General features: G+C 48.2%; 4 non-coding genes across 4 annotated transcripts; all 4 read left to right on the top strand.

Annotated features, from left to right (window-relative positions):
- The first annotated feature begins 38,797 nt into the window (after window positions 1–38,797).
- On the top strand, window positions 38,798–38,869 carry Trnap-agg (transfer RNA proline (anticodon AGG)). The gene has a single exon. It is a non-coding gene; the product is annotated as a tRNA-Pro (tRNA).
- A 126-nt stretch (window positions 38,870–38,995) lies between these two features.
- Window positions 38,996–39,067, top strand: Trnap-agg (transfer RNA proline (anticodon AGG)). Its single transcript has one exon. It is a non-coding gene; the product is annotated as a tRNA-Pro (tRNA).
- A 125-nt stretch (window positions 39,068–39,192) lies between these two features.
- Window positions 39,193–39,264, top strand: Trnap-agg (transfer RNA proline (anticodon AGG)). Its single transcript has one exon. It is a non-coding gene; the product is annotated as a tRNA-Pro (tRNA).
- Window positions 39,265–48,238: 8,974 nt separating this feature from the next.
- On the top strand, window positions 48,239–48,310 carry Trnap-agg (transfer RNA proline (anticodon AGG)). Its single transcript has one exon. It is a non-coding gene; the product is annotated as a tRNA-Pro (tRNA).
- Window positions 48,311–58,428: the final 10,118 nt, after the last annotated feature.

Raw genomic sequence — 58,428 nt, 5'->3', positions numbered from 1 at the left:
AGCTGGATGTAGAAGTGATGTCCCTACCCTGCAGCAGGTCTGTAAGCCGGTTCTGCAACAACTCCCCTCGAGAAGGCTTTAATCGCAGATCGCGAGTCACTAAAGACTAAAACTCTGCCTGAATCAATGAATGCTAGAGCAATAGCCACCTGCTCAGCGACCCCCGGATTTTTTGTGTAAACGGAAGCGGCATTGCGAACGCCCCCTTTGCCATCTACCACCACCACAGAGTAAGCATCTTTCCCATTAATCCACGCAGCGTCAGCAAACGCAGACTCCTCCTCCTGATCCTTTGCCTCCCGCAACAGAGCCCTAGCTCTCGCCGTTCGCCTCCCTACATTGTGCACAGGGTGCACATTCCGCGGAAACGGACGAACCATGATATTAAGCCTAAGGTTCACGTTCAACTCGTATAGCCGCTCCCCATCGCGCGACGCAACCACCGATTCTCCAATTGACTCTAAGATATACCTACCCGCCGGTGTACCTAACAACCGCTCTTTCTGTGCCGTACGCTGAGCCTCCGCAATTTCATCCAAAGTATTATGCAATCCCAGCCGCAACAACATGTCGTTTGACGTACTCATAGGCAGACCAAGCGCCGCCTTAACGGCTTTTCTAATTAGAGCGTCCAATTTGTCTTTCTCCACCCTTTTCCAATTTAGCATAGCTGCCACATACGAGAAATGGCACAAAATAAATGCGTGAACTAACCGCATCGCACCTTCTTCTCCTAATCCCCTATGCCTATTAGAGATCTTTCTGATAAGTCTTATAGCCTCCTGCGTCCTCTTGGTAATACGCTGAATGGTTATGTTATTCGATCCACTTGCTTCAACTACCAAGCCCAGGACTCTGATAGCCTCTACTTTTGGTATCTGTAACCCATCCCTAGTATGGAGTGTAATGCAAGTCTCAACTTCCGGTACCCAATCCTTCGGCCTACGACCTAATTTCCTAGATTTGAAGATTAACAACTCCGACTTTTTAGTGGAGCACTTGAGCCCCATAAGACCCAAACACTCTTCCGTAAGCAATCACCACCTTCTGCAGCCTAGCCTCAAGCTCTCCGTCACTACCACCGACACTCCATACAGTAACATCATCCGCGTAGATAGTATAGGCAATACCCTCGACAGTGTCCAGTACATTAGCCAACTTTGACATCGCCAGATTGAACAACATAGGCGAGAGTACGGATCCCTGCGGCGTACCACGACAACCCAATTTAAAGACTTCCGACTTGATCTCCCCTAGCCTAAGACATGTCCGTCTATCCATAAGGAAAAGGCTTAACAAAATGGAAAAGCCGTTGCCCCAGATTCAAGTCCGACAGCACTCGTAGAATAAAAGAGTGTCGGAGATTATCAAAGGCTTTTTCCACATCAAGTCCAAGTAGTACTTTAGTATCCCTGGTCCGCCGATCAAGTAGCTGATGCTTAATCCTGATCATAGCATCCTGAGTCGAGAGGCCGGGCCGAAATCCTATCATCGAGTGCGAAAAGAACCCATTGTCTTCAACATAACGTGTCAGCCTATTTAAGATCACATGCTCAGCGACTTTCCCCAAACACGATGTCAGCGAAATTGGTCTGAGATTTTCAAGCCCTATGGCCTTCCCCGGTTTCGGTATGAGAACTGTTGTTGCAAGTTTCCACTCTTCTGGAAAAGATCCTTCCTTCCATCGGCTGTTTATCTCCCGCGTAAGGAACTGAATAGACCCCTCGTCTAAATTTCTTAACATTTTATTTGTAATGCCATCCGGCCCTGATGCCGATCGGCTATTAAGATCCTGCAACGCAACCCTTATATCACTTTCAGTAAATTCGTCATCCATAATTTTATTCTCATTCCCACTATATTCCAGGACAACGTCAGCCGTATCCTGCAAGTTCTCCAACGGAAGGTATCTGTCAGCCAAATCCTTCAGTACCTCCACCTCCGTGGAGTCCCGACACGCCTCATGGACCCTTCAACTTTTTTTTTTCTCTGTCGTGCCAGATGTGGACCATGTATACTAATTTTATTTTGCATTCATCCTATTTTCTGTCTGCCAAATTATCAGGAATCAGTAAACGTGCCGCTTTGTCTGCGATACGTTGGCTCGCTGGTCTTGGGGTATGTTTCACCTTAAGTACAAGATTGTTCTGTGAAACGCGTTCAGCGCCGATCGCTTACTTAGGTCATAAGTTAAGGATAAGTTTCGTTTAGGAATACGGACCTTTGTGGGTCGTTCTCTTTGGCGTCTCCTGAAAGGACGCCGCTCGCGCTGAGATTCCGGGCTTTGCCGTGACCGTCGCAATTGCGTATCGTCGCTGAGTGCCGTCAAATAAACACCTTAACCCTCACATTACAGAGACATGTTGACTCTTTTTAGGAAAGTCGTGGCATGTTTAACTGTCTTTAAAGAGGCACGCTAGCTCTCTCTCGGAAAGTCGTGCGTCCCGCGACTTCCCTAAAGAGAGTCAACGTGACTCTCTAAAGAGAGTTATACATGTGAGAGTCACATGTGTAGTAAAAAAGAATCAGGGGCGAGGGGCGTACAATGAAAGGCCTCTCCGTGCCACACTCTGGGAAATACAGGCCTCTAGAGATTCAGTTTCGTCGACACGAGCTCGCGTACGCGTGCTTTCACTTCTGCGCTCGAGTTACTGTCCCTCGCACGAACTGAAGATTTCACGGTGTAACCATGATTGCTTCAGGAGCTTCGCCCAAGCTCTTCATCATTCACCCGTGGATATGCTGTGAATTTTTAGTCATGATAGAATCTAACGCAATAGCTGGTGATTCTTCTTGGAGATTGTACTCCGTCATTCAACTTGTGCAAGCAATCTCATCAGAACAATCGATAACATTCGAGAAGTATCTGGCAATTCCGGTGCAATCAGGCGCAGCTTGCACCGAGAGATAACAAGTGCAGAAGTTGAAGCCAGGTAAGTTTGAAACTCGGTCACAGTGAAGGAGATAAAGCACGCGTGCCAATATTGATGATCAATGCATATTCAGTCAATTCATCGATGCATATTGCAGGATCAATGCATATTGTAGGATCAATGCATCGACCGAGAAGAAAAAGAACATGACTTTAGCCTTCGAGTCATCTTAGACGAATGTATAAAGGACCCTGTCACTATTTTTTCTCTTTTTCTTTTTAAGGGCGCTGTTAGCGAGATGGTGAGCAAGTAATCAGTCGTAGTAAATTACTTTTTTTTGTCGCAAACACCATTCTTATTTTGAGAAAACGTACGTCAGGCGCATAACGAGAGATGTTTTCGGGCGAGGATAGCGAGAAATGTTCACTTAACGTGTTTTGGGTCCTGAAGCTTGTCGTCTCATGTAAAAAAGGAAGAGCATTCTTAAAATACAATAATTCCGTCCGCAGATTACTTCAAAAAGATGTTTTTCGATTCAGCAGCCTTGCTTTATGCAAACAGAACCTATATTTGCTCGGCTAAGGCTGTATGTAAAATAAATGCTGTTGAATTGCTACAATGCATCTTTTGTTCCGACTGCCAGCTTTGGGATGAAAGGAAACTGAGAACATGAAAGCTTCCCACTACTCGTGCTCGTGCTTTTTCTTCTTTTTTTTTCTGAGGATCCACACACACAGAAGTGTACAGTCCGTGGAAGAGAGGGTTTGCTTAAAAAGCAGCTGTTCCAGGCAGCGAACACACTGATTCTTCTGTGAATGAAACAGGAATCGCGCTGTAACTCAATCATTATTTACTGCTGAATACATTGTACACGGAAAGGTGGAGGTGCTTAAGAACAAGTTAAATGATAAAACTTCGTAGTTAGCAAAGACCTACATTATTGCAGACGATGTCGTAATTTTTTCCGCGGCTGTTGCAGCAGGAGCAGGGTGTCGGAACGAAATGTTTTTCGTTTCGGTTTTAGTTTCGTTCCACCGCAAAAAGTTCCGTTCCGTTTCTGTTCCGGAACGAAAAAAAAATGTTCCGTAACGGTTCGTAACGTTTTTTTATGGAAAAATTTGAAGCTAAAGTAATCATAAAAAAAAAACATTTGATTTGTGATGTAGTTATTTGCCTTCCTCCTAAGAAAGCGAGACAAGGGTAAAATACGTTCTTCAGAGGAGCGGAAGTAACTGTACGATGACTTCCTACCAACACAAACCAGTATACCCTTCAAAGTCATAGTATTTATTTTTCCAAATTCAATCACGATTTTTAGTGGGCTCAGTGTGCTTTGTGTCAAGGGAGTGAGCACGATCTCAGAAGCAGCACGTCACTGAGTGCACTCTGTGATGTGCGATACCGCTGTTCTGATTTCAGTCTCTTGGGGCAGCTGATACAAGTACACATGCAGGGTACCCACTACGCCATAAATTCATCGTAATTTTTTTGAAGTACCGAAGTTCCCACTATGTCATTTTTCGTGATTCTTCGGAGAATCGTGGTAGCCGCTACACATCTGTAAGGCATTATGTGCGCTTTGTGCTGTGGCTGATGACTATGAATTATGGCTGAGCACATTGCAGTGGGTGGGAAGCATTGCGAAATTAGCATTGTGTGATGGCTGGTTGTCATTTTACTCTTCTTCCACGCTGTATTACATATGTTAACACGATTCCTTGCCCGACATGACGCCTGTATAGAGTATTTTTGCGAAGGAGTTATAAGCACCAGCGTGGCACTGTGGTAAAAGACTCGACTGCCACGCAGGGGGCGCGGGTTAAAATCCCATCCGATCCTATAAATTTGTTTCTCATTTTATTTTTTCTTACTTCACGCGATAGTGGTCACGGACACGGGCGGCGGCGGACAACTATGGTGCCAAAATCGGCTGTTCTGATTTCTTAAGAGCCTTCGCTGTAAAAACCTTCAGCGCCAACAATGCCCTCTCCACTTTGGCCTGCGTGACAGGCCTGCTAAAGTCTACTTGCACTAATTTCAACATCTCTGGTTGCCACTGTTTTCGTTTTTCGCACAATTTCAACATTGCTTTGGAATTGCTGCCTGAGGTACACGTTAATACTGTATCCTGAGATATGCTCACATTGCATGAGCTCAGTTGTTCCGGACTGCGAAGTTTTCTCGTGAACCGAAAAACGATTGAAAAAATTTCGGTTTCACTCCGGAACGAAATAATAGATAAAGTTTCGGTTACGTTTTCGTTCCGGTCAAAAATATCGTTTTTTTTCGTTTTTCGTTTTCGGTTTTCGTTCCGTTCCGACACCCTGAGCAGGAGCTTTAGAATACGCGAAAGAAAAGTTTCTCTTCCTCCGCCCACGCGAGCGCGCCGAAAGTGTGGGCGTGGAAAACTACGTCATCTTCGGTTCCTTTGGTGGAGCCGTGCCGCACTCCGACGAAAGGCTCCCGCCGCTCGCTGATCCGGACTGCGAGAGCGCTGTTTATGTGACGAAGGTTTAGCGAAGCGGAAAGTTCTGCAGCTGGATTACGATATCTAGAATGACGACAAACAGCCGAGCGCTACGTGAACAAGCGTCTCTCTTATCTTCAACCGTGGCCTCCGTGACTAACTCGTGACGTGCCGTTGCCGGAGCTGATCGAAGAGGCCACGCTTCAGCAGTGCTGCTGTTTCAGGTAACGCAGCATACAGAGGCGGACGTCACCGCGTTCGCTCAGCATCTCAAAAAGCTCCACGGCCATAGACTTTCTTTTTTGCCAAGAAGAGCTATTTGCGTTCCCTTTTGACAACTCCCACATCGCCTTTCGAATTCAGCAGGGATCAAACTGTCCTTACACACTCCAAAGTCTTCTTTTTTTTTTTTAAAGGGCTTCAGCTTCCCTTTAAAGCGATAATTGGGACCTGTCGCTGCACAGGTAACGGAAGATGTAAGCCCTGTTTTACAATCAAGAACCGAATTCACAAATCTTGATTGTGAATTCGGCGATTGTGAAATCTTGACAGTGATTTTCGCCATTGACCACCTTTGCGCTCAATGGCGCCTTTGCTAATTGTATATCCAACTTCAAGACTGCTTCAAATTTCTGGGTAAAAAAAAACATAGTCCGCTTGGCGCCAGAAAACCCGTGATATTTGTCTCACGCACCTGGGAGGGCTGGAGGTATCGCAGCTACCCGCCCTTTCTGCTGCATTCCGTGATAAGAATACGTCCATTGTTTTGCTGATAAACATTCCACGATCATTACACGTTATGGCAACGTCGTGTGAGACAGGGCTAGCGGCGAATACGCGATGAAGTGCGACGCTGTTATCATCATGCTTGTATGACGCCTGAAGGGCAGTAAAGGAAGCTGCCTTTCGAAGCTGACACGGTAGACGGGTTTGTGACATCTGAACATGGGAAGTAGGCAAATTTAAAAAGAAAACGAAAGCAAAGTTCGACATCGATGCAATTATTATCGGCCTGAGGTCAATATAGTACAGATTCATATACTATCGACATAAAAGAACGAGTAGCATGAAAGTTGTTCCATTAATTTCACTCAAATACCCCAGAAGGCCCCGTCAAATTGCGGCCGTCGTCGCTGTAACGTAAGATCGGACTATTTCTTTTTTTTTTCTGTTCCGAATTCCCCATTTTGCCCTCCGCAACATGACCTAACTAAAACCGGAAATATCTCCCATTTCAAAATCGCATTAACAGGCCGGTTATGCACGATTGCGTGGAACGCAACAGAATAAATTATTTTCTATCTAGCATCTTGTCACTATTAGTACTCCACTAAGGTGAAAAATGTTTGGCCCGCGCCAATATCGTCTGTTCGTCACAAAACCGTGAATACTCATGACGTTAAAGTGGCGCCAATGCGCTGAACAGCGCGCATTAATAGGCCGAACAAAAGTATGATAAGAGTTGTCGGCGTTTTAACTCCCAAAACCACGATATGATTATGAGGGACGTCGTAGTGGAGGGCTCCGGAAATTATGACCATCTACTGTTCTTTAATGCGTGCCTAAATCTAAGTACACGAGTGCTCTGGCATTTTTCCCCCATCGAGATGAGAGGCCGCCGTGGTCGGGAATTGCACCCGCGTAGTGAAGCTTATGGTGAGTGCGGCACCTTATTTAAGCTTCCAAGAGGGTCTCTATTAAACGATGCTAGCGTAACGCTGTCGACCCACTCCAGCATGTATATTACAGCGCTCCGTAGCCAAAATATAGACATAGATTGTCATTTTCTGAGTTGTCTGGGCTCAAAACATTTTTCAATGTAATGGGGATCCGGGGGTATGCGGGCGGAGGCCGGAAGCCGTCACTTTGAAGTTTTAGCACGTCCTCCACCACGCAGTCCTCTACCATGCAGTGCAATCGAGAGGGCCTTCGGTAGCGACCCACCCCTATTTACATTAGCTGTCTTGTTCATAAAAAATAATTGAGGAACAGCGACCCCGAGAAAGAAAACGAAAAAAGACGTTTCGGCTTCGCTGACGGGAGCCTTGTTCACAATCAAAACGAGGACGTGTGAGTTGGGAATCGCAGTGAAAAACAGAGAAATTATTGCAGCAGGTAGCTACAAAGTGGGGTAAAAACGAGGTGTAGAGACAGTAATGGAAAGTTTGAATGCGCAACATTCTTTCGTGAGTTCTTCAGCAATTTTGGTGGCAAAATCGTCTCTAAAACGCGAAAGGCATGGCCCCTTTCTTGCAAGAATACAAAAGGCGCCGTAGAAAACAAATAAGGTTGGGATGGGCAACTTGAATTTGGGAGTGAGTGAAGCTAATTTTGGCGTCGATATGGAGGTGAGCAACATGTGGGTCAGCTTGCGGGAAAAAGGCGTCATTAGCCGACGAACGTGCACGGGCATTGCGTCTCAGTGAGCGCTTTCTGGTACTCGTCGAACAACGTTCCGAAGCAGAAATCTTCCTCGCGGAAGCGCTGGCTGCACACGAGTGTTGTAGCCCGTGGCTGTATACCATTTCTAAGTTTCACAATACAAGCTTCACGCAGCTTCTTACCCTGCATATACGTGTAAAGGCTGACACCGGGCTCATTTGCGTACGTCCTGCACTGCGGGACCGAGTGCTGGCCTACCATATAAGACGCCTTCAAAGACAACGACTGCATATTGCAGTGATTTCAAATGTTGTCAAGCGCACAGCCGAAGCGGATAAACCCCTCGATTTAATCAGAGTTACAGACCAGGTGGCATTCTAAAATTTCGTTTTCAACGCGCGTCGGTGCTTCCGAAGGAGACGACGCTAGAGTATACCCGTGTAGTACACTCGACGATGGCGTGAGGAGATCGGCGACAGCGTTTGATTACATAACAAAAAGATTACCACGCTAGTGTATATTGGCTTATTTTCATTATTAATTACAACCCGTTGTTACAACGGTCAAATTCCCATCAAATAGTCTGACTGCTTGCTCTAGGGAGTTTTCAAGTATAGGCTATGTTTGTTTGTTTTTTCTCTTTTAGTCTAAAGTTACAGCGTTTGTCTTTTGCTTCATAAGTATTTAACTCAAAGATCCTGCCGCATATAGAAGCACCAATACTTTGGCTCCCACCGTGCGAGGGATCTGATGGAATATTTTTTCCACCGGTAACGAGCGCACGTGTGCAAAGCCTAGACGACGAAAAAGAAGGAATGCCAGCGCGTGCATGGAAGGCTTTGTCTGCCGAATGCAACGCCGTGACAACGTCCAACAGGAAGTCATTTTCGTTCAAGTCCAGGACGGCCTGAACATTCCTCAAGGGGTCATGAAGCGAGAGAATGCCAAAGCCCGTCGTGCACAGCGGCCTCCAGCTCGACAATCCCTTCATCACTGGGACTTCAGGCGAAAATCCATTCTGAGTCATCTTACTGCGACTGCTGGACGACTGAAGACGAACAACCGCTGCTGTTTCGCCCGCAAACGACGCCAGCTGCAAGGGGCTCGACAGCATGGTGCACACCGAGGGGAGCTGCAGCCGCTGCAGGCAGCGCTACGAGAAGGACGACGCCGGCCGTGTGGCTGCACCAACGTCGCGCCTAGCGTCTACAGCAAAGTACACCTGCACGAGCACAGTGGCGATAGCGACCGGGGCGTCGTGAGCGAGCGCAGTCAGAGGAAGACGACGACGTTCGGGCCACGTGACTTCTCAGACGGCTGTATCGGCGTCCTCAACGTGGTGAGCCAGGTATGCCTTCCTACCGTGGCAGCCTCAAGCTTTCAAGGCCCCTGACGCGTAGATGCTGTGATGCCGCGATGGCTGCAGGGCCCAACAGTCTGCAGGACGACGATACCGCTGTCACGCCTCTGCGTCAGCTCGCTCAAGGACCGGCGCCTCGGCAGGCACAAGAGTCGGTTGGGTGGGAAAACAGGGGTCCTTGGGGTGTTGGTGCTGCCTACTGGCAGCACCAACGCAACTAGCCTCTGACTTTAACCTTTAGGATTATGTATTTGCTATTGTATTACTTAATTTTTCTGCACTTGTTCAATAGTCTCTGTATACAAGCGAAATATAACGCCACATTGCGTCGAAATAGTGTGCTTCATTCATGCCCCCGTGGTGGGTCGCATTCGCGTATCTACCTGGGGGGGGCAAGGGAAGCTCTAGCCCCCCCTCCCCCTGTCGACAGTGGTCCCTGTCGGCTGCACACTGCGAAACGAACTGTGGCGAAGTTTTCCTTCAACAGGGCAATCACGTCACTATATAAAAAAATTTGTCCTATGCTTCTGCTGTTAAAATTGTCTTCCGCGTCTCACGACCAGGCACTGTATGCTATCTGTGATGCAGCCCACCTATGCGACGCTTTCGCGCCTTGCGCTCCAGCATTCTAAATGAGGCTACTGCCATAGGTCGGCAAACGCGCTCATGAGTCGACTCACTCAGACTCACTCGGACTTAGATCTGGCCGCGAGTCTGACCCACACGGACTTAGATCTGGCCGCGAGTCTGAGTGAGTCCAGGTGAGTAATCTTTTAGTGAGCTTGAGTTCGAGTGAGTCCGGTTGAAGAAAATTTTAGTGAGTCTGAGTCCGAGTGAGTCAAGTTGAGGAAAATATTGATGAGATTGAGTCCGAGTGAGCCCTTAGCGCAACATATATTTCTCAAGGGTGTCCGAGTGAGCTCCACCTTCGTTGCCGACTTATGGTCCTATCTACTCATCTTCAGCATTGCTGTTAGCCTTATATCGGCTTACGTTTATACTCAAGTCTATTCACACATATCTCAGCACACTAGCATTCATGGGCCACCTCAGTATTGATCAGAGGCGTGAGTTAGGGGAAGGAATGCCATGATCTCCCCTCGCAAACTCTTTCACGGAAAGATTTTGAAAAAAATAATTCACCGCCATATCCACGAAGTGAATGATGTTAGAGGAGCTTGCTCGGAGATGATCGGGTAACCCGCGAATGCTCAGTGCACATTCCTCTACCATCATATATAGACGCGACAACGTTGTTATACATACATTACACCCACATTGTTTATTAATTTACGGTTGGATGCACTATATACATTTTGATGAAGTATATATACATTTGGATGAACTATAAACATTATATATACACAAGAGATGTTGTTTTACCAAGTTCAAGAAGGGCGTCCCTCGATGAGCTTGGGGACTCGTTTCCCTTTAAAGATGATTGCTTTATAATCAGTAAAGTATGTTGCCAAGGGGTCGTCGATGATGGGACGCAATGGAAAGTTCGAGAAGGCAACATCGATACAAGTGCCCCTGGTGGTGGTGGGACGTTTGCAGTCGTACGATACGCATCGGAGAGCGTAACGTGACATCATGTGTTGGCTGGTTATTGGCAAGGCGAGATCTTCCCCAGCTGCTGCTTCGTCGCGAGCCCGTCGCGCTGCTGCCGTTCACGCTGCGGAGCGGCAACGAAGAGTGTTCACTTAGTGAGCTCCCGGCGAAGAGAAAGGAAGCCAGCGAAACTAAGCGAAACGAGCGGTGCGGCCAGCAAGCAGTCACCTAACTAGCGCTTGCGCCGAGCATGGTGTGTGCCGCCTTGAACGGCGCCGCCATCTAGTGAGCATTCTTGAAATCACCGGAGAGAGCGCAGCTGCGCCGAGAGTGGTGTGTGCCGCCGCGCCGACGGTCACAGAGGTGAGGACAAGGCACGAGCATAAGAAGCTTGGCGAGCAAGCTCCTGAAAATATCTCGTGTGAGTCACGTATTTCATTAAAAAAAACGCCAGGCCTGCGCTGAAACCGCAGCACAGTCACAGCGAAAGCTGGAAGAGCGGCGTAGTGTAGTGTAGTGTAGTTCCTATAACTCTGGCACACACCCACGCTGGGGAGCGGCGTTTCTAGAGCCCGTTAAGCTCTCCTGGGGCTACAATACAAGTACATTAGAAAGGTACCCACTACGCCATTATTCACAATTTTTGTGAACTTGGGAAGCACCTACTAAGCCATTATTCGTCATTCTGCGGAGAAGCGAGGCACCAGCTACACGTCTCTAAGGCATTATGTGCACTTCGTTGACGCGACGACTGATGACGATGAAGAATTATGGCTCAGCCCTTTGTAATGGGTTGGAATCTTTAAACGGCCCACCAGTTATGTAATTTGCATTGGGTGACGGCCGGTCGCTATTTTCCTCTCCCGTCATGCTGTATAACATACGTTGACGTGGGAGAGAGACGGGGGGAGGGTGGCGAAGAACTTTACTGAGACCCCGAGGAAATGGATCATGCGCTTATGGGCTTCCTTGCAAACCAATACAAGTGCACTCGCCAGGAACCCACTACGCTATAAATCATTGTAATTTTCGAGAAGTAGGGCAGCAGGCACTGTGCCATTTTTCGTCATTCTACGGAGAACCGTGGTGCCTGCTAAACGCATGTAAGGCATTATGCGCACTTTGTTGATGCTGTGCCTGATGACGACGAAGAATTATGGCAGAGCCCTATGTAATGGGTTGGAAGCATTCAACAACCTACTCGTTGCGCAATTCGCACTGTGTGACGCCTGGTTACAGAATTCGCGTTGTGCGACGCTTGGTGCTTATTTTACTCTTATACCACGCTATATTGCATATGCTAATGTGGTTCCTTCCCGACATCAAGCCTGTATAGGGCCTTTTTGCAAAGCAGTTTCAAGCACCGGCATGACTCAGAGGTTGAATACTGGGCACACACGCAGAGGGCCTAGGTTCGAACCTCGTTCCATCCTGGAATTTTTTGCTTATTTCGTTTTTTTTTTTTTCTTATTTCGAGCGATACTGGTTACGGACACCGGCCGGTGTCCGTAAAAACGGCCGGTGAAATGATCTCGTAACAGCTTTCGCTGTAAAACGCAAAAGGCGTGGTACCTTTCTTACAAGAATACATATGGCCCCGTAGAAAACAAATAAGGTTGGGATGGGCAACATGGATTTGGGAGTGAATGAAGCTAATTTTGGCGTCGATATGGAGGTGAGCAACATGTGGGCCAGCTTCATTAGACGACGAACGTGCACGGGCTTGCGTCTCAGTGAGCACTTTCTGTCGTTGAACAACGTTCCGAAGCAGAAATCTTCCTCGCGGGAGCGCTGGCTGCATACGAGGGTTGTAGCCCGTGGCTGTATAACATTTCTAAGTTTCACAATATAAGCTTCACGCAGCTTCTTACCCTGCGGATACGTGTAAAGGCTGACATCGGGCTCCTTTGCGTACGTCCTGAACTGCGGCACGGAGTGCTGGCCTATACCATATAAGACGCCTTCAAAGACAGCGACTGCATATTGCAGTGATTTCAAATGTTGTCAAGCGCACAGCCGAAGCGGATAAACCCTTCGGTTTAATCAGAATTACAGAGCACGTGGCATTCTAAAATTTGTTTTCAGTGCGCGTCGGTGCTTCCGGAGCAGACGACGCTAGAGTGTACCCTTGTAGTACACTCGACGATGGCGTGACGGGACCAGCGACAGCGTTTGATTACATACAGGAAACAAAAAGATTACCATGCTAGTGTATATTGGCTTCTTTTTATTATTAATTAACACCCGTTGTTACATCCGTCAAACATCACATCTGATACTCTGACTGCTTGCTCTAGGGAATTTCCAAATATAGGCTATGTTTGTTTTTTTTTCTCTTTTAGTCAAAAGTTACAGCGTTTGTCTTTAGCTTCATAAGTATTTAACTCAAAGATCCCGCCGCCCGCTTCTTGGCCCACCCCTTTGTGGATGAGCGCCATCAGCAAGAGGTCATCATCATCATCATCATCATCATCATCATCATCATCTTTACGTCACGCGAAGACAGCACTGCTCGGTTGGGTTTCGGTTCCGGTGTTGCACTTTTTCGCCTATTTGAAAATATTTTCCAATTTGCTGTGTATTTCCATTATCGGGCCCGTGGCAGGAGCGTCTCAGGAACATATAGAGGCACCATTACTTTGGCTCCCACAGTGCGAGGGATCTGCCGGAATTTTCTTCCACCGATCACGAGCGCACCTGTGCAAAGCCAAGACGACGATAAAGAAGGAACGCCAGCGCGTGCATGGAAGGCTTTCTCTGCCGAATGCAACGCAGTGACGACGTCCAACAGGAACTCATTTTCGTTCAAGTCCAGGACGACCTGATCATTCCTCAAGGGGTCATGAAGCGAGAGAATGCGAATGCTCGTCGTCCACAGCGGCCTCCAGGTCTACAATCCCTTCATCACTGGGACTTCAGGCGAGAATCCATTCTGACTCATCTTACTGCGAGTGCCGGACGACTCAAGACGAACAACCGCTGCTGTTTCCCCCGCAAACGACGCGAAATGCAAGGGGCTCGACAGCATGGTGAACACCGAGGGGAGCTGCAGCCGCTGCAGGCAGCGCTACGAGAAGGACGACGCCGGCCGAGTGGCTGCACCAACGTCGCGCCTAGCGTCTACAGCAAAGTACACCTTTACGAGCACAGTGGCGACAGCGACCGGGGCGTCGTGAGCGAGCGCAGTCAGAGGAAGACGACGACGTTCGGGCCACGTGACTTCCCAGACAGCTGTATCGGCGTTCTCAACGTGGTGAGCCGGGCATGCCTTCCTACCGTGGCTTCCTCAAGCGTTCAAAGCCCCTGACGCGAAGATGCTGTGAGGCCGCCATGGCTGCAGGGCCCAACAGTCTGCAGGACGACGATACCGCTGTCACGCCTCTGCATCAGGTCGCTCAAGGACCGGCGCCTCGGCAGGCACAAGCAGTCAGTTGGGTGGGAAAACAGGGGTCCATGGGGTGTTGGTGCTGCCGACTGGCAGCACCAACGCAACTAGCGTTTGACTTTAACCTTTAGGATTATGTGTTTGTTATTGTATTACCTAATTTTCCTGCACTTGTTCAATAGTATATGTATACAAGCGAAATATAACGTCACATTGCGTCGAAATAGTGTGCTTCATTCATGCCCCCGTGGTGGGTCGCATTCGCGTATCTACCTGGGGGGGGCAAGGCAAGCTCTAGCCCCCCCTCCCCCTGTCGACAGTGGTCCCTGTCGGCTGCACACTGCGAAACGAACTGTGGCGAAGTTTTCCTTCAACACAGCAATCACGTCACTATATAAAGAAATTTGTCCTATGCTTCTGCTGTTAAAATTGTCTTTCGCGTCTCATGACCAGGCACTGTAGGCTATCTGCGATGCAGGCCACCTATGCGACGCTTTTGCGCCTTGTGCTCCAGCATTCTAAATGAGGCTACTGCCATAGGTCGGCAAACTCGCTCATGAGTCGACTCACTCAGACTCACTCGGACTTAGATCCGGCCGCGAGTCTGAGTGAGTCCGGGTGAGTAATCTTTTGGTGAGTGTGAGTCCGAGTGAGACCGGTGGAAGAAAATTTTAGTGAGTCTGAGTCCGAGTGAGTCAAGTTGAGGAAAATATTGATGAGAGTGAGTCCGAGGGAGCCCTTAGCGCAAGATATATTTCTTGGGTGAGTCCGAGTGAGCTCCACCTTTCGGTGCGGTATTATGGTCCTATCTACTCATCCTCACATTACTGTCAGCCTTATAGTATTCATGATTTGATAATGCTTGCCAAATGAGCCCCATCCCATCCTTATTCTTCTAGTTATTTCACTCTCATGGTTCGGCTCCACGGTTACTACCTGTCCTAAGTAGACGTACTCCTTTACAACTTCCAGTGTCTCGCCCCCTATCGCAAAGCGCTGTTCTCTGCCAAGATTGTTCCACAGTACTTAAGTTTTATGCATATTAATTTTCAGACCTACTCTTCTACTTTCCGTATCCAGTTCAGTAATCATGAGCTGTAATTCTTCTCCCGCGTTACTCATCAATGCAATGTCATCAGCGAATCGCACGTTACCTCCCACATGAATACTCAAGGCACGCCCACATAATTATATTTTGGTTTTCAAAATCGACTTGGCCACGTGTAAATCTGTAAACAGTAGTAGAAACAATGCAGACAGTTAAAAGAACAAAGGAGACGTCTTATTTTGGTAGCCCGTTGGAAAATACATACTCCAGTGACCAGACCTAGAAAACACAACAGAGACCTATGTAATCTATGCAATGCAAAAGGACAGCTAAGAAAACAGTTATGGCAAAAACCAAATTAGGATTTCATAAATTTTTTTAATAAAGATAGTAAGAAGAAAAAAGTAGGGTATGCCAAGATATATTCTGTTAGGTAAATGTTTGCCCTATTAGATTTAGCCTCAATACCAGTGGTGATAAAGTTGTTAGAATGTTATTTGCATATAAGTTAATTCATGTAAGTGAAAGTTACTTTAACGAGATCCTTCAAATCACTGATATGTAGAAGCCACGAGACGCAAAGCAGCCTCATTCTTGCGAGCACAGATTTGGTTACGAAGCAAACGCAAGAGAATCTTCAACAACGACACCATAGCAAAATCAGAACTTGCGCGTAAGACGCCGCATGTATTGGAGTACGCAGCGCAGGACAGTGGCTAAGAGCAAGTGTCATGGCATTGGCGCAACTAAAAAGAAAATAGAAATCGAGAAAACAAAAGATATGTGGGCTGGGCGTAGACGTCCGCGCGCTTAATTCTGTCGACGCTGCGCGAGCGCTGGCACGTGACTCGGCTCATGTGCGCCCACTGGTGGACTCTGGCGGAAAGAATAGAATTACGTCACAGCCCTTAGTTTTATTCAGATGGCTTAGTGGCGCCAGCTTGAGGAGCGGACTTTGGCCAGCGATTATTGTTGCACACGGTTGTGTTGCGATAGCAGTATCTTGTATCATAAGATACACGACAGATTATCGAATGTAGCGGAAATACAGATATAGATACTCGTCTTGCGAGACGTATCGCGATACAGATACAAGATACCCAAAGAGTATCTAAGATAGTGTCTAAGATACATGTATCTTCGATACTGCCCAGCACTGTTGTCGGCGTTTTACCTCCCAAAACCACGATATGATTATGAGGGACGTCGTAGTGGAGGCCTCCGGAAATTATGACCATCTACTGTTCTTTAACGTGCGCCTAAATCTAAGTACACGGGTGCTCTGTCATATTGCCCCCATCGAGATGAGAGGCCGCCGTGGTCGGGAATTGCACCCGCCTAGTGAAGCTTATAGTGAGTGCGGCATGTTATTTAAGGTGCCACGGGGGTCTCGATTAAACGATGCTAACGTAACGCTGTCGACCCACTGCAGCATGTATATGACAGCGCTCTGTGGCGAAAATATAGCCACAAATTGTCTATTTCTGAGTTGTCCCGGCTCAAAACATTTTTTGATGTAATGGCGATCCGGGGGTATGCGGGCATGGGCCGGAAGCCGTCACTTTGAAGTTTTAACACGCCCTCCATCTCGATCCTGCAGTCCAAACGAGAAGGCCTTCGGGAGTGATCCACCCCTCAGGGGCGTAGCCAAGGGGGGGAATTTTGGCGTCGATATGGAGGTGAGCAACATGTGGGTCAGCTTGCGGGAAAAAGGCGTCATTAGCCGACGAACGTGCACAGGCTTGCGTCTCAGTGAGCGCTCTCTGGTACTCGTCGAACAACGTTCCGAAGCAGAAATCTTCCTCGCGGAAGCGCTGGCTGCACACGAGTGTTGTAGCCCGTGGCTGTTGGGGGGGTTCAAACCCCTCCCCCCCGAAATTTTTCAATTTTGCTTGTGTATATCTACACGCACACATACAAACGCACGCACGAACATACATAAAGCATGGTTGAACCCCCCCCCCCCCCCGAAAAAAATTTCTGGCTACGCCCCTGCCACCCCTCCCTACATCTCTTGTTCATAAAAATTTAATGAGGAACACCGATCACGAAAAAGAAAACCAAGAAAGACATTTCAGCTTCCCTGACGGGAGCCATGTTCACAATGAAAACGAGGACGTGTGAGTTGGGAATCGCAGTGAAAAACAAAGAAGTTATTGCAGCAGGTAGCTACAAATAGGGGTAAAAGCAAGGTGTAGAGACAGTAATGGAAAGTTTGAATGCGCAACATTCTTTGGTGAGTTCTCCAGCAATTTTGGTGGCAAAAACGTGTCTAAAACGCAAAAGGCGTGGTACCTTTCTTGCAAGAATACATAAAGCACCATAGAAAACAAATAAGGTTGGGATGGGCAACTTGAATTTGGGAGTGAATGAACCTAATTTTGGCGTCGATATGGAGGTGAGCAACATGTGGGTCAGCTTGCGGGAAAAAGGCGTCATTAGCCGACGAACGTGCACAGGCTTGCGTCTCAGTGAGCGCTCTCTGGTACTCGTCGAACAACGTTCCGAAGCAGAAATCTTCCTCGCGGAAGCGCTGGCTGCACACGAGTGTTGTAGCCCGTGGCTGTATACCATTTCTAAGTTTCATAATCCAAGGTTCACGCAGCTTCTTACCCTGCGGATATTTGTAAAGGCTGATACCGGGCTCCTTTGCGTACAGTCACGCTCAAAGTGACTTGCAACACGGGAGCGCGTGACCGCATGAGTTCAAAGATTGCGCATGGATCCAACTTGTTTTGATTTCAGCAGCTAAATAATATTCTCTCATTTGGAGTCATCCCCGAGTGCGAGAATAGCATTTAGTTATGGAGAGAAGAGCTAGTCGAAGCCATGAGCAGTCTGTGAACTCGTGAGGCTACGCGCTCCCGTGTTGCAAGTCATATTGAGCGCGACTGTACGTCCTGCACTGCGGCACCGAGTGTTGGCCTACCATATTAGACGCCTTCAAACACAGCGACTGCATATTGCATTGATTTTCAAATGTTGTCAAGCGCACAGCCGAAGCGGATAATCCCCCCGCTTTACAGAGCAGGTGGCATTCTAAAATTTTTTTTCAGTGCGCGTCGGTGCTTCCGAAGGAGACGACGCTAGAGTGTACCCTTGTAGTACACTCGACGATGGCTTGACGGGATCAGCGACAGCGTTCGATTACATACAGGAAAGAAAAAGATTGCCATGCTAGTGTATATTGGCTTATTTTCATTATTAATTACAACCCGTTGTTACATCCGTCAAACATCACATCTGATACTCTGACGGCTTGCTGTAGGGATTTTTCAAATATAGGCTATGTTTGTTTTTTTCTCTTTTAGTCTAAAGTTACAGCGTTTTTCTTTAGCTTCATAAGTATTTAACTCAAAGATCCTGCCGCCCGGTTCTTGGCCCATCCCCCTTTGTCGGTGAGCGCCATCAGCAAGAGGTCATCATCATCATCATCTTTACGTCACGCGATGACAGTACTGCTCGGTTGGGTTCCGGTTCCGGTGTTGCGCTTTTTCGCGTACTCGAAAATATTTTCCAATTTGCTGTGTATTTCCACTATCGGGCCCGTGACAGGAGCGTCTCAGGAACATATAGAGGAGGAGGAGAGGTTGAGGAAAGGAAAAAGGCGCAACTTCTGCAACCCTAATTGGGAGCACGGAAGCACCATTACTTTGACTCCTACAGTGCGAGGGATCTGCCGGAGTTTTTTTTTTCTCCGATCACGAGCGCACGTGTGCAAAGCCAAGACGACGTTAAAGAAGGAACGCGCCAGCGCGTGCATGGAAGGCTTTGTCTGCCGAATGCAACGCAGTGACGACGTCCAACAGGAAGTCATTTTCGTTCAAGTCCAGGACGACCTCATCATTCCTCAAGGGGTCATGAAGCGAGAGAATGCCAATGCCCGTCCCCGTCGTGCACAGCGGCCTCCACCTCGACAATCCCTTCATCACTGGGACTTCAGGCGAGAATCCATTCTGACTCATCTTACTGCGAGTGCCGGACGACTGAAGACGAACAACCGCCGCTGTTTGCCCCGCAAACGACGCCAGCTGCAAGGGACTCGACAGCATGGTGCACACCGAAGGGAGCTGGAGCCGCTGCTGGCAGCGCTACGAGCAGGACGACACCGGCCAAGTTGCTGCACCAACGTCGCGCCTAGCGTCTACAGCAAAGTACACCTGCACGAGCACAGCGGCGATAGCGACCGGGGCGTCGTGAGCGAGCGCAGTCAGAGGAAGACGACGACGTTCGGGCCACGTGACTTCCCAGACAGCTGTATCGGCAATCTCAACGTGGTGAGCCGGGCATGCCTTCCTACGGAAGCTACCTCAAGTGTTCAAGGACCCTGACGCGAAGATGCTGTGATGCCGCCATGGCTGCAGGGCCCAACAGTCTGCAGGACGACGATACCGCTGTCACGCCTCTGCGCCAGCTCGCTCAAGGACCGGCGCCTCGGCAGGCACAAGGAGTCGGTTGGGTGGGAAAACAGGGGTCCTTGGGGTGTTGGTGCTGCCGACTGGCAGCACCAACGCAACTAGCGTTTGACTTTAACCTTTAGGATTATGTGTTTGTTATTGTATTACTTAATTTTCCTGCACTTGTTCAATAGTATATGTATACAAGCGAAATATAACGCCACATTGCGTCGAAATAGTGTGTTTTTCATTCATGCCCCCGTGGTGGGTCGCATTCGCGTATCTACCTGGGGGGGCAAGGGAAGCTCTAGCCCCCCCCCCCCCCCCCCCCTGTCGACAGTGGTCCCTGTCGGCTGCACACTGCGAAACGAACTGTGGCGAAGTTTTCCTTCAACAGGGCAATCACGTCACTATATAAAGAAATTTGTCCTATGCTTCTGCTGTTAAAATTGTCTTCCGCGTCTCACGACCAGGCACTGTAGGCTATCTGCGATGCAGGCCACCTATGCGACGCTTTCGCGCCTTGCGCTCCAGCATTCTAAATGAGGCTACTGCCATAGGTCGGGAAACTCGCTCATGAATCGACTCACTCAGAATCACTCGGACTTTGATCTGGCCGCGAGTCTGAGTGAGTCCGGGTGAGTAATCTTTTGGCGAGTCTGAGTCCGAGTGAGTCCGGTTGAAGGAAAATTTAGTGAGTCTGAGTCCGAGTGAGTCAAGTTGAGGAAAATTGATGGAGTGAGTCCGAGTGAGCCCTTAGCGCAAGATATATTTCTTAAGTGAGTCCGAGTGAGCTCCACCTTTCGGTGCCGTATTATGGTCCTATCTACTCATCCTCACATTACTGTCAGCCTTATACAGTGAAACCTCGGTGATACGAATCTCACGGGACCACCGAAAATATTCGTATCATCCGAAATTCGTATCACCAGATATCATGGAAAATTAGCATGCGACACAAGTCTGTCCTTTTACACAAAAGGAAGCTGGCGTACATTTTCATTTATTGTTTTTCAGGGCCGCAGCAACGTCAGGAAGAACCCTGAATGATTGTCAGTTAAGTTTTTAGATGTCGGCAATCATACCAGCACTCGTAAGTATACGGCCCGTACGCGCGTATTTAATTAATGAACCAGGTGCATTGTGACCCGCGACAATAGTAGCCCCTTCCAAATTTTAGTATGCTTTTTTGCATGACACCTAAGTACTGCAGCGAAAGTAACGAAAGAAGCGCTTTGACGCGATGGATCAAGGCCACAAACTTACAGAACCACGGTCCTGTGTAATGATTTTGTTATTGCGGTGTTGCGGATGTTTTTTTGCGAGAATTACGACCGTGGCAGCACAAGTGCGACCTCAACGGTCGCGCACGTTGACGTTGTGAGGCCTGACTCCTTCGCCAAGACATCCTCGCCTTCTTTCGGTCCCTCGTCCACCTTCATATTATGTCTGATACACGAGGCAGCCGCGTATAAACACAGTACAACGACAGCAGCCCGCGTCGACGCGTTAGAAAAAAATTCGGCAGATCCCACGCGTTGTTGGAATCGGTTTATTGCGAAGCAGTCAGCGAGTACTTCTATGCTGTATTTTAGGGCTTTGAGCCAAGCGTTACGAGGTGGATCGACCTTTTTTTTTGTAAGTGCTGTGTGCACATTGTGGGCTTACCAGGCACGTCGACAACACTGGCGTTCAAAGGGTAACTTATTGTGCGACGTAACCTCGCCTCATGTTAGAGTACATACGTCAGTATATCGAAACTAAATGCCTTTCTGGTACAATCATGTGAATATGATACGTAACTTTCGTTAGTGTATTTCTGTTAATATAGCTTGCTGAATCATAAAAATACAAATGTAATGTTTATTAGACTGCTATAAAAGCGGAGCCAACTCTGGAACCACATACGTTAACATGATATGACGCCTGTATCGTAGAAGCACATATGTAGCGTTTATTGCTTTCTTGTAGAATTAGGTAGCCAGCACCACAACCACTACTGACGTTGCACCAACATTACGCCTGCATAGGCTGTTTTTCCGAACCAGTTTACAGACCTCGCGTGGCTCTGTGGTAGAATATCTGATTGCCAAGCAGAATGCTTGGGTTTGATTCCGCTGCGGTTCGTGATTTATTTTTTGGATTCGTCGGGTCAACGCTGAAACGTCGATTTTTCTTAACGCTTTCGCGTGTAAATTACCAAAGTCTGTTGTCGCCGTGCCTGGGCAGCTACAACTGTCAACCTCCTGTGGCGCATACCCGCACACCGCGGCCCGTGTAAACGGGTATGTGCCACACGTGTCTGGAGGAAAGGGTTTGACGACGTACGCGACAGCATTTCGACGTTATCAATGTCATGACCCGACATTCATATTCGTCAAATCCTCTTACCCTCCCATGCCAATTTTGGTCAACACCAATTTAAGGAGGCGTTCATGAGAGCACCCAGACGTAGGCGGATAGATAGATAGATAGATAGATAGATAGATAGATAGATAGATAGATAGATAGATAGATATAGATAGATAGATAGATGATAGATATAGATAGATAGATAGATAGATAGATAGATAGATAGATAGATAGATAGATAGATAGATAGATAGATAGATAGATAGATAGATAGATAGAAACGCTCAAAGTGCCAAAGGCTCGCTAAGAAATGCTTCGCATTTAAAAGCATTGGCCCTAATGTCCTCTCTAATCTAAACGCGAAGGCACACGGAGGCACATAAGAGCCTCAAAGGTTGCACACACAATCTCGGAGGCCGTGACGCGTCTCTGAAGGTTTATTCTGACCGTAAAAAAAGTGTTTTTCTTACACCGTGATTCTGACAATTTGGCGGTGCGGCGTGCATGCCCGCACGCTTGCGTTCCCGCGCTCGCACGTGCTTGGCGCGTCTTCCGCAACAGCGCGGACAGCACCTCTTCGTACCTGGGCGGTAGCGTACGTTCGTATCAAACGTCGCTGGGTGAAATCGGTTCGCACAACCCGTACTCCATTACACTGCAGGCCAATGGGCCTTGGCCGGGAACCAACTAAAAATTCGTAGCTCCCCGTAATTCGTATGAGCTGTGATCGCATCACCGAGGTTCACTGTATTCATGATTTGATAATGCTTGCCGAATGAGCCCCATACCATTCTTATTCTTCTAGTTTATTGCACTCTCATGGTTCGGCTCCGCGGTTACTACCTGTCCTAAGTAGACGTACTCCTTTACAACTTCAGTGTCTCGCCCCCTATCGCAAAGCGCTGTTCTCTGCAAGATTGTTCCACAATACTTTAGTTTTATGCATATTATTTTCAGACCTACTCTTCTACTTTCCGTATCCAGTTCAGTAATCATGAGCTGTAATTCGTCTCCCCGCGTTACTCATCAATGTAATGTCATCAGCGAATCGCAGATTACCTCCACATGAATACTCAAGGCACGCCCACATAATTATATATTGGTTTTCAAAATCGCCTTGGCCACGTGTAAATGTGTAAACAGTAGTAGAAATAATGCAGGACAGTTAAAAGTAACAAAGCAGACGTCTTATTTTGGTAGCCCGTTGCAAAATACATACTGCAGTGACCAGACCTAGAAAACACAGTGCAGAGACCTATGTAATCTATGCAATGCAAAAAGGACAGCTAAGAAAACAGTTATGGTAACAATCAATTAGGATTTCATAAATTATTTGAATAAAGATAGTAAGAAGAAAAAAGTAGGGTATGCCAGAGATATTCTGTTAGGTAAATGTTTGCTCTATTAGATTTAGCCTCAATATCACTGGTGATAAAGTTGTTAGAATGTTATTTGATATAAGCTATCGGGGCGTATAAGCAGCCTCATTCTTGCGAGCACCAGATTTCGTTAGGAAGCAAACGCAAGAGAATCTTCACAACGACACTATAGCAAAATCAGAACTTCCGCGATAGACGCCGCATGTATTGGAGTACGCAGCGCAGGACAGTGCTAAGAGCAAGTGTCATGGCATTGGCGCAACTAAAAAGAAAATAGAAATCGAGAAAACAAAAGACATGTGGGCTGGGCGTAGACGTCCCGCGCGCTTGATTCTGTCAAGTTGCGCGAGCGCTGGCACGTGACTCGGCTCATCTGCGCTCACTGCGGACTCTGGCGGAAGATTAAAATGACGTCACAGCCCTTAGTTTTATTCAGACTGGCTTAGTGCGCCAGTTTGAGGAGCGGACTTTGGCCAGCGATATTGTTGCACACGGTTGTGTTGCGATAGCAGTATCTTGTACCTTAAGATACACGATACATTATCCAATGTATCGGAAACACAGATACAGATACTCGTCTTGCGAGACGTATCGCGATACAGATACAAGATACCCAAAGAGTATCTAAGATAGTATCTAAGATACATGTATCTTCGATACTGCCCAGCACTGTTATCGGCGTTTTACCTCCCAAAACCACTATATGATTATGAGGGACATCGTAGTGGAGGACTCCGGAAATTATGACCATCTACTGTTCTTTAACGTGCGCCTAAATCTAAGTACACGGGTGCTCTGGCATATTGCCCCCATCGAGATGAGAAGCCGCCGTGGTCGGGAATTGCACCCGCGTAGTGAAGCTTATAGTGAGTGCGGCATGTTATTTTAGCTTCCACGGGGGTCTCGATTAAACGATGCTAGCGTAACGCTGTCGACCCACTCCAGTATGTTTATGACAGCGCTTCCTAGCCAAAATATAGCCATAGACTGTCTATTTCTGAGTTGTCTGGGCTCAAAACATTTTTCGATGTAATGGCGATCCGGGGGTATGCGGGCATGGGCCGGAAGCCGTCACTTTGAAGTTTTAACACGTCCTCCACCACGATCCTGCAGTGCAATCGAGAAGGCCTTCGGGATTGATCCACCCCTCCCTACATCTCTTGTTCATAAAAATTTAATGAGGAACACCGATCACGAAAAAGACACCAAAAAAGACATTTCAGCTTCCCTGACGGGAGCCTTGCTCACAATGAAAACGAGGACGTGTGAGTTGGGAATCGCAGTGAAAAACAGAGAGGTTATTGCAGCAAGTAGCTACAAATTGGGGTAAAAGCAAGGTGTAGAGACAGTAATGGAAAGTTTGAATGCGCAACATTCTTTCGTGAGTTCTTCAGCAATTTTGGCGGCAAAATCGTGTCTAAAACGCAAAAGGCGTGGTACCTTTCTTACAAGAATACATAAGGCACCGTAGAAAACAAATAAGGTTGGGATGGGCAACTTGAATTTGGGAATGAATGAACCTAATTTTGGCGTCGATATGGAGGTGAGCAACATGTGGGTCAGCTTGCGGGAAAAAGGCGTCATTAGCCGACGAACGTGCACGGGCATTGCGTCTCAGTGAGCGCTTTCTGGTACTCGTCGAACAACGTTCCGAAGCAGAAATCTTCCTCGCGGAACCGCTGGCTGCACACGAGTGTTGTAGCCCATGGCTGTATACCGTTTCTGTTTCACAATCCAAGCTTCACGCAGCTTCTTACCCTGCGGATACGTGTAAAGGCTGACACCGGGCTCATTTGCATACGTCCTGCACTGCGGCACCCAGTGCTGGCCTATAAAATATAAGACGCCTTCAAAGACAGCGACTGCATATTGCAGTGATTTCAAATGTTGTAAAGCGCACAGCCGAAGCGGATAAACCCTTCGATTTAATCAGAATTACAGAGCAGGTGGCAATCTAAAATTTCGTTTTCAGCGCGCGTCGGTGCTTCCGAAGCAGTGTACCCTTGTAGTACACTCGACGATGGCGTGACGGGATCAGCGACCGCGCTTGATTACATACAGGAAACAAAAAGATTGCCATGCTAGTGTATATTGGCTTATTTTCATTATTAATTACAACCCGTTGTTACATCGGTCAAACATCACATCTGATACTCTGACTGCTTGCTCTAGGGAATTTTCAAGTATTAGCTATGTTTTTTTCTCTCTTTTAGTCTAAAGTTACAGCATTTGTCTTTAGTTTCATAAAAATTTAAGTCAAAGATCCTGCCGCCCGGTTCTTGGCCCATCCGCCTTTGTGGGTGAGCGCCATAAGCAAGAGGTCATCATCATCATCATCATCATCTTTACGTCACGCGAAGACAGTACTGCTCGGTCGGGTTGCGGTTCCGGTGTTGCGCTTTTTTGCCTATTTGAAAATATTTTCTAATTTGCTGTGTATTTCCACTATCGGGCCCGTGACAGGAGCGTCTCCGGAACATATAGAAGCACCATTACTTTGACTCCTACAGTGCGAGGGATCTGCCGGAATTTTTTTTCCCACCGATCACGAGCGCACGTGTGCAAAGCGAAGACGACGATAAAGAAGGAACGCCAGCGCGTGCATGGAAGGCTTTGTCTGCCGAATGCAACGCCGTGACGACGTCCAACAGGAAGTCATTTTCGTTCAAGTCCAGGACGACCTGAACATTCTCCAAGGGGTCATGAAGCGAAAGAATGCCAAAGCCCGTCGTGCACAGCGGCCTCCAGCTCGACAATCCCTTCATCACTGGGACTTCAGGCGAGAATCCATTCTGACTCATCTTACTGCGAGTGCCGGACGACTGAAGACGAACAACCGCTGCTGTTTCCCCCGCAAACGACGCCAGCTGCAAGGGGCTCGACAGCATGCTGCACACCGAGGGGAGCTGCAGCCGCTGCTGGCAGCGCTACGAGCAGGACGACGCCGGCCGAGTGGCTGCACCACCGTCGCGCCTAGCGTCTACAGCAAAGTACACCTGCACGAACACAGTGGCGACAGCGACCGGGGCGTCGTGAGCGAGCGCAGTCAGAGGAAGACGACGACGTTTGGGCCACGTGACTTTCCAGACAGCTGTATCGGCGTCCTCAACGTGGTGAGCCGGGCATGCCTTCCTACCGTGGCTGCCTCAAGCGTTCGAGGCCCCTGAAGCGAAGATGCTGGGATGCCGCCGTGGCTGCAGGGCCCAACAGTCTGCAGGACGACGGTACCGTTGTCACGCCTCTGCGTCAGCTCACTCAAGGACCGGCGCCTCGGCGGGCACAAGGAGTCGGTTGGGTGGGAAAACAGGGGTGCTTGGGGTGTTGGTGCTGCCGACTGGCAGCACCAACGCAACTAGCGTCTGACTTTAACCTTTAGGATTATGTATTTGTTGTTGTATTACTTAATTTTTCTGCACTTGTTCAATAGTATCTGTATACGAGCGAAATATAACGCCACATCGCGTCGAAATAGTGTGTTTTATTCATGCCCCCGTGGTGGGTCGCATTCGCGTACCTACCTGGGGGGGCAAGGGAAGCTCTAGCCCCCCCTCCCCCTGTCGACAGTGGTCCCTGTCGGCTGCACACTGGGAAACAAACTGTGGCGAAGTTTTCCTTCATCACGGCAATCACGTCACTATATAAAGAAATTTGTCAATTGCTTCAGCTGTTAAAATTGTCTTTCGCGTCTCACGACCAGGCACTGTAGGCCATCTGCGATGCAGGCCTACAGTGCCTAAATGAGGCTACCGCCATAGGTCGGCAAGCGCGCTCATGAGTCGACTCACTCAGACTCACTCGGACTTAGATCTGGCCGCGAGTCTGAGTAAGTCTGGGTGAGTAATCTTTTGGCGAGTTTGAGTCCGAGTCAGTCCGGTTGAAGAAAATTTTAGTGTGAGTCCGAGTGAGTCACGTTGAGGAAAATATTGATGAGAGTGAGTCCGAGAGAAGCCCTTAGCGCAATATATATTTCTCAGTGAGTGAGTCCGAGTGAGCTCACCTTTCGGTGCCGAATTATGGTCCTATCTACTCATCCCCCATGACTGTCAGCCTTATATTGGCTTACGTTTATACTCAAGTCTATTCACACCATATCTCGGCACATTAGCATTTATGGGCCACCTCAATATTGATCAGAGGCGTGAGTAGTGGAAGGGGTGCCATGACCTCTCCTCGCAAACTCTTTCATGGGAGTTTTTGATAAAAATATCTCGTGTGATTCGAGTATTTCGTTAAAGTCAAAGTTTTTTTTTTTTTCTTCTGTTCTTTCCACGGCGCTCCGCATTATCTGCAAAAAAACAGAGACACTCGAAAACATATTTCTGGGTTCAGAGACGCGTTCTTTCTCTCAGACCATCTGCAGGTGGCCTTGAAGACTTGCCCCTCACAGTGGATGGCATAAACGGACGGCCTAATATCGTAAACGTAAGGGGTGAGCCCTACGTTATGTTATGGCATCAGTACTTCACGTTTTGGATGACGCGGATGACCGTGCGCGATGAGATTTGAATACGGCTATAGGATATTTCATCTCGAGCGGGGATACCTTATAAAATGTACAAGGCGTAAAGTGACAAGTCTCGAATGGTACCTCCGTTAGGAGAATTTAGTTGGGATTAAGCGTGTAAATACGCCGTGCTGAAAACACGAGACAGCCCATTTGTGTATGTCAAAAAAAAAAACCAGTGCCTGCGCTGAACCGCAGCACAGTCACAGCGAAAGCTGGAAGAGCGGCGTTTCTAGAGCCTGTTAGCTCCCTGGGGCTACAATACAAGTACATTAGAAAGGTACCCACTGCGCCATAAATCACAGTTTTTTTTTGAAGTTGGGAAGAAATAACTACTAAGCCATTATTCGTCATTCTGCGGAGATGCGAGGCACCAGCTACACGTCTGTAGGCATTATGTGCACTTTGTTGACGCGACGACTGGTGACGATGAAGAATTATGGCTCAGCCCTTTGTAATGGGTTGGAAGCTTTAAACGGCCCCACCAGTTATGTAATTTGTGTTGGGTGACGCCCGGTCGCTGTTCCCTGCCCGTCCTACTGTATACCATACGTTGACGTGAGAGAGACGGGGGGGGGGGGGGGGGCGAAGAACTTTACTGAGACCCGAGGAAATGGATCATGCGCTTGTGGGTGCCTTGGCAACAAATACAAGTGCACTTGCGTGGAACCCACTACGCTATAAATCACTGTAATTTTACTGTGACCCCGAGGAAGTGGATAATGCGCTTATGGGCTTCCTTGGCAACCCATACAAGTGCACTTCCGAGGAACCCGCTACGCTATAAATCATTGTAATTTTTGAGAAGTAGGGCAGCAGGCACTGTGCCATTTTTCGTCATTCTAGGGAGAGCGTTGGTACCTGCTAAACGCATGTAAGGCATTATGCACACTTTGTTGATGCTGTGCCTGATGACGATGAAGAATTATGGCAGAGCCCTTTATAATGGGTTTGAAGCATTCAACAACCTACTCGTTGCGCAATTCGCATTGTGTGACGCCTTGTTACAGAATTCGCGTTGTGCGACGCTTGGTGCTTATTTTACTCTTTACCACGCTATATTGCATATGCTAATGTGGTTCCTTCCCGACATGAAGCCTGTATAGGGCCTTTTTGCAAAGCAGTTTCAAGCACCCTGACAGGAGACATCACGCGTGCTTTTTCGCGAAATCATTTGTCAAATTGTTGATGTACTCAAACAACAAAGACTTTGTCCCTGACTGGCTTTCCACGGTTTGAGCCCCTGGCTTACCTAAAGGAATTTTAGGCATGTAACTAATCATAGGTGTGCACTGCATTGACATTGCTTCAGTTGTGTCTGTTGTTGTCTTTTCTGCTGTTATTCCTGTGCCGTGTTATGAAACGGTGATAATAGAAAAAAGAAACGGCATGGCTAAGAGGTGAATACTGGGCTCCCACGCAGAGGGACCAGGTCGAACTCGTTCCATCCTGGAATTTTTTTTTATTTCGTTTTTTTTTTCTTAGTTCGAGCGATACTGGGTACGGACACCGGCGGCAGCGGCGGCGGCGGTGGCGGACAACTACGGCGCCAAAAAACGGCCGGTGAAATATCTCATACACAGCTTTCGCTGTAATAACTGGAAGGCTGACGTGCCTCCCCGTCGAGTCAGAGAAGTGGCGGCATAGGTGGAACCGCCGACTGTCGCTTCCTTCTCAGAGGATGCTTAACCGCCCTCCGTCTTGCTGAAAAAAGCATATACAATTGAAAGCAGACGCTGCTATGAACAGATCAGCAAAATCTTGCAGTCGCGCGCGTAAGGAGAGTTCACAAGTGCAGCACGAAGTTGCCACTCTATCAAGCATTCTCTCTCTCATACACGTTTAAAGGGAAAGTGGGTGTCCACAACATCAGATTGCTACTATTGACCGATAATGACATACACCATAATGGCGTTGGAATCAGATGCGCTCCTCGTCCCAAGGGTGCCGCCACGTGCCGCCGGCGCCACGATCTATAGTGTGTGAAAAATGAAACAGTAGCCAAACTCTAGCGCGAACCGAAATCACACGGGAGGGAGCGCTCGCGTTCATGACGCGCGTGCGTAGCTTCTTTCCCTTGTCATAAACCCTCCTCCCCCTTCTATGTAGCTCACGCTGCGCTCTCACCTCTGCCCCCTTCTAGCTTCTCCTCTCTCTCTTTTTCTCCCCCCCCCCCCAAGTGACGCGGTTGTGGTGTGTGCTCGCCCTGAGAGTCAGTTACTGTGTCACTTCCCCACTCTTCTATTTTCCACACAAAAATCTCTTCTCGGTAGGAAAGAAGAAAAAGCGCTTAAAGCGTGCGACAGATTCCTGCAACTCCGCTCGTTCTTGACGGATTCGAAAACACTTTTGCGGCGATCTATTTGTGAGGCAATAACTTCCGATACTGAGGGAAATCGATGATTACTTGGAAATGTATTTCAGGACCCTTTAAATTACTTGCGCACCGTCTCCGGTAATACATGTCCGATATTCTATTCGCTTTGTTGGCTGATGCATCCGCATGTCACTACTATCAGAGTCATTGGAGTGAACCTCTTACCTCCGGGCGGAACGTTTTTTAGAGTAGGCTTCACTCGATGACTCGCCAGCGGGGATGTCGAAGAAACATTGCTGCCCCAGAATTTTACGTTTTGTCAGCAAGTAGTGTGGTCGATGGTATCGCGGGCACGCGTAATATTCGGAAGAGTCGTGACCCACCGCCCGCAGCGAACAGTGATCTATGACATCGTAGGGTCGTCGTCTACATCATTCTATGTCGTCGTCTATAGTATATGTTTTTTGTTGCTGGCTTTTTTTTTTCACGTATTTCCTATTTATGTCGTTGTAGCCCGCCAGGGTGGTCTAGTGGTTATGGCGCTCGACTTCTGACCCGAAGGTCGCGGGAGCAAATCCAGGCCGCGGCGGCCGCATTTTCGATGGAGGTGAAAATGCTTGAGGCCCGTGTACTGAGCTTAGGTGCACGTTATAGAACTCCATCCAAGAAAATCAGAGGTGACAAATGGGAACGACGAGAAGAAAGCCACGTTCGTCTCGTAAGCGACGTTTCCGGATCTAGCGCATCCTCGTGCGCATAGAAAAATGGGAGATGCATGCATGTTTAGCACCAACGCCGACGAAGGTCACGGAGTAGTTTATTCTTCGTTGTTCCGCCACTCTATTCACAGGCACCTGATGAGTGATTGAATGCAAGTGGCAGGACGACGCGAGGTCGTCGAACGAGTGGTCATTGTCAAATCATAGCAACAGGACTCGACATTGCGATTGTGCGATTGGTGGGCTTTAGAAATCCAAACAAAGGAAACCAAGGTGTGCCTACTTTTTGAAATGTCGATGGAAAGCGATCCTCATACTCTTCGAGGTCGTGCACACTTACTGTATTCTATAAAAATGTCCCATTCTTGGTGTAAGCATTTCTTGTGGTTTTGGACTACGAAACTTTACATGGCGCACTTTAAAACCAGCAAATTAATATTCGTTGTTAGGTTGCTTTTTTTATGTACGACTTATAGCATTACGGAAAAATTCTTGCACAGGGAGTGCCGAAGGAGCCGACGTTTCGATAAGCGACCTTGCCTACTTCAAGATATCAACTGCCTTACCTTAGCAAATGTATGTGTATGCTTCGTACCCCTCTCCCAACCGCAAACTCGAGGAGGAGAGCGCATTTCCCGAAGCATTTCTCGTAGTACCAGAGGTCGTTAATCAGAATAATAGAATCTTTAAAGACATGTTAGTGCATGCAAAAGTAAACTCTACTGCCCACATGACTGCTTGTTCTCATCCCAGATATAAGGCTTGCAAACACCTTCAAACTGACGTTATAGTTAAAAGCACCGGAAGTGATTACGTCCATCGTATAAGATCTAGTTTTTCCAGCACTAATTCAAACGTTATCTACATGCTCGAGTGTTCACGTTGTCACAAAAATTATACATTGGTCAAATAGGACAGCATCTTAATATTAGGTTAAACGGGCATCGCCCGGACACACCGTAGGGATGATCGATTCATCTTTTTCATCGATTAACCAATAATCGTTCACTAATTTGGCAATTAATTGATTAATCGATTTTGATGAAAGTTTTTTATTCGATTAATCTAATTTTCGAAGGGCGCATTCAAAAAAGCTGAAACATGGTTCATAGTTCGTGTAGTACCCTACTTATTTGTTTGCTAGGTGGAATAAAGGTCTGAGAAGTGATGTCATTTGTTTTCGTTGGTTATGAAGTTTAACGTCCCAATGCGATTTTATGCATAGAGAACCGCAGTGGAAGGCTCCGAATTACTTCGACCACCTGCGCTTCTTTAAAATGCTCTCATACCGCATAGTACACGGGTCTCTTGCATTTAGCCTCTATCGTAATGCGATCGCCGCGGCCGAAGTCAAACTCGCGCATTTCAGATCAGCAGCCGAACACCGCAACCGCAAGCCCATTTATTGCTTTGTTTAATACTAAATATAGTAGGCGCTAATGGCTAATGAAAGGATACACAAATTGTGGTATAAAACTAAGCAAGACAGAAACCCAGGGAATGATGGACCCGTTAGGTAACAATGGTCGAACAGGGAGTGTTCCTGGAATGTTGTGGAACAAGCAATGCCGCTACAAAATGGCGCTTATTGAGTGCATATGTTCAACTTTAGCGCAATTAAGAAACGTCGCAAGACGACAGAACACGCAAGGACAAAACACTGTGGCGTGTTCGTGTCCTTCGTCATCCTACTTTTGTTGTTCTATTACGGTAAGCCTCAATCTACGCAATACCAACTAGCCCACCAGTTGGTTTTAACGCGACGATGTTTAACCTCCCGTGTCGCAGAAAGTCGCCGTCTGGGCCTTGGTTATGAGAAAAAAATCACGACGGATGGAAAAAATAAACATCACGAGTTCGAGCCGGACTCAAACCCCTCCATTCCGCGTCGAAGTAAGGTGTTTTACCACAGAGCCACGCTAGTGCTTCACATTGTTTCGGGAAAAAATCCTATGTAGGGTCAAGTAGCTCGAGGAGTAGCGTTAACTGATGTAATATTGCTTGACAGAAGCGTAGAATCACTCTACGCGCCACACCATGCCAGGTACATAGCGAGTGGGTGGTTCAAAGGCCCACCCATTACATAGTGCTCAGGCATAATTAATCAGCGTCACGACATCAACAAAGTGTGCAGCTGCGTTGGTGCGCGTATTGGTCTACAGGCGCGTAGTGGGTACTTCGCTACTTCGGGAAATCGTGAACTATGGCGTCGTGGGCACTTCGCGACTGCACTTGCAGTAGGCATTCTGGAAGAGTTTAAAGGTACGCTGCCAACACTTTTTCAACATGATCAGAAAACGCTGCCCATCGGTAGTCGAGGCTCCTGAGAACCCGCGAGCCAAACATTATAGCGCAACACGTAGCCTGGAATTACAATAATTCTCAAAGTCAGCTAGAAATCGTTCCCTCTTCTCTCGGCAAATGATGCCATAACCCAAATGACCACGTCATATACCAAAAGGCACGGCCATGGCTGATTAGAGCGTCGTGAGCGGCATAGTCACCGCTACCGCCGCGAGAGGCCGCCACGTGGCCGTGCGCGCGCTCGCGATCACATTGAACGTAAGCAGGACTGTCACCTTTCAGGTATTAGACCAGCCCAGCCGGTTTTTTAGATAGCGGGCCGGTTGCCGGTCCGCACCTAAGACCGGCCGCCATTGGCCGTTCTTTTTTTCGTAATATCGCAGTATTTATTTTCTGGGGCGTTTTAAGCGTCAGTTCAACAACTACGACGGTAAATATTGTCACGGGGTTGTGACGTTGACGAAGGAAGCAGTCGGCGTGTCCCATATGAAACTCTTTATTTGGCTGAACTTGTGGCTGGGCAACGGAAAGTCAAACTGCAAGCAATATACACTGTGCACCGATAGCGGCTAACAGAGCTATGGTGGCTAGAGGGGGAGGTGTGAGCAACGGGCACCGGAGACGAAGCATTTTTCATGACGATGCGACGGCGCGGGAGGCATCTCGGTGCCGACAGCAGCGCCGCCCATGGGGGCGTCCTCGGGTGCGTCTGTCGGCTCCGAGATTTCATCCGCGCGCTAGCTTAGGTTCTCGGAGGTGTTTGGTACGGACGCGAGGCGAGTTTTCCGTCCACGACTTTTACGGCGCACACTAACCATATAACCAACAAATTTCGAGATTACGCAAACATATCAATGAAGCAGGACAACAAGAGCTTTGGTAATTGCTTCGTACTGTTGAAGCTTTGTGTGGGAGTGTAACGATTGGAAAACACTGCACCTCGGCTTATGCAGTGGGTGGTCGTTTGCGGGGGCTATGCCCCCCTATTCGCTGGCAACTTCTTGGAAAGGTACGCAGCGACGTTGGGGAACAAAGCTGGAACCGCGTCTGGTGTTAGGAAGGGCGACCACGGGGAATTTCCACTGTTTCACGTGATCACATGTGTGTAGCTGCGAAATATAAACCTCTCGTCGAAGTGAAGTCCACAGACAACGCTGTCTCTTGTCCGGGCTTATCACTCTTGTAATGGAACGTTCCCAACCCTGGCGGTCGACGTTCATCATAGGCGGGATAACTGCGATGAGAGAACCTTAATATCTATCTTTTTTCCTGTCCGAGACGTATCCCGTAGTGGATCCAGGGGCGAAACAATGTCTCTGCTGTCTCTGCAGTTTTGCCATCACGTAGCGTCAACACATGAAAAAACAAAACTCGCAGGTGAGCGTCGGCGCAATGTAGCGGACGCTTTTCGCTTTCTTGCGAGGCTCGGTCGATCGCATAAAGTAACCAAGGCACGCGTCCTCTGGTCCGGTGACGGCGACGGTAATCTATCGCGGGACGACACAACTTCACGACAGAAAATGTTGTGCGCTGACGAGATCGGCAGCAACACCGGCGTTCGCCGCACAATTCCTTTTTCGCTCGCGCGAAAACGCGACATGCGTTTGTCGCTCGCGAACAATGCGGCATACGTTTATCGGCCTCGAAAAACGTTACATGCCTTTCTCGCTCGCAAAAACCGCGACATACGTACGTTTCTCGGTCGCGAAAACGCAACATGCGTTCTCACTTTAGTAGACAGCGTGCCATAGACGCGTTCGCTGACAAAGGAATTCAGGTTTCCCGCGAAGCGCCGGTGGCTACGGCAACGCCTTTGGCCATCAGGCACCAATACGTACAAACAAAAGCCGAGCAGGCGAAAGCAACAGGTGACATAACACGCACTTTGCCGGAGGAGAATCCACGAGACACTTCGCCAGACCTCGCTCTAGAATCTCGGAGACGACGAGCGCGCCACCTGTCGGCGTCATGAAAAGCGTGCCGCACCGGCTGCACGGCGCAGCCCGGCCGATGCTGGCACCTCCCCCTCTAGCCACCATAACAGAGCGTCGGCCGTCGATAATCTGACAAGCGGTAAAGCGTGTCGGCTTTTATACGTGTGCCATCGAAGATTCCAGCGTCATCGCTGGTGGCTGCGTAATCTCTCCAAGAAACTAGACTACTCTGCGTCCTGCGCGCACTCTAATGGAATGATCTAAAACAATCGTGAAACTTCTGAAACATCGCGGCGCGGTCTGCGCGGAGCGCTGCAAACAGTCTTTGCGGGTAAAGCCCGAATACATCGAAAATAACACGCGTGGCAATACTTATAGCCAATCATCAAAAACTCTTACGCCCCTTTTTACGATCCCTTCAAGTATATAATCACTGGAGCAGAGCATATTATTGCGCGTGATGTATATATAAATTTCTGTATTTTTGTGGTATATCACTCTATACATTTTAACGTTCGTTTATGCAATGTCTCTGGCCTGCTGGATACAGACGCAAAGAAAAGCTTTTTTAGTGGTGAAGTATGTGCGGTTCCTTTTCAGTGCAGCACATTCACAGTATAACTAAAACCTCATTTACTTTTAGTACAAACGCCATTTCAATCACGGGTATTTTTGAGCAGCCGTTAGACTAGTTGGTTAGCTCAGTGTTGTGTTTTTGTGCACATGCACATTAATCTGTTTCGCTCAAGGAAGTAATGTTGCATTAAACGGCACTGAATGCCAAAGAATTAACATAGCGCCTCCGGAGGGCCGTTTTTTTTTTGTTTTTTTTGGGTGAAAGGCGGCAACCTTAAAAGTAAGCCGCGCGTTCCAAGAAAAAACAAGAAAAAATGCTCACGTTCATGACGCGCGCGTGACGTAACTTCTTTCCCCCGTGCCACCCTCCCTGCTTAGCTTCAGCGCTTTCGTCGGGACGAGAGCAGAGAGAAAGCAATTACGCGTACAGCGTGCGACAACCTCTCTAACTCCGCTCGTACTCGACGGATTCTAAACCTTCTGCGGCGGTTCATTCGGAGGTAATAAACTCCTTAGAGTATTCGATGGGTACTTAAAGAAGTGTTGCAGAGACCCTTTAAAACGGCCAATGTTACGCGCCACGGACGATCCTTTCTTCGTGGCACGTTCAGGTCTACGGAGAAGCGAAGCATATCAAGCGAATGAGAAAGGAATGCGAATGGGGCCCGATTACGCTATCGTGTTCCAGTCTTGAAGGCGAAGCTGAGCGTCCTCATAGCTTTTTTTTTAATTGCTTAGTGAGGCACGGCAGGACGAAACAAGAAATAAAAAACGACAGCTGTGATGGGTAACCTGCAATAAACAATATGCAAAAATAATCCTATATATAAAGCCAAGAAAGAAGAGTTCGATTTCATTTTTTGAGCCACGTGCCCTTTCCTTAAGAGCAAAGGGCATCAAATGCTGATGTGTTTGATTCGGCACGGCCGCGCTTGAAAAGTGTCACTGTATGTTTTGGGTGACAACAAATACCCTAGCTCTTACAACTAGCGTCTTGCGTTTCAAAAGTATGGTCCTTGCCAAGAGGCGCCCAACTAAAAATGAACATGGCAGCAAACAAACAGCAACTTGAGGGACCGCACATAGGCAAGTGAGATTCCACTCGGACACTGCAGATGCTCCTACGACCGACACTTCGTTGACACGTTGACAGCGTGCACATAGGTGGGGAGGGGGAATGGAAGGCATCAATTGTTTTATTCAAGTTGCATATTATTGCGATAGCAATTATATGGACAGTCTCGGCTGGATTTTGCCGTCGCCGCCGTCATGCACCGTATATGTATAAGTATTTATATATATATATAAAAAGCCCCAAAGAAAAATGATTCAGAAAAATGCTTCCGAAGCGCGGAATCGAACCGGGACCTCTTCCTCCGCAGCGAGTGGCGCTAGCCACTACGCACACGAAACGCAGATCCTCACGTAGCTAACGGCGAGCGTTATATACACAACATTTACCGCTGGACGGACTCAGAGATGCTGCGCTTATAAGCGTTGTTTCATTACCAGCGAGATGGCGTTAGGAGCGCGACAGGCGCATTTAAAAGTCGTCGGCGAGCTCGCTCGCTTCTTCTTATACTTGCGCAGGGAGAACCTTGCCCTTCCGCTGTCTGCTAGCGCGGTTTTCTTGTGCTGAGGGGAAGAGGGATCTTTCACGCTTTCACCGTGATGTCCGCGCTCATGTTACGGAGCGTACGAAAGCCACTCGAGCTCAAGGGACGCCGCTAAACGAACAAACAGAAGATGGGCGCGAACTATCAAGTGTCACAGCTCGACACTTGAAGCACGCTAGTTTCTTTCGCTGCTTCGGCCGCTTTGCAACAGGAGCGCTGTTCAAACTGAGAGTATACATTGGCGAGCCTCACTTCGTATAGCATTAATTTCTTGCTATCGCATTCATTGCTTCGGCCTTGCGGCGAAACTGTGACTTTTTTTTAACTACTTGCAAGCAGCACAAAGACGTACATATATTTCACTTAAATTATCACAAAGCGCCCATAATCTGCTCTGCGTCTAACCATATAGTCTGTCTTCGCTATAATCCTCAGATGCATTGGAAATTGGAATTTACGCTTGCCTCACATGAAGCATTAGAAGCACCAATTGATTTTTTATTGAGTAGCAATAGCAAGATAAAAATAGCATGATCTAATAATTGAGCAAGCACGGAACACCCCATGCCGGTCGCTTTTCGCGAATTATTTTTACAAGTTTGCAATTGCGCCAGGTATCAGCTTATTGATATGCCGAACCGCAATTCCTGTGTGTATAACATTAACACTAGAGTAACCAACGGCTCAGTACAGTATAACCCATGGATAATGAAACGCGAGATTCTGCGCACTGCCTATGTCGCCATGCAAAATAAATTCTAAAATTTGCAAAATCTCCATGGGCTGGTGTTGACGCGACATTACACGAATTAGATGTATTCCCTGATATTGCGAACACATCTCCGATGCAGTCGCTGCTCTTGCTTAGCATTCTAGCAGAATTTCAGAATTTTCGCGTCACTCTTGTCACTGAGCGTGAATAGATTAGTCTAAAAGATTTAATTGATTAAGCCGATTAACTGAAAGGTCAACATCGATGGCGATTAATGGTTTTGCGCGAACACTTTTATTCGATTATTCGATTAATCCTTCATCGATTTTACCGTCCTAACACACCAATGAAATTGCCGAAAGCACTGCCGCAGCATTTTAACGTGACAGGTCACTATTTAGACGACCTCAAACTTTCTTTACTTCAGTCAACTACCGGTCCCCCGAGACAGCAAATTACAGTCCTGTCTTACTCACATGTTTGATACATTCCAGCGAATAGATGTAAATGTTTCAAACGTAGCCTCGTGAATATAATCTGGTGTGATAGGTACACAAAAGGTAGCTGTGAGAATTGGGCCTTTTATCCAGAGAATTTTTACCGCGCTCATCACCATCAGATTATCATTTCTGGCTGGCGCTCACTCGTGACACTCACGCCTGAGCCGCATTTCGTGCATTCTCCTCCCTTTCAACGTAAGAAATACAACACAAGGCGTGTGCCCCGCTCCCGTTGCTGGATGGGAACCATACATTCTCACTTTTATTTTACATTCGTCCTATTTTCAGCCTGTGCCCCGCCACAGTGGTCTAGTGGTTATGGCGCTCAACTGCTGACCCGAAGGTCGCGGGATCGAATCCCGGCCGCGGCGGCTGCATTTTCGATGGAGGGGAAAATGTTTGAGGGCCGTTTTGGCTAGTTGGCTCGTTGGTCTAGGGGTATGATTCTCGCTTAGGGTGCGAGAGGTCCCGGGTTCAAATCCCGCACGAGCCCTTCAACATTTCTTTTTTCTCTGTCGGGCCGGAAGCGGACCATTCATTTTTATTTAGCATTCATCCTACTTTCGGCCTGCCTAGATAGCAGGAATGACTAAACGTGCCGCTTTCGCTGAGATACGTTGGCTCGTTGGTCTAGGGGTATGATTCTCGCTTAGGGTGCGAGAGGTCCCGGGTTCAAATCCCGGACGAGCCCTTCAACGTTTTTTTTTTCTCTACGGGCCGGAAGCGGACCATTCATTTTTATTTTGTATTCATCCCACTTTCGGCCTGCCAAGATAGCAGGAATGACTAAACGTGCCGCTTTCAGTGAGATGCGTTGGCTCGTTGGTCTAGGGGTATGATTCTCGCTTAGGGTGCGAGAGGTCCCGGGTTCAAATCCCGGACGAGCCCTTCACATTTCTTTTTTCTCTGTCGGGCCGGAAGCGAGCCATCCATTTTCATTTTTATTTTGTATTCATCCTACTAACGGCCTGCCAAGATAGCAGGAATGACTAAACGTGCCGCTTTCACTGAGATACGTTGGCTCGTTGGTCTAGGCCACTTCCGGCTGCCGAAGGGTGCGGACGTGTGTATCATGTGCTCCCAAGGGGCGGTATCAGCGACTGTGAACAGTCGCGGTAACAGGAACGATGAGCAAGATAGCGACGGCTACGAAGTTATTTTGCCTACGCTGCCATCAGGTCGTAGTGTTTTAAATATTTAATTTTTGCATGCGGATGTGCAGGCCAGGCCCTACCGAGTAGAACATTTCCGGGATACGCTGGCACGTCTGGCGCTGCTCCCCGAGGTGATAGCCTTGGGGACGTACCAGATGAGTCATGTCTGGGCGGTGACATTTAAGAGTACGGAAGGGATGAAGAAAGCATTGGCCTGCGGTCAAATGAAAGTGAAAGGCCAGCGATATTTGGTCATCGACCCAGGAAATCAAGATGTACGTCTGAAGCTTCACTGGCTCTTGTTCAATGTGCCAGATGAAGACGTGCGCGTAGCGCTGGCCCCGTATGGGAAGGTGACAGATATCTCGAAGGAGAAGTGGAGGGTTCAAGGAATTCAGGACAAAGGGTCGACGACACGCTTGGTGCGTCTGAAACTGCACAGTGGCACCAAGGTCGAAGACCTTCCGCACCAGCTACGCGTCGCCGGAGAGATGGCTCTTCTGGTCGCTCCGGGAAGACCACCACTGTGTCAGCGCTGTCACAGCAAGGGCCACATCCGGCGAGAGTGTCGCGTTCCACGTTGCAGTCATTGCCCGTGCGCTTCGGCCATGAAGAAAGTGAGTGCGTGATGACCTACGCAAGTGTCACTGGGCCGACTGGAGAAGACACCACAAAACTCGTCATGGACGAAGCTGATGCCGAGGAAGCCGCGAGCGGAGTGCTGCCGAAGGACGAGGGGCGTGAAGCGGCAAAGCTAACTCCGCTCTCGAACAACAAAGAAAGTCAGAATGAGGAGGGATGCCTAAGAGAAACAATGTCTGCAGGCGTCGACACAGGCCGTCTCGAAAGACAAGACCATGTCGCCACGCAGTCACCGTCTGGTCGAGAGCAGGAACTTATGGACGTTAATGGGGGGAGCAAGCGGCGCCACGGTCTCCAAGCGGGGTCATGACGCATTGCTGGACACAGGTGAGGTCCCCGAACGCGGCCGACTTGGAGGAACCACCGCCCAAGGCGGTGACCTTTCGTCGGGCCAAGTTCAAGCCAAGGCCGAACATACCACCGGATCGAACGGCGGCGGAGCCGCAGCCTAAGTAACCGCGAGCCATTGTGCTTCGCGGTCCACCATGTGGTCCAAGTGGGGCCAAACTGCCCTTGAAATGCTAATGGAGAATGCCCGCGAAATGCTAATGAACTGCACCTTCGAATGCTGCCAAGACGGCTGCGCAAGGCTCCTGTAAGGCATCAGCGTGGCGTTGACAGCGCACGTAGTACGTGGTAGGTGCCGTGCGGTCCGTTCGTTCTCACAAAAGCATAACCATGGCGAATGATACTGCACTTCGTTTTCCGACGTTAAATGTTCGAGGGCTGTGTTACAGAAAGCGGCAGTATCAGCTTAGCCGGCTTTTCTTGGAAAAGAATATTGATATAGCGGCAGTGCAGGCAACAAAGATAGAACTCGAAGAGCAAACGGACCGCATGGTGCAACAGTTCCGCAATAGATACAATGTTTGTGTAGCGCATGCTGTTGGAACTTCAGCTGGCTGCGCAATTTTCGTTAGGAATAATTTGGGCATAATAGAAGAGAGGGTTGTTTTATGCCAAGCGGAAGGCTACTGCTTGTCAATTTTTCATTATCGGGCTTAGAGTGGCGTGTGTTACCGGTTTACACGCCGAATACCGAGAATGAACGCTCGGCCTTCTTTGAAAGTGTACGCCAGTATTTGGAATGTGCAAGGAAAATAGTAATGCTTGGAGATTTCAATTGTGTGTGTTTTGCAGCAGACCGAGTGAAAAACCGCCCGGTACGAGATAAAGCTCTCTTCTTTAAGTACCCTTGTGCAAGAAGCTAATCTCGAAGACGTTGGACAACTTCTATCGAGTGATGACGTGGCTGCCTTCACGCACTCTCAGGGGCAGAGCCATGCTAGGCTTGACGGAGCATATGTATCATTAGATTTTGTACAAAAGTGTGGCGATTATGGTGTGAAAACATGTGTCGTTCAGCGATCATAGTCTCGTAATGTCAGTATAGGTAAAAGGCTACCCAAGTCGAAATTCAACTGGAAGACGTGAAAATTTAACAATGAGATACTGCAGACCCTATTGCAAAAACCAGCGCCGTTCCAGTACCCCCAGCGTGATACCAGTACGTTTTTTGACGCTGGACCGCACTGGGAACACTGGTATACGCTCGAATTCACTGGGACGTCGGTGAAAGCACTGGGAGAGAGCTGGGTCGCACTGGTAGAGGCACTGGCTTTGCTGCTGTGACGCCGGCGCTCACTGGGAAGCGCTGGAGACGCTGGAATTCTCACTGGCGTGCGCTGGCACATACTGGAGCCCGCACTGCTCTGCCAGTGCCGAGCGCTGCTTTCAGTATTGTGCGCGGCGGAATGCTTTGGTATCGTTGAATATCGAATGTCTGATTCGATGGTACCGATAGATGCTATCCTAACGGGTCCCAAACATGTGTCACAAATTCTAGCTTTGCAGAGAAAGACGAGGAGATGCGCACTATTTTCATTCACTTTTATTGTTCCCCTGTCGAATGTGGAGCAAAATATGTTAATAACCCAAAGCAGCCAACATTAATAAATTTGCTTTCTACCACGCTTTTTTTTATTCATGCAGTGCCAATGAAGTCGTTAATTTTTGCGGAGCACGTAGCAGCAGTGAATACACATTTCGTGCATGCCGCTCATATATATGTTTGCATTCGTGATGTGTTGCGGTAATGACTTCATATTTTAATGTTTATAAGTCTGGAGGCATTGGTCTGAACATACAGAGCAAATTGTTACATCGCCGTGCAGTTGGCAAGAAGTGAATGAGCTCTGGCTTCGCGACCCCTCCGAACGGAGGCCAGAAAAACAACCGTCGTTCGATATCGCCACACCGGAAACGCATCTCGGGCAATTCTCGCCCTTCCACTTACTCCAGCAATACGTTAGGTAACAGTTAAAAAGGTTTCGAGGCGAAAATGCAGAAACTTCAACCATCGCAACTCATATTGCGCCGAGATCGGTCCAACCCAGTGCGGCTCCCAGCGAGTGTTAGGCCTAGCGTACCGGCCGAGTCCGTCTACATGCCACCGGCGCTTCTTCGTTTAAGTACACGCAATTCCAACGTGTAAGATTTACTGTAAAGTATAGTCTGGACATCCGTTAACCTAAATTAACCATTTTTTCTTGTGTACAGTGTCCGCACAAGGAGCGATGACCATCGATGCGACGCGCTTTCAGCAACGAACGCAGGCTCACCGAAAGCAGCCGGCCGCACTCGCCGGTACTTCTCTGACTCATACGTCAGAACACATACGTGTCAACTGGTACGCGTTAGTGAACTAACACACTGGCATCCTTTTTCAACTAATTGTATTTGTTTTTGCGAAGCGGTTTTATAGTTGTAGTTATCGATAGAACTGCAAGTCAGAATACAGACACGCCCGCCCGCAGTAATATCGTCGCTCGCGCGAGAAATACTCAGTATGAATTCATGCAGGGGCGTGTTTATCGAACGAGTCATCATAAAGCTTATGTACATGTTCATCATTAGCAAGGGCGAGAAACGGCTGTTAAAAATCGGCAGTAACAGCCGTCAAACTGTACGCTGGTCCTCGATCCATTTGTATTTTTCGGAGTTAAAACGGGAATTCTTAAAGAAACCTGGCTTTTCCATTTGGGCATTTCATTCGTTTCCGGCCACCCTTTGTTTGTGTCTAATAAAGAAGCAAGCGTGATGGAAAGGAAGTCGCGTCTTCGTTACACGACACGGAAATAGAAACGACGCTGTCTTCTGTATTCTAGCCCTTTTACAGCGATGTTCGTAGCGTGGCGCAGTGGTAGAGTACTCCTTGGAGATTTAGAGTACGATCGAATCCTGGTGGTGAAGTTTTTTTTTTTTTTTCAAGGCTTTTTTTTTATTACTAATGCTTTCAAGACTTTCTTTAGTAATAATTTATAGAGCACGTAAGCACCGCCGTTTTTACTGTAGAGCCGTTTTGACTTGAGTACCCACGTCCCAGTAAAACGCCGCTCCAGCGGCCCAATCCAGCGCGACGCTGGGCCCATAACAGGCATGACTGGACGCTGGTACCCAGTGGCGCTGGGTTTTGCAATAGGGGAATGAACATTCTGTGAATACGTGAAAGAAAAGCTGGATAAAACTGAACGGCACTAACGAAGGCAACGTGCTGGAAATGTGGGAAATTTTCAAACAGGAAGACACGAGCAATGGAGGAAGCCACTTTAGCTACGTATAACAAAAGGAAAGAAGAAAAAGAAATACAACGCGAGCTGAATTTTTGTACTCAGTCGAAATGGAAAGCCCAGGAAGTAAAACCAAAGAAATAAAAGAACTGAAGAGTCAGCTGGAGCTTATCGATCAAGATATGTTCAAAGGCGCAGTCATAAGAGCCCGAGCCGAAAGGGTGTGGCTGGACGAAACGCCGACTAAACGTGCTCTATCAGACGAAAAGGCGTATGCGAGGCGGAATGAAACCAGGATGATTAGTACGCGAACGAAATTACGAAAGAACCTCAACTAATAGAGCAGGCATTCCTTGAGCATTACGGAGAAATATTCGGTACGGTAGAGCACGTTGCGGAATAGTTTAAACAGAATTTCTACTAAACATGCCCCGATTAGAAGATAGTGTGTGAGAGCGCTTGGAGTGGCCTTTAACCATTGGTGAAGTAGAAGCAGCAATTGAAGGTTTAGCTCGAGGCAAGTCGCCGGGCCCTGACGGACTCGGGGCAGGTTTTTATAAAGTCTTCAAAAGCGACATAAGCCAGGCGCTGTTGAAAGTGTTTAATGAGGCCTACACGCAGAAGCAGGTTCCTCCATCTTTTCGCACATACCACGTGGTTCTTATACCGAAAACAGAGGATCCAGGCAAATTGTTAAATGTCGACGCTTACCGTTCGATGCCACTGATGAACGTCGATTACAAGATATTCACCACGGTGCTTGGAAAGAGACTGCAGGGGTTGGTAACAAGTATTGTAGGACCGCATCAAACATGCGGCATCAAAGGGAGGCCAGTATACACAAACATCCATACTGCCAGAAGCATATTAGAATGCTGTGGAGCCATGTTGCAGCTGGACTTGCAAAAGGCTTTCGACCGCGTTGCTCATGAGATTCTTTTTTGCATACTTGAACACGTAAATGTAGGGGACCTAATCATAGATGCTGTAAAGATGTGTTACGAGGAATGCACTGCTCACCTCATAATAAACAAGGAGTTCACGAGAGCGTTTAACGTGCGGTCATCTGTGAGACAGGGATGTTGTTTATCTCCCCTTTTCTTCGCCATATACTTGGAACCGCTTTGTAGAAAGATAAACAGCAATAGCAAGGTAACTGGTTTTACACTGCAGTCCGCAGAAGTGAAAATACTTGCATACGCCGACGACATCGCGCTGTTTTGTCGCGATAAAGAAAGTGTGAAAACCGCGGTCGACGAGGCGCTTTTATATTGTAAGATAACAGGAAGTGCTATCAACTTTGATAAATCTTCGGGTTTCTGGATCGGAAGATGGAAGGACCCCCCCCCCCCCCCAGTAGTTTGTAAATGTACAGTGGACCGTCACGCCAGCAAAATACCTAGGGGTTCCACTTGAACACTATCGAAACGCCGCGGATTACTGGAATGCAGCAGAAACTGAAAGGGTCCGCGAGAACACACTGAAGTGGGGAGGTCGTAATCTTTCCATGTTTGGCCGAGCGATGGTCTGCAATTTGTTTGTCGTTGCAAAAATATTTTACGTGCTTCATGCTTTGTGTATGTCAAGAGCTAACATACAGAAATTACAGAGTGCTCGCTGTTTTTGTGTGGGGATCGAGTTGGGAGCGAAAAAAGCCGCACTAACTTGTTCGGTCTCTAAAATGGTGGGCTAGGTTTAGCACATTTGTTTATACGGCAGATTGCGTCAAGATTTCTTTACTTACGGGACCAAAAGAACCCATTTCTGTTGACAGTGCTTTAAGTAAGGCTCTGCGATGAACTACCAGAATTCATTGTGTCGTCGCGACGGTGTGTTCATGGCAGAATGCGAGGGTTCCTAAAAAAATTGTCCGGGCTGTTCAATTCTTGAAGGTGCGGTTTTCTATGGAATACCTGAGTAATGTTCTGCGGAAGCGTCTGTACAAGGATTTACGAGACGTTATGCTACACATGCCATTGTATCGATCCATGTATTCCATAGGACCAGAGAGGAACTTGCTTAAAAGAGTGCAGCGAATGCCTGTGCGTGCATCGGTTAAGCCCTTGTTTTTCCAGCTGCACACGAACACATTACCTGTGAAGACCTGGTTTGAGGAAAGAGGTATTTCCATACCACGGTCTGTGAACTGTTCATTATGCAATAAGCCTGAGACAGTGGTACATGCATTCATAGAATGCTTGGTCCCAGTTTTTATTGGATATTTTACAAGGACTCTAAAGAAGGACCTGCCGATCACACCGTTCGGTATTCGTTTTCTGCCAACATTAAATGAGGACACTGTACCGTATGACATGTTGTGGGTTCGCCGTCCACACCAATGAAAGGGGCTGCTCGTCGGAGTCGGGGTGGCTCAAAAAACCATTTATTAATAAAACTTTAACCTTAGGGCAAGAAGGGTAAACACAAGAACAAGCTCAACCCAAGTTCGAAGCACAACGTCCGCGCCGGTCCCCTATCCTTGGCCCCAGCGGACCGCACGCCGCGCACACCCACGCAACTCACGGCAGTTCGCCGGCCACTCCCCTCGGGCCGCTCGCTGGGCTGGCTTATAACCCTTCGCACATGCATGCACATGCGCAGTGGCGCTCGTCGCTGCTTGCTATCACCGCTGCTGAAGGTGAGGGCGAGGGTGTTATCCGAGATCCCCACACATTCCCCCCCTCAAAAGAGAAAGTTAGTGGTGATAGTCTACGCCGATTACAGTCTTTTCGGCCTTCCACCACCATCGTTTGGGTCTCCGTGGGTACAGTCTTTTCCGGTGCACTGGCCAGAGCGTTGGCCGGAGCCCTTACCGCTGCCTTTCCTTGGCCGCCTTTGGAGCAGCTGCCTTTGCTTTGATGGCGGATGTCTTGCCTTCCTTGACCATGGTTCTCGTGGCTTCTTGCGTGGTTGTCTCGGTTGCGGTCAAGTTGCGAGTGGTCGTCGTCGCTCTCGTCGCTGCCCACGTCGTTCTCGCCTGTAGCCACTGCACCTTCTGCTGTGCCGTTCTCTGCTTCGACAGAGGCACTGCGTCTCTGCGGCCCTGCTACTTCCTTGCCTTCGATGCTCGGCTCTCGGGCATCGCTCGCAGCCTCTTCCCACAACACTTCCGTAGCTTCACCTTCCAACTCATGTGCCGGGCTCTCAGCGTCCCCCATTTTGTGGTTGTCCAGGTACTTGTAGCCGCCTTCGTCCTCCGGTTCTCCTTTCATGGCCTTTTCTAAAACTTTGCGCATTCTTCGGGCTCGCCAGTGCAGTAACCGGTCTGTGTATCGACGAACTCACCACCGTCCGGCACATGGGCGAGTACAGCTGCACCTACGTCCCCTCTTTCGCCGCTCGCGTCTGTGCTCGTCGAGGCACCCTCGACTTTAGCCGTGTGCCAGCCGTCGATGGTTTCTCTTTCTGCGCCAGCGCACTTCCCTGAACAACCGCAGTCGCGGGTTCCTGACCAGCGGCTTGTCCTTGCCTGCCGTCTGCGCTCGAGTCGGCATCCCATGCTGTGTCGGCATCGGCAGCTGTGGTAAGTGTTGGACGTCTCCGTACTCGTACTACTCCTCCCGTCGCAGTGGCTCGGTCCGCCTCGTCCACGTTGGCGTCCGAATCTGTCGGAAGCTCAGCCCGCAACCAGCGTCCTCGTCCGCTCCAGCCGCTGCATATCCCACAGTTGGGACCGCAACGCACCTCACTGCCAAGTAGGCTGCGGACGCGGCGTCTCCACGCGCCGCGCAGAACGCGGCCGATGCCAGGTCGAGGCGCTCCATCGTCTCAAGAAGATTCTTGAGAGCAGCCTCCATTCTTCTCGGTAGTAGACGTCGCCGATTACACGTTGGGCGCCAGTTGTGGGGTTCGCCGTCCACACCAATGAAAGGGGCTGCTCGTCGGAGTGGCTCAAAAAACCATTTATTAATAAACTTTAACCTTAGGGCAAAGAAGGGTAAAACACAAGAACAAGCTCAACCAAGTTCGAGCACAACGTCCGCGCCGGTCCCCCTATCCTTGGCCCCAGCGGACCGCACGCCGCGCACACCCACGCAACTCACGGCAGTTCGCCGGCCACTCCCCTCGGGCCGCTCGCTGGGCTGGCTTATAAACCCTTCGCACATGCATGCACATGCGCAGTGGCGCTCGTCGCTGCTTGCTATCACCGCTGCTGAAGGTGAGGGCGAGGGTTGTTATCCGAGATCCCCACAATGTTCATGCTGCTTTCCTTGCACTGCTTGTGGAAAAGCAGAATGGATGTGAGGCACATGGAACTGAATCCCAGGCCAGTAAGGGAGCACTTCATTGAAAGCATGGTTATAAGAAAGAATTGTATACCTTGCAACAAGAGAAACCACCTGGATGTTGTATTGAATTAACTTGTAAACTTGAAGCGCTTTTAACTCTCTGTCAGCCAGCATGAGGCAGGCACTTTTATTGCCATTTATATGCCCTACTAATATATATTTCTGGTGTTTGGAAGTTTTGCCAAGTCGGTAATAATAAAGAAAAAAAAGCTCGTTGGTCTAGGGGCATGATTCTCGCTTAGGGTGCGAGAGGTCCCGGGTTCAAATCCCGGACGAGCCCTCACATTTTTTTTTCTCTGTCGGGCGGGAAGCGGACCATCAATTTTCATTTTTATTTTGCATTCATCCTACTTTCGGCCTGCCAAGATAGCACGTATTAGAGCTGTGCACGGGCCGTATTTCCGAGCCCGAGCCCGGCCCGGGCCCGCTGACTTTGTCGAAGGCCCGCCCGAGCCCGACGGCAAAGGCTCGCGCGAGCCCGCCCGCCCGGCCCGACGTACGAAAACACAATCCCGGCCCGGCCCGGCTTTTTGAAGGTTCGCTGCGAAAACAAAACATCGTTTTCCGGTATTTGGCATTTTATTGAGCATATCAAATATGATCAAACCACACACGACGAACAGTCTCTAATAGAGACTGTTCGCAGCAGCACTTTTGCTATACAAGTAGACGGCCTCATGCCAGCAACAATGGAGTTCGCTCGCACAAAGCCGTCAGTGTATGGGGTATGCCAAAGCAAGCGTCAGCTTGCACGAGGCGATCTACGTCGGGTCGCTCATCGCTGTCGCGTGCATTTTCACTCATATGGGATTTGGCCTTAAATCTAACGCGGAACAGTCGCATGGCGCCGTCACTAGCTCAGGGGTGCTACCTCTCTGTTTGTCGGAGTGCAACAGAGGCAGTGCTTTACCTGCTCCCCTTTGTTTAACGTAGCAAATGGAAAGGAAAAAGCGGTAAAAGGCTGTCGCGGAAAAGAAGCTGTATGCGTGCTGGAAACAATTCCCGCTCATTCTCTATATTTCGGGCTTGAGTCGGGCTTTCCGCCGGGCCCGAGCCCGCCCGATAAGCTCCAAGTAGCCCGAGCCCGGCCCGGGCCCGAGGTGAAAGTACGTCGGCCCGCCCGAGCCCGGCCCGCGGGCCGGGTCGCGCTCGGGCTTTCGGGCTACCCTGAGCCCGTGCACACCTCTCAGCCTATGACTAAACGTGCCGCGTTGCCCTGGGATACGTTGCTCGTTGGTCTCGGGATTCCACTTCCGGCTGCTGAAGCGAACGGACGTGCGATGGCTGGCTCCAGCGGAGCAGTGGACAGCGGCCCGTTTAACACTTTCGTGACCGCGCCTATTCCCATGTTAGTATGTTATCGATGACTTCAAGATCAAGTTTTCGCCCTCTCTGAGTGGTTCGGGGCATCTAACGCATACAAAGCATAAAATAACATGTTTTTTATCACTTTTGTTTGCGAGTTTGTTTTTTTTCACCACGGGAGATTTTTAAAGCTCGTTCGCAGTCGGGTAGGTGAGCGCTCGTTGTTTCGGACTTCGCGTCGACGCCCGCTCGCGAGTGCTCCACAAAAACGGCGAATTTCGGCGGATTCCGATTAATATGAGCGGGAATCTCTGGATGATGGTATCACCGACAGACACAGAGACGACTTGCATTCGCCAGGCTTCAGTACGGACGGCGAAAGTGCGTCAAACCTCCACGGAACATCAGCAGCTATCCGCGGTAAGTTTCGTCTTCTCCTCGGGTCGTTTTATCGCTGCCGCGCGTACGATGTAAACGTATTCGTGTGTTCTAAAATAACAGCTCTTATCTTCGTTCGGGCGGGAGCATTTGGCGCCGGCCTGCAGAAATAACGCAGTTCTCCTCGCGAAGAAACTGCGCAGAGCGCACTTTGATCCAACGCTCGGTGTGCTGCGCGTGCGGCGTCTTCGGTGTTGTTTTTTACCACAGAAGTCGTCAGAAAGATATGCAACCCACAGATAAGTATGCGTGGATGCATACTTTCGAAAAGCCAACATACAGTGAGAGGGACGGATCCATGGAGGGAGGTTACTGAAGAGAAGATGAGCAAGTTCGTCTCACTCCTTGTGTACATGGTAATCGTTGAAGTCCCGTGCTTGCATTGGTGTTGGTGTCGACGACACATATTTCCAGGCGTTCGTCCACGTCAGTTGATGCCACGGAAAAGGTTCAAGGCTTCTTGAGTATCTCTGATCTGAAGAAGACGACCGTTGCATCCCACGAGAATCTTCACCCCGTGTCTTCTCTAATAGCAACACATGAACGATTTTTCTACGCTATCTTTAACCCCGTCTGAACCTTTCAGTGGATGAGCAAATGTGAAATGTGAAGGTCGGTATGGTATTCGGCAGTATATGAGCGAGAAGAGGTCAATGAGGTACAGTTATGGATTTTTGATGCAATTTGGAACAGGCTGCACTGTATTTCTCAACAATACACAGGAAATTGAAAATATCAGAACTGAACTAGGAAACTATGCTAGGAAAGTTAAACAAAAAAAAATTTTTTCCCCGGAACATGCGCAGCCAGCCTTTGTTTCACTGCGTCGAGAACATGCATCGCGCGGTGGCATGATGGGCACTATGGCCTATTTCTTGTATTTATGTAAATTATCTTTGCACTTACAGAGCTTATATTTACACTATATTGTACGAGGGCTTTGCGTTCAAAATGTATATTTCGATTTTTTTAAATGTTTAACCATTGCGGAGTAGCATTGATGTTTTTATGACTCTTTCTTTCTTTTTGATGCATTTTTTCTTTGTTTGATAATTTTTTATTAAATTTGAAATAAATCCGTTGTTTGGAATTAATACTGTAGGAAAGACCAATTCCTCCTCTATCATTTGATACCCTACGCGTTAGCATCAATTATATTCTGTGGCAGGAAAAAAATATTTCCTGGACTAGCAAAAACAACCGATTTTTCCGCGGTCACGAAAGTGTTAAGTCGCGGAAACAGGTATTTTGAAGATCATAAGGACTATGAAGTTGTATGCCAAACCTTCCTACAGGGCGTATTGTTTTAAATACGGTGTTTTTGCAAGCTGACGTACGAGCCCGGCCCGTATCGAATGGAAGATTTTCGTGACACTCTGGCAAGCCTGTGATTGCTCCCGGGCTTCGTTGGGGGCGTTAGGATGAGCCATGTGTGGCGGGACTTTCAAGAACATGGACGCAGTCAACGATCCTGGCGCACGGAGACATCAAGGTTAAAAACTGCCGTTGTCTCCTCATAGATCCGGCAAACCAAGATGTGCGTATGAGGTGCACTGGCTGCTGGCACAACGTTCTTGATGAAGATGTGCGACGTGCGTCGAGCCTACGGTCAGTGCTGCATAGCGGGAGCGATGGCGTGTAATGTCATCACCGAAAAGGCTCCACGACCCGCATTTTGACACTTCGTTTGAAGGTGGGCGTTAAAATTGACGACCTGCCTCATCAAGTGAACGTAGCGGTGAGCAGGCTTTGGTGGTTGTAGCAGCAGAGCGCCCGTTTGCTTACGTTGCCGAGCAAAGGGGCACATACAGCGTGATTGCCGTGTACCACGATGTGGATCTGCCGAAGGTTTGGACATGAGGATAAAGACTGCACGCTGTCTTATGCCAGCGTTATAGGTCCCGCGAGTGGCAACGCCCACATTCAGCTGTTCATGGATGAGCATGAAGCTGAAGAAGCAGCAGCACAGTACGACCGGAAAAAAAGAACAGGTTACGCCCCCCAACTGGCGAAAAGCCCCGCGGGATAGCAGACGAAAAGGTCATGGAGAAGCCGTCTCAGCCAGAGCCCCCCAAACCAAAGCGTCGTCAATGCGGATAGACACCTGCCTCTCTAATGACCACATTGACACGAACACTGAAAGACGACATGAAGGAAGAAGATGACTTAAGGGCTTACGTTTTCTTTGTTAGACCACATATTAATGGAACTAACAGACTATACGCCAAGGAAAGTATGGGTGTGTTATCTGTAGTATTTAGAATATAAATGTGAAGAAAGTAAAGTGGACGAAAAGATAACCTGCCGCCGGCAGGGACCGAACCTGCGACCTTCGAATAACGCGTCCGATGCTCTACCACTGAGCTACGGCGCGTCATCCTCCCGTCCACTTTATGGGGTATATATGCACTTAACCTTGGAGTGTTAGCATCGCCAATCGCAGCCATGGCGGCGAGTGTGGAACACTCTTTTCTGCCTTTCTGGCGTCACGTAGCACGTGACCTTTTACGAGAGCGGCAGCTCCAATAATCCCCTCGATACTACCTGAAGCATCAAGTCTGCCAGAACGAGACCCTTGCTTGAATGAAGGAAGAAGATGATCTTAAGGGCTCGTTTTTCTTTGTTAACACAATATTAATGAGAACTAACAGACTATAACGCCAAGGAAAGTATAGGGGGTTTTATCTGTAGTATTTAGAATAGAAATGTGAAGAAAGTAAAGTGACGAAAGATAACTGCCGCCGGCAGGCCGAACCTGCGACCTTCGAATAACGCGTCCGATGCTCTACCCACTGAGCTACGGCGGCGGTCATCCTCCCGTCCACTTATGGTTATATATGTGCACTTAAACCTTGGAGTGTTGCCAGCGCCAATCGCGGCCATGGCGGCGAGTGTGGAACACTCTTTTTTTCTGCCTTCTGGCGTCCACGTAGCACGTGACCTTTTTACGAGCTGCACTGACCATAGCCCTCGGATACTACCTGAAGGCATCAAGTCTGCCAGAACGAGACCCTTGCTATGATGAAGGACAAAGATGATCTTAAGGGCTCGTTTTTCTTTGTTAGACACAATATTAATGAGAACTACAGACTATAACGCCAAGGAAAGTATAGGGGGTGTTATCTGTAGTATTTAAATATACATGTGAAGAAAGTAAGTGGCACGAAAAGATACTGCCGCCGGCGGGACCGAACCTGCGACCTTCGACATGGAAGTTAGCGACATGGAAGTTAGCGAAAACAGGCAGTGGACTATCTGGAAAGCGACCGAGAGACATTGTGGCGAAGACGGGACTCCTGCGCGGATTGTGGTGGAGGAGAACCCCAACTAAAGCCTCAAGAATTAGGCGTCCAACTTTTTCCACGCCGAACTTCCAGGCCAACTCACGGGCGGAGCCAAGCAGCTTCCGCAGCACCCACCTGGACTTGAGACTCTGTGCTTTTTCCGGACAGAATTAACCCCTAATTGATTACTGTTTGCCAGCAATATGCCTGTAAATAATGTGAGACTGTGTCTGTATGTTGTTGAACTGGTAAAACGTTGTTGAGACTGGTAAAATGTAAATTTGTGAGATGGTGTTCGCACGCTCAAAAATATAAAGCATGGCTTGCAAAACAAGCAGCCTTACGCGTCGCTACATTTAACGTTAGAGGCTTACGCTCAAGAGGCGGCAGTATCGTTGCGTCGTTTGTTTCTTGAAAATGGTGTTGATATTGCCGCCATGCAGGAAAAAATTGAATCTGAAGAGCAGATGGATACTATAATTTTCGACTTTCCGCTCTAGCTACAATATATGTGTAAGTCATTCGTTAGGTACATCAGGTGGATGCCTTCTCTTTATGAAGAATACAATTGGTCTTGTTTAAGAAAGCGTACAAACTGATAAGAAGGCACGAATAATAGCATGCGATTTTCTTTTTTCGGGTGTGAGTTGGCGCGTTGTTTGCGCATATGCGCCAAATAGACAGCATGATAGGAAAATGTTCTTTGAAAGCCTTGAAGGTGCATCTATCGAGTGATCAGACAGCAATAATTCTACGCATTTCAATTGTGTATGTATGCGAAGACAGGCATAGGTATGTAAAACCGCCTATACGTGCTCTAGTGCCTTGTTTTTGGTCGATGGTTCGCGAGCGAGATTTGGAGACGTGGGATTGTGCTATCGCAGCTACTACCCTCTACCACATACCAGTTCAATAGTCAGGCCAGGCTCGACAGAGCCTATGTGTCTACGTCATTGCTTCCCCTGTGCCAAAGACTACGCTGTGAAGAATGTCTCATTATTGGACCACATCTAGTCATGTTTACCATTAATAAAAAGAAAAGCCCAAATTTAATTGGGACTCTGGAAGTTGAACAATAAGTTACTTGAGGATGAAAAGTTTGTGGAAACATAGAGAAGGAATTAAAGAAGTGGTTGAGGGCAACACAACAAGTCTAATTCCGCAGGGGAGTGTTTCAAGAAAAAAGTAAAAATAGATGCGATTGGAAGGTCAGCTTCAATAAAGCACCCAAATTGAAGAAGAAAGGCAACTACAGTACGAACTCGATTTTTTGCTCTGTCAAGAGTGCACGCACCTGGCTGCGCAGCAAAGAAATCAAATAAGTGAAACAAAAATTAGAGGCTGCAGATGTGGAAATACAAAGGAGCGGTAGTACGCGCACGCGCAGAAAGACATTGGTGTGGCGAGTTCCTACGACAAACGTGCAGTAGTAGAATGAACAGCTACGCGACATGAACCGAAATCCGGTGATAGGAAACAAAAATTAAGTTACAAAGGAAAAACGCAGATTGAGCACGCGTTTGTGGGATATTTCCAACAGTTGCTGGGGCGTAAAACAGGACAGTAGCACGTACGTTCTGCATTTCTTGTCAGTTATGCCGCAGATTGATGACGACGCGAAAGCTAGATTAGAAGCACCCATCTCTGTCAGAGAAATTGAAATGACGATTTAAAAAATGAACAACGGAAAGACGCCGGTCCAGATGGACTAGGCGTTGCATTCTATAGGAAATCTAAAAGTATTGTGGCAGAAGACTGCGGGATATGATATGTGAGGCATACGAAAAGAAAGAATTACCAACACCATCCGAAGAACGCACATAGTGCTAATCCCGAAAACCGACGACCCTAAGAAACAGCTGTCGTACAGATCAGTACCCTAGCGAATGTTGACTACAAAATATTCATGGGCGTTTTAGCCAGGCGGATCCAAACTGTGATTAAAGAATACTCGGACCACATCAGACTTGTGGCATAAAGGCGAACGAATACGACGAATTTTCACATTGCAGAAATATTTTAGAATGCTGTGATGATTGAGTCTCGAGTAGCTATGCTACAAATGATCTCGAGAAGCGTTTGATCGCGTGAACCATGATGTACTCTTGAACATTCTTGACTACTCAACATAGGAACTGTGGTGTTAGAAGGGGTACGAATGGCGTACACGGGGTGTACTACGAGGATTGTGATAAACAGCTTAGCGAGAATATACAAGTCTTATCGAGCCTAAAACAAGGATGTCCTGCGTCTCCTGCACTGCTTTTTGCTATCTATTTAGAACCTCTATGTCAGAAAGGCTACAGAGTGATCAGGTGCGAGGGTTTCGCTTGATTTCCGCGGAGGTCCAAATGCTTAGTCACGAACGATATGCTGTGTTCTGCCAAGACCGGGAGATGTCAGAGCAGCACTAAACGATGTGAAGTCCGTCCTGTGAGTGCACGGATAGTAAAGTAATTGAAGCAAGTGCCTTGGAATATGGCATGGAACTAGCACACATCATCATTATGAAAACATTACGTCGAGGCACACCAGGCAAGTACTTAGTGTACCTCTCCAACACTAAAGGACAACACAGAATATTGGAGGGAAGAAACGGGAACAAGCTAAAAATCAAGACGAAAAGGGGTGAGCGAAACTTTTCCATTTTTACGAGGTCAACAGTCAGCAACATATTTCTTATTTCACGAGTGTGGCAGGGGCGGAGCCAGAAATTTTTTCGGGGGGGGGAGGGGGGTTCAACCAGATTTTATGTATGTTCGTGCGTGCGTTTGTATGTGGCGTGCCCTATATACGCAAGCAAAACTGAAAAATTTCGGGGGGTTTGAACCCCCCTTGGCACGCCCCTGAGTGTGGTATGTTTTAAGTGCTATTTATGTTCACGCGTTGCTGTACAAAACTCCACAGAGTGGTTGGCAGTGTTTATCTGGGCTTCGACGTGGGAGAGAAAAGTCGCACATATATGTTTCCGTTCTGTGCAAAGTGGGGGGCTAGGTCCTTGTACACTTGTTCTTGAGGTAGATAGTGGCTAGGTTTATTTTTTTTTTACGATCAAGGTGATGTTTTTTGAGACGGTGATACATGTGCGGTTGTCCAATTTCTTGCCTGACTTTATTGTAACCACAGTCAACGGGGCGACAGGCGACCTAGGGGTTACATGCAAGAAGTGATTGCGGCTTTGGAAATTTTGAGAGTGCGATTTTCTACGGAGTATCTCTCTAAGGTGTCGCGAAAAGACTGTACAAGGATCTTATAGAAATCATGTTGCCAGAGCCCTCTGTATAGAACATTATACCCCAATGCCAGGGGATGACGTCTTAAAGGAGTAAAAAGATGCCAGTTCAGTCATCAGATAAGACATTCTTTTCAAACTTCATAGTGGCACACTCCCTACATTACTTGGCTCCGTGAAAAAAGGATATTTTGTCTCTTGGTCAGTATACTGCATTATCTGTAGAAAACATGAGACAGTTGACCACATTCTTCTGGACTGTACTGGTGCAGTCTTTCTCTGGAACATCCTCAATGACCTTGAAGAAAGAGCTGCCCGTTTACAACCGTATGGCATCCATTTTCTGCTGTCATAGGCGTAGGGGGTGTACCCTACGATATGTTCATGGCAACTGGTTCTTCACAGTGTGTGGAGAACACGAATGGCAGTGCGAAACGTAGACTTGAATCTCCCGACCAGCTCGAGAGTATTTCATTGAAAGTGTACAATATTTGATGACTGCATACGAGGCACGAAATGAAACCAGAGTGGTTCCCCCTGTTTGGACGAATTGGTTGACATAAAGCGTCTGCCTTTTTAAATCTCATGTTCTGAAAGGTGGGGCAGCACTTCACTGTGACACTGCACTGTATTTTATATGTTGATTTGTACTTCGTATGCTAAGCGGGCAATAAAGAAAAAAAAAGGCTCGTTCGTCTAGGGATGTGATTCTCTCTTAGGGTGCGAGAGGTCCCGGGTTCAAATCCCGGACGAGCCTTCAAATTCTTTCTCTGTCGTGCCGGATGTTGAGCATCTATACTAACTTTTATTTTGCATTCATCCTATTTCCTGTATCGAAGATAGCAGGAATCGTAAACGTGCCGGTTTCCTCAGATACGTTGGCTCGTTGGTCTAGGAGTTGATTCTCGCTTGGGTGGGAGAGGTCCTGGGTTCAATCCCGGACGACCTTCAACATTTTTTCTCTGTCGTGCCGGATGTGGAGCATCTATAATAACTTTTATTTTGCATTCATCCTATTTTCTGTATCCAAGATAGCAGAATGATTCACGTGCCGGTTCTCCTCAGATACGTTGGCTCGTTGGTCTAGGAGTATGATTCTCGCTTGGGTGTGCGAGAGGTCCGGTTCAAATCCCGGACGAGCCCTTCAACATTCTTTTCTCTGTCGTGCCGGATGTGGAGCATCTATACTAACTTTTATTTTGCATTCATCCTATTTTCTGTATCCAAGATAGCAGAATGATTAACGTGCCGGTTTCCTCAGATCTTGGCTCGTTGTCTAGGAGTATGATTCTCGCTTCGGGTGCGAGAGGTCCTTGGGTTCAAATCCCGTACGAGCCCTTCAACATTCTTTTCTCTGTCGTGTCCGGATGTGGAGCATCTATACTAACTTTTTTTGCATTCATCTATTTTCCTGTACCAAGATAGCAGAATGAGTAAACGTGCCGGTTTTCCTCCTCAGATACGTTGGCTCGTTGGTCTAGGAGTATGATTCTCGTGGGGTGCGAGAGGTCCTGGGTTCAAATCCCGGACGAGCCCTTCAACATTCTTTTCTCTGTACGTGCCGGATGTGGAGCATCTATACTAACTTTTATTTTGCATTCATCCTATTTTCTGTATCCAAGATAGCAGGAATGAGTAAACGTGCGGTTTTCCTCAGATACGTTGGCTCGTTGGTCTAGGAGTATGATTCCGCTTGGGTGCGAGAGGTCCTGGGTTCAAATCCCGGACGAGCCCTTCAACATTCTTTTCTCTGTCGTGCCGGATGTGGAGCATCTATACGAACTTTTATTTTGCATTCATCTATTTTCTGTATCCAAGATAGCAGGAATGAGTAACGTGCCGGTTTCCCTCAGATACGTTGGCTCGTTGGTCTAGGAGTAGATTCTCGCTTCGGTGCGAGAGGTCCCGGGTTCAAATCCCGGACGAGCCTTCAACATTCTTTTCTCTGTCGTGCCAGATGTGGACCAGGTATACTAATTTTATTTGCATTCATCCTATTTTCTGTCTACCAAGGTAGCAGAAATGAGTAAACGTGCCGGTTTGCCTGATATACATCGGCTCGTTGTTGGTGGGGTTGATTCTCGCTTAGGGTGCGAGAGGTCCGGTTCAAATCCCGACGAGCCCTTCAACATTCTTTTC

The sequence above is a fragment of the Rhipicephalus sanguineus genome, chromosome 1 (genome assembly GCF_013339695.2).
Source record: "Rhipicephalus sanguineus isolate Rsan-2018 chromosome 1, BIME_Rsan_1.4, whole genome shotgun sequence".
Lineage (NCBI taxonomy): Eukaryota > Metazoa > Arthropoda > Arachnida > Ixodida > Ixodidae > Rhipicephalus > Rhipicephalus sanguineus.
Note: the sequence above shows the minus strand (reverse complement) of the source record. Positions and strands in the feature narration are given on the sequence as shown.